We start from the raw sequence: 72,089 nt of genomic DNA on the forward strand, positions 1-72,089 counted from the left end.
TGAACTCTGATGAACCACGGACGCCTCTCAAAATCCACAAAAGTCCATTTCTGAATGCAGACAAAGCCCACCTCCCTCGCCACCCCACCCTCCCCCGTGGACCCTAGAAGCCATGTCGTTTGGCTCATGAGTCACGGTGGAGTCTTTGGCGTCTTTCAAGCCCTTGTCTGCTTCGTGGGGGTACTTGGGTGCTAATGGGTGCCAGAAAGCAGGTGCTGAGCATGTTCTGAAAGAAGGCCGAGTGGAACCCTCGTGCTGAGGTTTGTCAGGGGAGAGAGACACTTGAAGCTTTTGAAGCCCAGTCTGCGATCAGCACAGTCAGGCCTTGTCTCACAATTATTACATTCAAGTGTGCACAATGTCCCGGGCACTCAATCACCGTGTGTCCGAGGAAGAATGGGACACGGCTGAATGGTCTGCAGAGATAAGACGTTTGTCGTCGGCACCTCCAGCAGCTGCTTAATGGAGGAAGCTGTTATTCCTTTAAGTCAGCAGCAGCAGCGTGCACGGCCCATTTCATCTCTGCCCTTCTGCACAAACCCCACTCGAGGAGACACTGCTAACGAGCGCTAAAGGTACCGTGGGCGGGGGAGAGACCCCGGGACCGAGCCCTCCCACACCCCCATCACACCATCCGCGAGTCCAGGCTGCTCGGAGGCCGACGAGACCGGCCCCTGAAGGGTACTCGACTGACGGGAGCTGCGGAGACAGTTGCCATGGGGACCACCGCTGGCGTGGGAGATGCGCAGGGGTGAGGAGGAGCGGCGGGAGGCCGGGAGACTGGAATTTTCCAGTCCGTCACATCACGTGACGTGCGGATGCTGAGCCGAGTCTAGACAGAGGGCGGCCTGTCAATAAATATCTGTATTGATTATCTGCGAATGAGTCAATAAATATCTGTATCTATTATTTGAGGATTTATATGAGACACAGATAAATATCGGTGGCGCTAGTGGGAAAGAATCCGCCTGCCAACGCAGGAGCCACAGGAGACGGGGGTTCGATCCCTGGGTGGGAAAGACCCCCTGCAGGAGGAAATGGCACCCGACTCCAGTGTTCTTGCCTGAAAAATCCTATGGACAGAGGAGCGTGGAGGCTACAGTCCATGGGGCCGCAAAGAGTCGGACTCGACTGAGCCCCAAGGAGAAAAGACATGAGCTGCAGAAAGACCCTGGTGGCTGCTAACCGGGAAAGCCGGGGTCTTTAGTGCTTGGCTTGGCTCCTCTGTACCTCAGGTCACTTTGCTCAAAAGGGAATGATCATCACTCCAGGCTACTGGAGGATTCAATCAGTCTGCTTTCCCAGGCCTTACTAGTCAGGTGTATCTTGAGGATCACCTGTGCAGGTAAAAGGCAAACCCAGGGCTGCTCTCTAGACTTTCTGAAGCAGAACACCTTGTCCAAGCACTCACCCACCCTCCCGCCTGTCTTTCCTTTCCGCTCACCCTGACAATTTTCTTCCCAGCAGTTTTTACATCTGTGTTTTCCAACGTGGCAGCTGCAAGCCACTGTGGCTATTTCAGTGCCTGGAATGTGTCTAGTCCCCCCTGAGACAGGCTGTAATTGTGATCTACACATCAGATTTTTAAAAATCTAGAAATAGAAAAATTAAAACATTTCATTGATCTTTTTTATTTTTTACATCAGTGTTATTGGTTCAAATGGCAATATTTTGTATTGGGTTCAATAAAACCTACTGTTAAGATTACTTCTGCCTATGTCTCTTTATCTTTTTTAAAAATGTGACTATGGGAAAATTGGACACTTGTAGCTTCTATTGCGTTTCCACTGCCCAGTTTTATTGTCTGAAATAATGTGCTGATTTATTTCTTACTCATTTGCTTTCTGCATCCTCACCTGACGGTGACCATTCAGTGAAAGACCTTGTCTGTCTTGTTGATGCTGTGTTAAATACACACATCTGGCCCTGAGGAGATATATTTTTAATGACTTGAAATCTCAAGGAGATATTTCAGAAGAGGGAAGATCCTTGAATGTCAGAAAGCCACAGAGGAAAATTCTGTCATAAGTCTTTTCAGCTAAACCTGGACCTCATCCAATGTGTTAACTTTGGGTGCTGGAGAAACTAGGAATTTTTAATATTAGGAGGGCCGTGGGGGGTGGGTGTCCAAAATTGTCCCAGGAGAGTAGTCTGGACTTGGGGTTTAGAGGAAAATGCATGCAAAGTCTATCCACTCACCAACAGAGATAACTGGCCTACCCTCTCTTGTAAATTCCCTGATCACTACCCCCACCAAAGTCACTCCTGACCTGTCGCTCTGTGCCTTACCCCAATATTTTATTCTCCAGAGAACGTAATGCTATCATAGGTTTTAACATATTGTGAAATGAAAGTGCCTCCTGCCATATTAATAAACAAGAACTGTCACAGCCATCAGCGACTTCTGGCCTCCACATGTGAATAAGCGCTTCCCAAACTGTGACCCAGCGGATCCTGCCACCCCCATGGTGATCGCTGAGGAGCTGGGAAATGAAAGAAGCCAGGTGAACAGGGACACAGGACTGGCCCCAGACAGCTGAGGCGCATAAGAAAGGAACTAATGCAGTGAGCCCAGAGCCTTGCATCTTCCTGTCCATCGAATGCTGAATTCCTTAACTTGATTCCTGATCTTTGCTGTTCAGCTGCCCGCTCCCTTTGTTGCAGACTTGCTTATATCCTGACTTCCCTTCCTGCCTCCCTGGAGCAGTTTTCTCAGAGCTACTGAGAGTCTGTCTCCCGGGCTTGGAGTCCTAAACACTCCCACCCAATAAAATGACTCACTCCTTTCAGGTTGTGACTATACTTTTTTAGTTGCCATATATGTGTAGATACTTGCATATTATTTACATATGCATTTTACATATATTATACATATGTATTCTCATGCTCGGTCATTTCCAACTCTTTGAGACCGCATGGGCTGTAACCTGCCAGCCTCTTCTGTCCATGGAATTTTCCAGGCAATAATACTGGAGTGGGTTGCCATTTCCTATTCCAGGAGATTTCCCTACTCAGGGATTGAACCCACATCTCTAGTGTCTCTTGCAAAGGCAGGCGGATTCTTTACCACTGTGCCACGTGGGAATCCCTATATTGTTTATATGTGCATATATTATTTATATATAAATATTATGTATACCAAATAGACAAATATTATTTATGATAATATATGTAACAATCATATAACATACATATTACTGTTGTGTATTATTTGTATATTACATATATTATTTATATATAAATAAAAGTGTGCTTGCACTTACATATATAAATTTGTATTTACTGCATCTTCAAATAGGAAGCCAACTGGCCTGAAAACGAAAACTCTGTTTTAGGCGCCCACCACCTAGAACAGCGTCTGGGAAACAGCAGTGACTCTATAAACCTTTGTCGAACGAATGAATCAGTCAAATAACTGATTATTGGCAAGAACAAAGGCTGTTTACGTCATGGGTGCCACAGGCTGCAACAGACACCTGTGACTTCCACTCGGGTCTTCAGGTTCCCCCACCCCTCCTGCAAAGATGCCATTTAAGAGGTGCCCATTTAAAACTGTGGCCTTATCGAAAGACAGAATCCCCAATCCCAGGCAGGGATTCAGGAGCCCTTGTGTCCTTCCCCCAGACCTCGCCCTTCTGCTCGACAACTCTGGTATCCATTACTCTGCCCTGGTCCTTAAGAGCATTGGCGGGGTCTCAGGGAGGCAGGCAGGCTCTGTTGCCATGGAAACTGCAGCTGAGGGATGGGGACGAGGCTGAGAGCCACTTAGCGGGTGGAACTTTCCAGACTGCGTGGGGCTACAGTTCAAGCCTGCTATAATAAATAGTTGGCGGCGCGGGGAGTGGGGGAGAGTTTAAACAAAAATATGGGATCATGGGAAAGTGACGTCACCTTTCTGAGGCAGTTTTCTCATCTAAAAGTGGGGAGATATGTATATTTTTCTGGATCCTTGGAGTGTGGTGCAGATTACAATAGATGCTGTTTGTAAATCACTCGGCGCCGTGCCTGCCATAGTGTAGCCAGGATTTAAAAAAACCGAAAAGCTATGTTCTAGGGCTCACCTGCGTCAGAATGGGGGAGCGAGGGAGAGAGAAGCAGGCAGACACCCGGAGTCCTGGGCTGCCCTTAGGCCCCCAGCGAAAGGGGGCTCAGCCCCTGCTCCCTCCCCTCCCCTACTCAGAGTCCTGCTTTACTTTATGCACATCATCTGAGCTTACCGTCGCCTGAGATTACCCCCTTCGTTTCTCTTCTTCCCCCTAGTTTTATTGCGGTATAATTATGAGATCTTTTGATATATGTATATGTTGGGAAATGACCACAATCAAGTTCTGGACACACTCCTCACCCCACAGTTTCAACTTTGTATGTGTCTACGGTGAGTGCATTTAGGATCAACTCTCTTAGCACACGTCAGGTACACAATTTGTATACTTTTATAATGACTGAGAGGGTAAAGAATCTGCCTGTGATGTGGGAGACCTGGGTTCCATTCCTGGGTTGGGAAGATCACAGATGGAGAAGGGACTGTCTGTAGACGGGAACGGTTATCCATGCCAGTATTCTTGCTGGGAGAACCCCATGGACAGAGGAGCCTGGCAGGCCACAGTCCATGGGGTCACAAAGAGTTGGACATGGCTGAGTGACTACCACATGCACAGTCGTATTAACCACAGTCACCAGGTTGTACATTAAATCTGCAGAACTTATTCTCCTGCATAACTGAAACTTCCGACCCTTTGACCCCCAGCTCCGTATTTCCCCTAGTCAGTTCAGTCACTCAGTTGTGTCCGACTCTTTGCGACCCCACGGACTGCAGCACGCCAGGCCTCCCTGCCCATCACCAACTCCCGGAGCTTGCTCAAACTCATGTCCATTGAGTCGGTGATGCCATCCAACCATCTCATCCTCCGTAACCCCTTCTCCTCCCACCTTCAATCTTTCCCAGCATCAGGGCCTTTTTTTTTCACTTCAGTATTCTTGCCTGGAGAATCCCATGGACGGAGAAGCCTGGTAGGCTACAGTCCACGGGGTCGCAAAGAGTCGGACACGACTGAGTGACGGAACGGAATCCTTTTAAAAATTTGCCCTAATTAACCCTTTTCCTGGTGTGTTGCAGTCCATGAGATCGCAAAGAGTCAGACATGAGTGAGTGACTGAACTGAACTGAACCCTTGTCCTATTTTAGTATCTCCCCCCACCCCCTCAATCTTTCCCAGTGTCAGGGTCTTTTTTTATTTTGCCCTAACCCTTTTCCTGTCTTATTAGCTCCTCCCACTCCCCACTACAGAGTGAGTTCCCTTCCGTGGGGTGGAGACTGTCTGTCTCGGTCTCCTCCTGCACCCTTGGCCTGCCCCAGTGCCTGCACACAGCAGGGGCCTCACCCATCATGCGTGCAGATGCGTGGGGGCATCAGTGCATTGTTTGGTGGGGGGAGAGGCGTCTGAAAGGCAGAACGACTTAGGAAATGGAGAGCGAGACAGAGGACATGTTTGTGGGGGGATAAACTGTTAAGGGTCGGAGAAGGCAATGGCAAGCCACTCCAGTACTATTGCCTAGAAAATCCCATGGATGGAGGAGCCTGGTAGGCTGCAGTCCGTGGGGTCGCTAAGGGTCGGACACGACTGAGCGACTTCACTTTCACTTTTCACTTTCACACATTGAAGAAGGAAATGGCAACCCACTCCAGTGTTCTTGCCTGGAGATTCCCAGGGAAGGGGGAGCCTGGTGGGCTTCCGTCTATGGGGTCACACAGAGTCGGACACGACTGAATTGACTTAGCGGCAGCAGCAGCAAACCGTTAAGGGAGGTGGGCTGGGGGTCCTTGGTATTCAGACGGGAGGAGACCTCGCTGTCTGACCCTGGGACTGACAGCAAGAGAGGTGAAGGGGGAGAGAAGCCTCGGGGGCATCTCTTCCCTGGGAGAGGAGCCCACTCCCAAGGTCCCAGACACCCCTGAAATCCAAAGGTTCCAGCTCAGAGTCTCATGAAGGTGAGACAGGAAGGGAAGAAGGTGGGCTGGGGTTTATGCCCAATGTACAGTTCAGAGTACTTTTCATTTCCATAAAGATACTAATATATCCTCTCCCTCTCCTTTATTTTAAAATAAGTATCTGAAATGATGCCATTTGCATCAACTGGACGACCCTGGAGATGATCGTACTAAGTGAAGTACAGACAGACAGAGAAAAGCACATATCCTGCGATATTACTCATATGTGGACTCTAAGCAAATGACACACGTGAGCTGATTTACAGAACAGAAGCGCCCACAGACCTGGAGCACGAACTCACGGTTGGTTGGGGGGCAGTGAGGGTGGGAGGGAAGGTCTGGTCAGGGAGTTTGGGGTGGACAAGCACACACTGCTGTGTATTTAACATGGAGAACCGACAGGGACCGCCTCCTGTGCAGCACAGGGAACTCTGCTCCGTGTGAGGTAATGGTCGACGTGGGAAAAGCATTTGAAAAAGGATAGAAGCACGTATTAGTACATGTATAACTGAATCGCTCTGCTGTACACCGGAAACTCACGCCGCACTGTAAATCAATTATACTCCAGTATAAAATAAAAAAATAAAATAAGTGGTCATCATTACATACGTGCTAGAAGGGTGAAAAATAAAGAGACCGATAACACTGAATGTTGGGGAGATGTGTGGAGCCCCAGAAATATGTTGCCGATGGGACTGGAAAATGGCACCGCCATTTTGGACACAGCTCTAGCATTTTCTTAAAGTGAGTGCCCCCAAGGGTGCAGAGTGACACCTCCTCTGAAAGGCGCCCAGCGCCTCAGGCTCAGGAGGCAGGTGCTGACAAGCGTCTGAACGTACCGGGGGCGGTGGGCAGTGCGGCCAAGCGGAGAAGGTGGGACTCGTTCACTTGGGCAGCTGCTTCCGGACACCAGCCAATGGCTTGTATGCATGACATCGAACCAGTGCTACTAGACGCTCTGAATTTTCAAGAAAAATCGGAAAACCATATCTTTATGATGAAATGAGCTCTTCCGTGATTTCACTGCTGCTTCAAGACATATCCATCGGTGGCCAGCTTGTAAAGGGGCTCCGTCTTTTTTTGTTTTTCTCCCTTCTCTTTGAAGAACTTCTTATATATATATATTTTATTATTTTTTTTGCAAGGCAGGTCTGGGAATGAATTCCTTCCATTTTTACTTGTCTGAGAAAGATTTTTTGTTTTTTCTTCATTTTAAAAACTGACTTTTTCATTTATTTGACTGCATCAGGGTTTTGCTGTGGCTCAAGTGTTCTCCAGCTGTGGCGGGCGAGCTTAGTTGCTCCGCAGCATGGGGGATTTTAGTTCCCTGACCAGGGATCGAACCTGTGTCCTCTGCATCGCAAGGTGAATTCTTAACCACTGGGACACCAAGGAAATCCCTCTCTTTCATTTTTGAAGGATAGTTTTTCTGGAGATATAGTTATGCTCTTGTGGGCTTTTTCTTTGAACACTTAAATAGTTAACAATTTTTTAAAAATTGTTTTTCTTTGGCTGCACTGAACGGCATCTGGGATCCTGACTTCCTGACTAGGGTTTGAACCTGTGCCCCTTGCATTGGAAGCACTGGAAGTGAAGAGTCTTAACCACTGGGCCACCAGGGAATCCCCCAGGCATGATTTTTATGGTGGGCGATTTGCATTAAAGATGCAAAATTAGAAGGCTTTTTTCCTTTGACCCAACAGTTTTACTTCCCAGAATAAATTGCACAGATGCACTTGTATTGATACACATGTAACAGCAGGGGCGTACCGGAGTTGGCTGCAGCCTTGTTAGTTACCAGAGGAGCGGCACAGCCTCAATCGCAAGGTGAGATATCACGTGACAATCGTATGGTGGGGTGTTCTGAATCTGTCTGAGGAATGGGTCACCCACCGAAGTCCCAGTATAGACTGAGCCAAGATTTATTCATTTCACTTAACGTGTATACAGACCCCACAGGCACCCGCCTCCCGGTTGCTCTTCTTTCAACTCTCACCACTTCAGTTGCTCAGTCGTGTCCGCTCTTTGCCATCTCATGGACTGCAGCACGCCAGGCTCCCCCGTCCTTCACTATCTCCCGGAGTTTGCTCAGACTCATGTCCACTAAATCGGTGATATTTTAAAGCTGGGGGAAAGGAAGCACCAAGAGAGGAAGTCCAGAGTCCCAGGGTAACAAGTGGACAAGCTGGGAGTCAAATTTAGACAGTGGGTTTAATCCAGGTTTTTAACCACCAAACTGTGCTGTCTTCACATTAATTAGGAAATAGCAAGCTGCAGAAAAATGGGTGCAAAAATTACTATTCTGTTTTTAAAAGGAGGGAGCTGCCAATGTGATGTGCTTATAATGGACTCATCAAGGATGGTGTTCCACATTCCTCAGAGGGTACAGGGTGACTTGGGACTGGCAAGAAAGCTGAATTTTCACTAGACAATATTTCCCATAAGATTATTATGTCCACAGAGTTGAGATGTAACCACCATTTACAATGTACTATCACTGAAGCAACCTAAGTTTCCATCGACAGGTGAATGGATAAAGATGTCTCCTCTGTCCATCAGATTTTCCAGGCAAGAATCCTGGAGTGAGTTGCCATTCCTTTCACCGGGGGATATGCCCGACCTACGGATCAAACCTGTGTCTCCTACATCTCTTGCATTGGTAGGAGGATTCTTTACCACTGAGCCACGAGGAAAGCTCATGATATTGCTTTATATGTGGAATCTAAAAACATGATAAAACAAACTTATAAAACAGAAACAGATTCACAGACATAGAAAATAAATTTATGGTGACGAAGGGGGTAAGTGGGGATGGGGTGAGGAGGGATAAATCAGGAGTTTGGAATTATCAGATATGCATTTTTATATATAAAATAATAACCAACACAGATCTAGTGTATAGCACAGGGAACTATATTCAATATCTTGTAATAACCCGGAATGTAAAAGAGTCTGAAAAAGAATATACATATATATATATATGTATCTTTATATCTGTGTCTGAATCCCTGTGCTGGACCCCAGAAACTAACACAACATCGTGAACCAGCCATGCTTCAATGAAGATTTTTTAAATTAATTTTTTTGTTGAAGGATAATTGGTTTACAGAATTTTGGTTTTTTTCTGCCAAACCTCAACGTGAATCAGCCATAGGTATACAAAAAAATAATAAAATGTACTACTGTTAAAAAAGAAAAACACGAAATTGAAAATGACACCGCTTGGTCTGTCTTTCCAGAACTGCGCGCCTGCCACCATAACAATGCACAGTCTCCACGTCCGCGCCCCGGCTGCTGAGCCGCAGTCCCAGAGCATCCTCGAAGGAGGCTCTGCGGCTTTTTCTTCGTCCTCCTGGGTCTCTCCAGACAGAAGCCTGGAGCTTAAAATAGGCACAGAATTAATGTAGCAATTGAATTATCTGTGTTCATCATCTATTTAATCCAGCCAATATGTTTGGAATAAATAAGTGGTTTAAGGAATGAAGGAACACGCTGGCGAATAGGTGGGGTAGATGGCATCTGCGGCTCTCTTGGGCGACTTGGGATGTCTGCAGAAAACCCGCCTGGATTCCTCCCCGCCCGCCCCCGCACAGACCCCAGTTTAAAGATGCACTTTAATTGGATCAAAGTCGTGAGTGGCCTGCTAATGGGGAGCCCTTGCTCCGGCCTACCCCCCACCACCCGCCTCCCCAATCAGGCCGCTCGGTCGTTTATCAGCCTGGAGAGCTGTCGGCGGGCGACATCCGTTGCTATGGAAACCGCAGCCGGCGGCGAGGGGCGGGGGGACCCCGGAGCCTGGAATTTTCCAGGCGCAGGACTTAGACTGTGTGTGCGTTCGTGTTCGAGCCCTTGCCTGGACTCTGGGGAGGGGGAGGGTCCTTGGGGGGCGATGCTGAGAAGGGGGCTCTGGCCTCCCACCCACCCTCATTCTGAACCTCCCTTCCACAATGCAGAAAAGAGACTTCATGGGGCTCTCTGCCCTGGAGAAAGGTAGAGATTTTTAGATATCTATAATCTTCCAGAATCCCACCCCCATCATTTTCCTGTAGTGCATGCTGAGTCGTGTCCGACTCTTTGGTACCCCATGGATTGTATGTGGCCCGCCAGGCTCCTCTGTCCATGGGATTCTCCAGGCCAGAATACTGGAGTGGGTGGCCATGCCCTCCTCCAGGGGTTCTTCCCCATCCAGGGGAACTCGGGTCTCCTGCATCGCAGGTGGATTCTTTACCATCTGCGCCACCAGGCAAGTTCCCGCCCCTGTTTTGCTTCCTCCAAAACGAGCTGCGTGTGTCTGCAGCGGTGTCCTGTCTCCTGCTGGGGTTGGGGGTCTCTGAGAGTTGTGCTGCCCTAGTGACCTGGGGGCCCTGAGAGCATTGGGCGGTGCCCAGCACATAGTAGGTCTTCAGGACAGGCAGCCTGACTCGGGTGAATGAACAGGTGAGCAAATCAGTGTTTTCTGTTCTACCACAGTCTCACAGGAGCAGACTGGAAGAGACAGAGTATCTGGATTTTTCCGGCCTCCACGGGAGGTAGAAGTTGTGACCCTGACCTCCCTCCCCTACACCCCCTCCCCCTGTTCCAGGAAAGGCAGCGGCACACAGACCCCCCCAGGATGGAGGGCCTGGGCTTTATTGTTTCAGCTTTATTGACGTATAACCGACACGTTAAAATCGTATACATTTAAGTTGGACAGAATGGCGATTTGATGCAAGTATACACTGTAAAATAACCATCACGATCAGGTTACTATATCCATCGTCTCCAAATCACCTGTTTTTCCTTCTTTCCTGTCTTTCCCCTTCCTTCCTCCCTTGCCTCCACCTCCTCTCCTTCCTCTCCAGGTATGTGCTGAATACTCAACAATTTACCCTCTTAGCAAACGCCGTGTTTAAACTACACTGCCGTAACTATAGTCCCATTGCTCCAGGACTCACGGAGATCCGGGCGCTTACAGGCCCGCCCTTGGCTGTGGGGCAGGCGCTCCTCAGTGGTGTGTCTGCATTTGAATCCAGGTCAGTGAGCTGTGCACCCCGGGGCCGGTGGCTTAGCCTTTCTGGGCCTCGCTTTGTCCCTCCGCATGAAAGGACGGTAATGATAAGGCCCATCCCAGGAGTTGTGTGCGCACTGGGAGGAAAAATCCCCTAAGCGTTGAACACAGAGCTTGCACATGACAGGGGCTCAGGAAGGGTAATGTGTAGTTGTCTTTTGTATATGTTTTTTCACTTCATAAATATATGTATACCTTGCAGTACATATAGTCAGTACAAAGTACATAATAATCAGTACACAGTCGGCCCCTAAACAGCGTGGGGGTGTTAGAGGTGCTGACTCCGTGCAGTCAAAAACCTGCACGTAACTTCTTGTCAGTCCCCGTGTGCTTGGTTTCTTGGTATCCGTAGGTCTAATCGTGTAGCGCTGCGGGAAGTACTATTGAGAAAAATCTGCAGATAAATGGATCTGTGATGTTCAAACCTGTATTGTTTAAGGGCCAGCTGTATTTTCTCCATTGTGTATTCAGTCCTTAAGTCATGTCCAACTCTGCAACCCCATGGACTGCAGCACGCCAGGCCTCCCTGTCCATCATCAACTCCCGGAGTCCACCAAAACCCATGTCCATCACGTCGGTGATGCCCTCCAGCCATCTCATCCTCTGTTGTCCCCTTCTCCTCCTGCCCTCAATCTTTCCCAGCATCAGGGTCTTTTCCAATGAGTCAGTTCTTCACATCAGGTGGCCAAAGTATTGGAGTTTCAGCTTCAGCATCAGTCCTTCCAATGAACACCCAGGACTGATCTCCTTTAGGATGGACTGCTTGGATCTCCTTGCAGCCCAAGGGACTCTCAAGAGTCTTCTCCAACACCACAGTTCAAAAGCATCAATTCTTCCGCGCTCAGCTTTCTTTATGGTCCAACTCTCACATCTGTATATATGTACATAAGATCAATAAATAAAATAGATTTATATATAAAATACAGAATATATGTTATAAATTAAAAATATGAAGACTGAGCACACACACATATAAATCAGTGGTTCTTAACTGAGGGTGATTTTGCCCCTCAGGGGATAATTTGTCAATGTCTGGAGACATTTTTGTTGTCACCACTGAGGGCTGATGCTGCTAATATCCAAAGACACCCACCAGTATCCCACAGCGCACTGGACAGCCCCCACAGGAAAGAGGGACCTGGCCCCCAAGCCTGGTCCACACACATACATTTATAATAATCCAGACCAAAGGCATATAAGGAAATATAACTCAAGCCACATAAGTAACATTTCCTAGTATCCTCATTAAAAAAATAGAAAAAGAACCGCTGAAATCGATTTTAAGACCAGCTTTTATTTAACCCAATGAAGCCAACTTGTACGCCGATTATTCATGAAGAAACGGGAGAGTAGACATGTCCTGAGTACATGGAGCCCCGGACAGAGAGGAACCCTGGGCTCAAGGGCTGACTGTAAGTTACACTCGAATCTTCAGCTGCTCGGAGGCTCAGCGCCCCAGCTCGTGCTGCTCAAGGGTCAACTTCATGTTCAAGATCTCGTCGCATGTCCTCAGTATCACGGCTGGGGACTCCCTGGGCCCCGGTGGTGAGGGTCCTGCCCTCTCATGCCAAGGGCCCCGGCTTCCATCTCTGGTTGGGAAGTAAGATCCCCAAAGTCAGGCGAGGTGCTTAAGAACCAACGAAACAAAACCAACACTGCCAACGAGCTGCCTCATCCCCCTTTTCTCCTACAGCCTCTGAAACCCGCTGTGTGTCACACTTGACAGCACACGTCAGTCCACACCAGCCGCATTTCAAGGGCTCGGGACCGGCGGGCCTGGGGCCTTTCTGGTGGGGCGCATGGCTCGGGAGAAACGCTGGTCACCATGAGCAGAACCGCCAGCAGAGGGCGACAGAGAATAGCATGGATTTACTGAAATAAGAAGGACAAGTACTGCATGATATCACTCATATGTGGGATCTGAAATACAAAACAAACGCATGAACATAAAGGAAAAAAGAGAAACAGGCTCACAGATGTGGAGAACAAACCCGTGCTTACCAATGGGGAGAGGGAAGTGGGGAGAGGCAGTGCAGGGGGGATGTTGAGTTGCTCAGTCGTGTCCGACTCTTTGAGACCTGTAGCCTGCCAGGCTCCTCTGTCCATCGGATTCTCCAGGCAAGAATCCTGGAGTGAGTTGCCATTTCCTTCTCCAGGGGGTCTTCCTGACACAGGGATTGAACCCAAGTCTCCTGCATTGGCAGGTGGGTTCTTTACCACTGAGGATTAAAAGATGCAAACTTCTATGTATAAAATGGATAAGTTATGTGTGTAGACTCTTAACTGTACAGCATGGGGAATGTAGTCAATATTTTACAGTGACTACAAATGGTGTATCAGTTCAGTTCAGTCGCTCAGTCGTGTCCGACTCTTTGCGACCACATGAATCACAGCACATCAGGCCTCCCTGTCCATCACCAACTCCCGGAGTTCACTCAAACTCATGTCCATCGAGTCAGTGATGCCATCTAGCCATCTCATTCTCTGTCGTCCCCTTCTCCTCCCACTCCCAATCCTTCCCAGCATCAGCGTCTTTTCCAGTGAGTCAACTCGTCGCATGAATATAGCCTTTAAAAATTGTGATTCAGTAGGCTGTACACCTGAAACTCTTATAATGTTGTAAATCCACGATCTCTGAATTCAGAGAAGAGGTGGTGGTGACAGGGAGGGCATGTTCTTTACCGTCCTACCCACCCTGGGAGCCCGAAAGTGTTAGTCACGTCCAACTCTGTGACCCCACGGACGGTAGTCCACTAGGCTCCTCTGTCCGTGGAGTTCTCCAGGCAGGAATACTGGAGTGGGTTGCTATTCCCTTCTCCTGGGAGTCTTCCTGACTTAGGGATTGAACCCAGGTCTCCTGTTCTGGCAGAAAGGTTTTTTTTTTTAATACCACTGAGCCACCTAGGAAGCCAAAACCAGACAAAAACAAAGAGAAAAAAATTTTTTAAAAAAGGACTGAAAACAGATTTGGTGTTCGGCGGGAACCGTAACCAGTTTCTCTTTATTTTAATCTGTATTTTCTCAAGTTTCTACAGCAAAGATGATTTTTTTCTTAGGTTAAAAAAAAAAAGGAAAAACATCACAGACTTACTCTAAAACCTGTCCAGCTGGAAAGAAATGCGTCCAGCAGGCAGAATCTGCGAGAGGAACAGCCTTGTGGCCACAGTGGGCCCCTTCTCTGTGGAGGAGACAGCAGGGCTAGGGGCTGACAGGCTGGGTTTCATCTCGTTCCGTGCTGTGTCCTCCCCAGACAACACGTCAGAGTGTCCGTCTTCCCAGTGGGGCCAGGACCCCCTCCGCCCCGCGGGGGGCGACCACAGGTCCTCCCCTAGAAGGGTGCGTGACCACCCCGTGGCCTACCAGGTAGGACCCAGCAAGATCCCCGCCACCCTCAACCCAGCTCGTGTTAGTCGCTCCCTCGTGTCCAACTCATAGCCCGCCAGGCTCCTCTGTCCACGGGATTTTCCAGGCAAGGATACTGGAGTGGGTGGCCATTTCCTTCTCCAGGGGATCTTCCCTACCCAGGGATGGAACCTGGGTCTCCGGCATTGCAGGCGGATTCTTTACCAACGAGCCATCCCAGCCATCCTCAGGGCCCAGCTGGCAGCACCAATATCCTGACCAGACCGATACTGAGAAAAGCAGTGGTGATGATCACGACCACGTGTTGAACACCCTCTCTTCGGACAGGCCCTGTCCACAGGCCCTTTCCAAATGAACCACGATCCCCAGCTACCGTGTGAGGGGGTACTTTGATGATCCCCGATTTCAAGACGACTGGGGCTCAGAGAGGTTAAGTAACCGGCCTGAGGGCACACAGCTGGTTGGTGGGGCCGGGATGAGCTGAGATCCACACATGCTTGCCAGGGCATGTGTATACGGGCAGTGTCGTTGCACACCCACGGAGGCACACGTGCGCCTGCACGGGCCTCAGACGAAGGGAAAGCAGGGGGAACCTGGGGCAGGGGAGGGCCATGACGCGCGGAGCACAGCCCCGCAGCGCGGCGCTCCGCCGTGCGCTGTCTCTGGTCTTCGCCCGCTGGCCCCAGCATCCACGCCGCCGGCCCCCTCGGCCAGCCCGCAGTGTCTCAGGCAAGGCCCAGCGCTTCCTGGGGGCGCAGGGCTGCGGCGGGGCTTCCTGGGACCGCTCTATTCCGAGGCTTCGGTTCACACCTGCCCCTTCCTCCCGGACCGCGGGTGTCGAGCGCGGGAAGAATGCGGGCGGCGCAGGAGGGCTCCTGTGTAGACACGGATCAGACCCCAGCTCCTGCGGAGACCCGCTGGCGCTTAGCGCACACAGGCCGCTGTCGCCCGCACCACGCAGTCAATCGGCGGCTTTCCTGCTGCTCCCAGAACCGGCCGCAGGCGGCCCTACCCCAGGGCCTTTCCTCAATCTAGTGCGTGCGTGCCAAGTCAGTCAGTCATGTCCGACTCTGTGCGACCCCTTGGACTGCAGCCCGCCAGGTTCCTCTGGTCCATGAGATTCTCCAGGCAAGGACACTGGAGTGGGTTGCCAGTGCCCTCCTCCAGGGGGTCTTCCCAACCCAGGGATCGAACCTGCATCTCTTATGTCTCCTGCATTGGCAGGTGAGCTCTTTACCATTAGCACCACCTGGGACGCCCTCAGAATCTAGAGGGCACAGCGGATCCGGTTAGAACAGTCTCTCTCCGGTCATTTCCAAGGTTGAAGGGAAAATTACCTTTGTTTGTAAGACCTTATTTTATTGGAGTGTGGGTGATTTACTGTTGTGTTAGTTTCAGGTGTAAGCAGTGATTCAGTTACACACACACACATTCTTTTTCAGATTCTTTTCCATGATGCTTTATCACAGGATATCGAACCGAGTTTCCTGTGCTCCACAGAAGGACCTTGTTGTTTATCCATCCTATATATAATAGCTGACATCTGCTGACCCCAAAACTCCCAATCCTTCCCGCCCCCACCCCTTGGCTATCACGAGTCTGTTCTCTACGTCTGAGTCTGTTTATGTTCCATAGATAAGTTCATTTCTGTCATATTTTAGATTCCACATATCACTGATATCCCAGGGTATTTGCTTTTCTCTTTCCGACTTACTTCACTTAGTATGATCATCTCTCGGTCAGTCCATGTTGGTGCAAATAGCATTATTTCATTTCTTAAATGGCTGAATAGTAAACCTATCTTTATTTTTTATTACTGTTTTAAATTATTTTTCCAGGTGTCCTGAGAAATAATGGTCATTTGTCATTGTATAAAAATTATGGGGGGAGAGATAAATTAGGAGTTTGGGATTAATATATACAAGCACCGTGTGTATAAAATAAACAACAAAGATTTACTGTACAGCACAGGGAACTACATTCAATATCTTGCAATAAACCATAATGGAAAAAGTAAAAAAAGAATACAGATATATACAAATATATGTATAACTGAATCACTTTGCTATATACCAGAAGCTAACACAATATTGTAAATCAACTAAAGTTCAATTTAAAAGTTACCGTGCTCACTTCAGCTGCACATATACTAAAACTGGAACGATCCAGATAAGATTAACATGGCCCAGGCTCAAGGAAATTCATGAAGCATTCCATATTTTTAGAGTCTTTCAAAGGGCAGAAATTCTTGGGACTTCCCTGGTGGTCCGGTGGTTAGCACTCAGCACTTTCACTGCAGGGGGCCCAGGTTCAATCCCTCACTGGGGAACCAAGCTTTGAGGTGTGGCCCAGAAGAAAAATTAAAAAAAGAAAAAGGAAAAGCAGAAATTCTTAATTTTTATGAAGTCCAAATTATCATTCTTTATTAACTTTTGAATTGTGGCTTTGGCGTAATTTCAAAGAGATATTTGTATTAACTCACAGTCAGAAGTACTTTCTGCTAAGTTTCCTTCTAGTAATTTTATATTTTACATTCCTGGGACGGCGAGTTAAAATTTTGAGCTAATGTTGGTTTACTCTGTAAGTTATGAATTAAAGTTTTAACATATCAATAAAAAATAAATTTAAAATTACCTTTCAGTTCAGTCGCTCAGTCGTGTCCGACTCTTTGTGACCCCATGAATCACAGCACTCCAGGCCTCCCTGTCCATCACCACTTCCCAGAATTCACTCAAACTCATGTCCATCGAGTCGGTGATGCCATCCAGCCATCTCATTCTCTGTCCCTTCTCCTCCCACCCCCAATCCTTCCCAGCATCAGAGTCTTTTCCAGTGAGTCAACTCGTCATATGAGGTGGCCAGAGTATTGAGTTTCAGCTTTAGCATCAGTCCTTCCAATGAACACCCAGGATTGATCTCCTTTAGAATGGACTGGTTGGATCTCCTTGCAGTCCAAGGGACTCTCAAGAGTCTTCAACACCACAGTTCAAAAGCATCGATTCTTCGGCGATCAGCTTTCTTCACAGTCCAACTCTCACATCCATACATGACCACTGGAGAAACCATAGCCTTGACTAGACGGACCTTTGTTGGCAAAGTAATGTCTCTGCTTTTTAATATACTATCTAGGTTGGTCATAACTTTCCTTCCAAGAAGTAAGCGTCTTTTAATTTCATGGCTGCAATCAGCATCCGCAGTGATTTTGCTTCATTGACTATGCCAAAGCCTTTGACTGTGTGGATCACAATAAACTGAAAATTCTGAAAGAGATGGGAATACCAGACCACCTGACCTGCCTTTTGAGAAACCTGTATACAGGTCAGGAAGCAACAGTCAGAACTGTACATGGAACAACAGACTGGTTCCAAATAGGAAAAGGAGTACGTCAAGGTTGTATGTTGTCACCCTGCTTCTTTAACTTATATGCAGAGTACATCATGAGGAACGCTGGGCTGGAAGAAGCACAAGCTGGAATCAAGATTGCTGGGAGAAATATCAATAACCTCAGATATGCAGATGACATCACCCTTATGGCAGAAAGTGAAGAGGAACTCAAAAGCCTCTTGATGAAAGTGACAGAGGACAGTGAAAAAGTTGGCTTGAAGCTCAACATTCAGAAAACACAGATCATGGCATCTGGTCCCATCACTTCATGGGAAATAGATGGGGTAACAGTGGAAAGAGTGTCAGACTTTATTTTTTTGGGCTCCAAAATCACTGCGGATGTTGATTGCAGCCATGAAATTTTAAAAATTACCTTTTGAGACTATTTCAATTAAGCAGGGAGTCCAATGACACTTTTAAAAAAACTGTTATGGAGGGAATCATATCGACAATAATATTTATGGGGGGGGGATATAGAAGCAGTTTTGAGAGGACTGGAATTTGGTGACTGTCATCCTAGCAACACAGATAATCTTCCTAAAAGGCAGATTTGAGAAGGAGCAGCTCCTGTTTAGAATCCTGCCCTCTGGGGAGGAGGAATAGGTTGTGCACAGTGCTGACATTTGATGCAAGTCTGACCCCAGGTCCCCTCTGGAAACTTCTTCTTTTCAAATATTTATTTATATGTATTTACTTGGCTGCATCGGGTCTTAGTTGCGCCATGTGGGATCTAGCTCCCTGTCCAGGGATCGAACCTGGGTCCCCTGCTTTGGAAGCACAGAGTCTTAGCCACTGAACCACCAGGGAAGCCCGGCCCCAAGCCTTCTTGCCAGTTCCCAACCCGCTGTCACTCTGTGGCTGCACCAGAGGCGGGTGCCCACCCCTCACTGGTCCCCAGGGGCTTCCCCACAACCAGCAGGGCCTGGGAGGACTGGGAGGTGGTGCATGTGACGGTTCTTTCGCGCTTACCTTCGCTCCTGTCCTGGGGAACTCGCCCCCGGACCCTCTTGGTCTCAGGCTGACGGTCTCTTTCTTGGGGCTGACGACACACCTGGGAGGGGAAGACGGAACAGTCCTTAAGGGAGGGCGATTCTGGCTCCGCGGCCGGGGTCAGAGTGGGGCTAAGCGGAAGCTCTGCTAAGCGGAAGCTCGGTAAGTGCCACTGGGCTCCTATGGTGAGCCCCATCAACACGATGGAGAAGGTAGGGGCTGCTGGGGGAACAGGGCTGGGGTCTCCTGTTTTAGTTAATCTTCAAGGTTATTTATTTTCACTTAAAATCTAATTTTATTCATTTTTTGGAACAGGAAACACATTCAAAGGTTCAAATAGACAAGCAGTGGAAAGACTCCCCTCTGGAAATTGTGGAGAAAAAAGAACCCTCCTGCACTGTGGGTGGGGATGTAAATGGGTTGGGGTAATCACTGTGGAAACAGGCTGGAGGTTCCCTGAAACACTAAGTATAGAGTTACTACATGATCCAGCAACCCCACTTCTTTGCAACCATGTGGAAAAGACAAAAACCATAATTCGAAAAGATCCATGCACCCCTATGTTCATAGCAGCACTATTCGCAATAGCCAAGATGTGGAAACAACGTGAATGTCCATTGACAGATGAATGGGTGAAGGAAATGTGGGGCATATATACAATGGAATATTACTCAGCCGTAAAAAAGAATGAAGTAATGCCATCTGCAGCAACAGGGATGGACCCGAAGATTGTCATACTAAATGAAGTCACACAGAGACAAATATCATATGACATTGCTTATATGTGGTCTAAAAAATATGCAAATGAATTTATTTGCAAACAAAAACAGACCCACAGACATAGAAAACAAACTTATGGTTACCAAAAGGGATGGTGGGGAGTGGGGGATAGATTGTGAGTTTGGGATTAATAGCTAGACACTACTATATATATTAATAAAATAGATAAACAACAAGGTCCTACTGAATAGCACAGGAAAGACATCTTGTAATGACTTATAATGGAAAAGAACCTGGAAAATAATATATATGTGTGGATAACTGAATCACTTTGCTGTACATTTAAAACTAACACAACATTGTAAATTAACCTATACTTCAACTTAAAAATTCATACAGATTTTAAAAATGTGAAACAAAAAGGATCTCTCCCCATCCTGTGGTACCCAGTTTCCTTCTTTTGAAGCAACCAGTGATACAGGCAACACTTTCTGTTTATTCACAGAGTTATGGACACACAACTAGATACATGTGTAATTTTCCCATTTTTCCTGCAAAATGCAGTGTACTAAATGCACTGTTCTGTATCTTCTTTTTTCCCACCAAAATATATTTTAGAGGTCATGCCATGTTGGAATTTAAAACACTTCTGTGTTCCTTTTTTCCCCCATGTCCTTCAATTATTATTCTTCATTTTTTGTCTTTAGTTTGATTAAAGCTATTTTTTTGGTAGATATTCATTTACAAGAACCTTAGAATGATAGTTATCCTCACATATGAATGTAGCCCTTTCACATAAATTACACAAGATTTCGCTTGTGCTCCTTCTTGACAGCTGTGTAGTATTCCATTTTATGAATTAAACCAAAAAGAATAAAAAATAATGCTATTATGAATTATAATTATTCATGTGGGTGCATGCCTGTGTTGTATCTAGTATTTTACAAGCAAAAATCTTTTTGTTTGTTTTTTTGGGTTTTTTTTTTTTTGGTCTTGCTGTAAGGCTTGCAGAATCTTAGTTCCCTGACCAGGGATTGAGCCTGGGCTGCAGCAGTGAACATGCCAAGTCCTAACCACTAGACCACCAGGGAATTCCCAACAAGTAAAAAAAAAAAATCTTTCTTTAAAAAAAAAAAGAAAGAAAAGGAATAATTTTATTTTATTTATTTTAACATTAATTTTTATTGGCATATATTTGCTTTACAACATTGTGTTAGTTTCTACTGTAGAGAAAAGTATTGAAATGATGAGTGCAATGGAATAAATGTTGCTATTTTGTCTACTTTTGTCTATTTTTAAACTTTCCAAGGACACTATCCTCCACCCATCACTTCATGCACTGAAGACCAAAGCCATCTTTCTACACTGTGCATTTGACCACATCCTTCTTTCTCTCTTTTTAAAATTTTATTTTTATTTTCGGCTATGCTGGATGCAGACTTTCCCTAGTTGTGGGGAGCCAGTGGCTTCTCTTGTTTGGACCGTGGGCTTTAGAGCAAGGGCTCAGCAGTGGTGGCGCAGGGGCTTAACTGCCCGCACCACACAGGCGGGATCTTTCCAGATCAGGGATGGGACCCATGTCCCTTACACTGGCATGTGGATTCTTATCCACTGTACCGCCAGGGAAGTCCCCTCCTTTTATTTCAAAGTCCACTGCCCCCTGAGGGGGGGAAGACTCAGAAAGAGGTGATCTTTAATTTTAAATAATAATCTCTCATCTTAATCTCGTTCAATTCCGACCACATCCAGGGTGGCAGAAGAAAACCAAACAATGACAGACCCGTGGTTATGTCTCTGGTCACTCTGGGTACAGGCTTCCTTTCGGGGGAAGCACAGTTCACAGACAATCGTTTTACTGCAAAGCAGCCCTCCTTGGGATCATGAGTAAGAAACATAACATCTCAGAAAGCACGGGCGACACACCCCAAGCGAAGTCCCACAGCCCGTGGCAGCCTGCGCAGAGGCCACACTGTGTGTCCTGCTTCTCCTGCTGCTGTTATTTGCTCAGTCGAGTCCGACTCTGTCACCCTGTGGACTGTAGCCCGTGAGCCCCTCTGTCCATGGAATTCTCCAGGCCAGGATACTGGAGTGGGTAGCCTTTCCCTCCTCCAGCGTATCGCCCTGACTCAGGGATCAAACCCACATCTCCTGCATTGCAGGCGGGTTCTTTACCATCCGGGCCTCCCCCCGACGCCCGTTCTGCTTCTCCGGCCGCATTCGAGGCGGTCCACAGCACGACTCCCCCGACGAGGACGTGGTTGCGAGCCGACCGGTTTCCTATCAGGCAGATCTTGGAGCTTCGGCTTCCCAGGGGCGGACATACCTGACCCATTCGTCACGGGATCGCCTTTCCTTATAGCTAATCCCCCGACAGCTGCACGGCCCCGGTGCTCGCAGGCTGATTCTGAGCCGCACGTGAAGGCCGCAGAGGCCCGCGTCCCCGCCTTGATCGCCCGGCAGCTGCCGCCAGACTGTCGGTAAGGGGGCTGCTGTTCATCAGCGCGAGTTCCGAGGAACCCGTCAGAGCGGCGGGCGGGAGCCAGCCTCCCCAGCCTGACGGTTCCCAAAGGCTCTCCAGAGGAAAGGTGGGAGCGTCTGCGACACCCCGGCTTGCCCTGCAGCCTGCGCTGCTTGTAGAAGCAAACCCTTCCACCCACCACGATGCTTTTACAACACACACTCCGGTTTTTCGGAAATCCCGTCCGCATTTGGCTGGCTTTTTGGAAATGGAGAAACCTAGGCCTCCGCAAGAGGCGTCTAGTAGTAGCAGTGTTAGTCACGCAGTCCTGACTCTTTGAGACCCCATGGACTGTAGCCCACCAGGCTCCTCTGTCCATGGGATTCTCCATGCAAGAACTCTGGAGTGGGTTGCCATGCCCTTCGGCATTCTTGCCTGGAGAATTCTATGGACGGGGAGCCTGGCAGGCTACGGTCCACAGGTGTTCTTTTCTGTGGGACAGACAGGGCACAGCACAAGGAGAGAGTGAGTTTTAACAAAACACAACAACAAAAAAACCCCAAAATTGAAAGTCCACAAGACTCTGGTATTAAAGCGTCTACCTACAATGCAGGAGACCCAGGTTCGATCCCTGGGTTGGGAAGATCCCCTGGAAAAAGAAATAGCCACCCACTCCAGTGTTGTTGCCTGGAGAATCCCATGGACAGAGGAGCCTGGCGGGCTACAGTCCATGGGGTCGCAAAGAGTCAGATATGACTGAAGTGACTTAACATGCACAACAACAACAAATATACATATATAACTGAATCACTGTGCTGTATATGAGAAATTAACTGTAAATTAACTCTACTTCAATAAAAAATTAGAAAAAAAAAAAAACCCAGACTTCTACCTCTTGCTTGTTTTTCCGGACCCTCCCCGATCCTTCTCCACAGTCACGGTTTACCTCCACACCTGGCTCACGTCCAGACTGCTCTGTGCCACCTCGGAGACACGTGTAAGGAATTCACGTGCACAGACGCACACTCGCTGGCCCTCGGGATCCGCGTGTCCTCACCCCAGACGGGATGAGATGGTCCCCAGCTCCCAGGGGTCAAGGGGGAACTCGGGATATGGTGGTTAGCATAGGGCTGGGTGCATTCTATTGTGTGGGGGAGAGAGAGAGGGTGTGTGTGTGTGTGTGTTTAAGGTTGCCAAGGGCTGGGAGGAGGGATGGACAGGCGGACCGTAGAAGACATGTAGGGCACTGAGATGCTCTGTCTGAGGCTATCACGGCGGGTCCACGTCATTACACGTCTGTGCAAACCCATACGATGTGGAATGATACGGTGATTGGTGGCACAAACTAGACTCTGGTGATGACACGGCGTCAGTGCAGGTTTGTCTGTTGCAACCAGCGTTCTGTTTTGGTGGGGGTGTTGACAACAGGGGGACTGGGCGTGTATGGGACAGCAGGTGTAGGGAACCCTGTGTTCAGTTCAGTTCAGTTCAGTCGCTCAGTCGTGTCCGACTCTCTGCGACCCCATGAATCGCAGCACGCCAGGCCTCCCTGTCCATCACCAACTCCCGGAGTTCACTCAAACTCATGTCCATCGAGTCGGCGATGCCATCCAGCCATCTCATTCTCTGTCGTCCCCGTCTCCTCCTACCCCCAATCCCTCCCAGCATCAGACTCTTTTCCAGTGAGTCAACTCGTCGCATGAGGTGGCCAAAGTATTGGAGTTTCAGCTTCAGCATCAGTCCTTCCAATGAACACCCAGGATTGATCTCTGTACCTTTGCTCAATTTTTTTTTTAATCCATCAGATTTCCTCAGTTTCCCCCTCATGTCCTTTATCTTTGTCAGGATCCCAGCCAGGATACAATGTTACATTTAGTTGTCATGACTCCTTAGGTACTTCTTGACCCTGCCAGTTTCTCAGACTTTCCTTGTTTTTTGGGTTTTTTTTGTTTTTAATCTTTTGGTCTCAGCGTGCTGGGATCTTAGTTCCCTGACCAAGGATCAGACTCATGCCCTCTGTACTGGAAGCGCCAGGTCTTAAACACTGGACCTCCAGGGAAGTCTCCCTTTGCTCAGTTTTACTGTGAACCTGATTCCTCTAAAAAATTTATTTTTCACTTAAAATTTGAAAAAGTTTTATTGCACTTGAAAATACGTGGCTTATTTTCAAATATTTTTTGATATTGATTTTTAACATAATTCCACCATGGTAAGAGAACAGACTCTGTACGATTTCAATACTTTTAGACCATGGAATTTTTGCACCTTGTTTTATGTCCCTGGTTATGTTCCAGTGTCTCCTAATTTACAGTCTATGTGAACTTGGATAGCACTTGTCCCCTGCTGTTGTGTGACAACTGTGTAAGTCTTAATTATGTTGGATCGGCTCGCAGATCTCTTCAGGTCTACCACATCCTTCTACTTCTCTGTCTATTCATGCCATTAACTTTTGAGTTTGACACTGAAACTCCACATAAAATCTTACCTTATCTCCTTAAAAGTAATTGCAATATATGTGAAATTATATGTAGCTTTGGGGCTTCCCTGGTAGTCCAGTTAGTAAAGAGACCGCCTGCCACGTGGGAGACCCCAGTTCGATTCCTGGGTCAGAAGGATCCCCTGGAGAAGGGACAGGCCACCCACTGAAGTACTCTCCGGCTTCTCTCGTGGCTGAGATGGCAAAGAATCTGCCTGCAGTGCTGGAGACCTGCGTTCAAACCCTGGGTCAGGAAGATCCTCTGGAGAAGGGAATGGCAGCCCACTCCAGTGTTCTTGCCTGGAGAATCCCCATGGACAGAGGAGCCTGGCGGGCTACAGTCCATGGGGTCCCGAAGAGTTGGCCATGGCTAAGCACAGCACATATGACATATGTAACTTTGTTCTGTATTTTCCAAGTTTCCTGTAAATGTGTTATCATATTTTCATAGTTTAAAAATAAAAAATAAATAAAGTTTATTATTTTTTTTAAAAAGGAAATATACTGAAAACAAAACAATGTGAAAAGTATGGCCGAACCAACGATTCTCAATCGGGGTGCCAGTGCCCACGGAACACCTGGAGATGCTGGAGATGCCTGTGGCTGTCACAGTGCGAGGGAGACACAGGACTGGCATCTGGTGGGTGGAGACCCGGGCTACTGTGCATCCTACGGTGCATGGAGGCAGCCCTGCAACAGACCACCAGCCGACCCCAGAGGCCTGCAGTGACAGGTGCGAGTCCTGGCCAACCGCTGCTTGCCAAGGACCTCAGCGAAGCTGCCCTTTACTTTCATATTTTTAAAAATTTGTTTTCTCCAGTTAATCTGTTTTGTTTTCTTTTTTACATTTTATTTATTTATTTGGCTGCACCGTGTCCTAGTTGTGGCACGTGGGATCTAGGCTCCTGACTGGAGATTGAACCCTGGGCTCCTGCATTGGGAGCACAGAGTCTGAGCCACTGGACCACCAGGGAAGTCCTTCAGTTTTATTTTTTAAAATTTTATTGATGGACAGTTGATTTACAGTGCTGCGCTAACTTCTGCTGCACAGCAAACTGACTCGATTATACAGCATGTATAGGTTATGTTTCACCTTCTTTTCCATTAAGCTTTATCCTAGGGTATTGAATACAGTGCCCTCTGCTCCATACGGTAGGATCGAGGTAGCATTTTTCTTCGAGGTAAAATTTATATTTTAAAAACTTTTATATATTTTTAAAACCCTTTATTGAACGTGTTACACTGCCGCTTCTGTTTTATGTTCTGGTTTTCCGACCCTGAGGCACTTGGGATTGTAGCTCCTCAACCAGGGATTGAACCCTCACCCCCTGCATTGGAGGGCGAAGTCTTAACCGCCGGACCGCCAGGGATGTCCCTGACACAATATTTGGAAAAATAAAAAATAATGCCAGAAATCCAGGATGCAGGCAACACCAACATTTATACTCCAGACAGGATCGGACTCTGAACGCTACAGGATTTATCCATTCATTATCCAGCCCAAGACACAATCGACTCTGTGAGATGCTGTCTCTAGTTAAAAGGCAGATATTTTCTTCACCATGGATTTTTTTCCCCATGAATTTGGAAATGTTAAGGAAACGTTGCATTCAAGTATCTCCCTTGATGTCTGCAGCCCCATCACCCCCTCCACTTAAATTTTACACCCAAGCAGAGGTCCTCTCTTGCTTCACCCTGGAACGGCCCGGGGGCCGCGGACGCATGGGGAGGGGCGGTTAGAATCCCCGCACATGGCCACGTGGCCGGGACGGACCCTTGGCTCTCTGGAATCCCACGGAGTCTGCACTGAGCTCAAGGCCAGGCAGGATGTACCCCCGCGGAACTGAGGATGGGAACTGCTCTCTGGGACCCAGCCCGGTGCAGCCGGCGCGCTGGAGACAGTCCTTTCCAAAACGCTGAGGGAAACTTTAACACTAACCATCTGTTTGGCAAGTCGTTATCACCACATTCTGTTCCGAAGCAGTTTTCCCCCTGCAGTTGGAGAATTGGTCATTTCGCAACCCTGTTTTGCAAAGGAAGCCGCTTTCTGCCCCACAGACCCTTCCCGACAGTGTCTTGGAGCCAGTGGTTCTCTATTAAGTGCTTACTGGACGAATTCCATGGGGACGTGAATTAACGTGAGGGGCGCTTCCCTTTGTCTGCGAGTCTTGTGCGTGTGTGTGTCTGTAACACTTAACAACACGTTGTGTGTGCCCTTGTATACACCTTTAGCCTTCGAAGACTCCTGAGAGTCCCTTGGACCGCAAGGAGATCAAACCAGCCCATCATGAAGGGAATCAACCCTGACTACTCATTGGAAGGACTGATGCTGAAGCTCCAATACTTTGGCCACCTGATGCCAAGTGTGGACTCACTGGAAAAGACCCTGATGCTGGGAAAGACCGAAGACAAGAGGAGAAGGGGGCAGCAGAGGATGAGATGGTTGGACGGCATCACCGACTCGATGTTCAGGAGTTGGAGCAAGCTCTGCAAGATGGTGCAGGAGAGGGAAGCCTGGCGTGCTGCAGTCCATGGGGTCACAAAGAGCCAGTGCCTGAGCGACTGAACAGCAGCACCGAAAGAAAGCTGAAACAGTCTGGATGCTGCGCTGTCAGGTGGCCTGTGGAAATGGAGCAAGTCATTTAATTCCAAGAGCTCACCCCTCGCTTTACGAAGGGACAGCTTGAGGTCAGAGAGTCCTGGAGCTGGCTGACGGGGCAGAGCTAGGCCGTGGACCAGGTCTGTGTGGCCCCAGGCAGGTCCCTGCGACTAACTACTCTACTCAGTGGCCCCCAAATGCTCATTCTAACACAAGAGCCACGGCCTCTGTCCTGGGGTCTGGGCGTGGGGCACTGTGGTCTCCCTCCCGGCGTGTGGTCCTCGGGAGCGCTCGAGGGATGCCCTGCGGAGCGTGCGATGGTCTCCTGTGCCGCATCACCGTCCAACGCGAGCATGGCCTCTGGTCAGGGATCCAGGTGAGGGTCACGGGGTCTTCTCAGAGGGCCTCGCCAGGGTGAAAACAAGGTGTCACTCGGGCTGTGGTCTTCTCTGGGGTTCAGGGCCCTCTTCCAAGCACGCACATACAGACAAGTACACACAGACACACACAGGCACACAGAGACACACACAGACACATACAGAGACACACACACTGACACATAGAGACACACACAGACACATACAGAGACACACACACTGACACATAGAGACACACACAGACACACACAGAGATACACAGACACACACAGAGATACACACAGACACACACAGGGACATACAGGCACATACAGAGACATACAAACACAGACATACACAGACACACAGAGACACACAGCACACACATAGAGACACACACAGACACAGAGACACACAGCACACACATAGAGACACACAAACAGAGACACGGATGCACAAAGACACATACAGAGACCCACAAACACGCAGAGACACACAGGCACACACACTGACACACACAGACACACAGAGACATACAGACACAGACACATAGACACCTACACACACAAACACACACAGACACAAAGAGACACACGCAGAAACACACAGAGACACACAGACACAGACACGTGTAGACGCCCGGACAGACTCCCACACACGACCACACACACACAGGCACGCAGACACAGTGAGACGGGCTGTAGGCAGAACCACTTCTGCAGTCCTGCAGCCGGGACCCCTGCCTCTCCTCTGCTGTCGGCGGAGGTGGGTTCAGCTTCCCGTCTGGGGCCTCCTATAGGGAATCCCACCACGGCAGGCACTTCCTCCTCTTCCCAGCAGGAGCGTGTCTCTCTGGCTCTGTGACAAGCTTGGAAAGGGCTCATCTTGTTAGGCCAGGCCCACCCAGGGTCCTCTTCCTTCTGCCACAGGACAGAACCCCATCAGGATACAGGAGTCCATGTACCCATGGGTCCCACCTCCACTCAGTGGACCCCACGGGAAGACGGGAGCAGCTGCAGCACCATCAGTTTCACTTCATGAGGGACTTCCCTGCTGGCCCAGCGGTTAGGACTCCGTGCTTCCACTGCAGGGGGCACAGGTTTGATCCTTGGTTCAGGGAACTAAGACCCCGCTTGCAGTGAGGCCAAAAAAACAAGTCGTTTCACAACACTGTGAACAGCAGCCGGCCAGGGACATGGGACCGGCCTGGGGGCTGGCTCCTGCCCCTTGTCTGGTTGCGGGGGTCTGCAGGGACCCTCCTCACTAACCTAACGGTGCACAAGGAATTTCTCCTGGAACTAGAGACGCATCAGAACTCGAGCAAAAACAGCATGTGTTTTCTCGGGAGAAGACAATTTCCATGATTCTAATCTGGTGGTTGCCAATTTGTTAAAAACAGTTCATTCCCAGATTTCACATTTGCTATTTTTGTTACTTCATTCAACAAGTATGTGTCATTCAACAAGTATATTTTTGTTGTTTTTAAAAAGTTTTGGCCACACTGCGCGGCATGTGGTATCTAAGTTCCCTGAGCAGGGATTGAGCCCGTGCCCCCTGCAGTGGTAGTTCGGAGTCCTAACGGCTGGACCGCTAGGGAAGTCTCAAGAATGTGGGACGTTTGAAGAAGTAAATATGTTTGGGGGCATAGAAAGCACTGGTGAGAGATGGGGTGGAAACATGACCCAGCGCAGACAAGCCCTTCCGCCTCGTGGGACTCAAACTCTCCTGGAAGGAGGAGACAGAAAATTAACAAACCAACGCCACAGTTTCAGAGTAACTCTGGAAATGGCCCTCCAAGGTGACGATGTGGCAGTTGAGACCCGAAGGATGAGACGTAGGATGTCTGGGTAAGGACTTCCCCCGCCAAGAGCAGGGAAGCAGGGGTAAAGGCCCTCAGGTGGGTACGAGTCAGTCCCTCAGAGGTCCTCGGACAATCCCATTCCGGGACACCCTCTGGAGCTGCTTCTCGGAACACAGAATGACTGCATGTTTGTAGAGGTCAGTCCGGAGGGCTGAGGGCTTTCTGCTTCCTTTCCGCCAGTGAGAAGGCCTGGCTTCCTGCTTTCTGGGTCTTGCAGTGGTCAGCTGTGCATTCTCGGGCCAGTCATTCAATGTCCCTGTGCTTTCATTTCCTCCCTCATAAAATCATTTAGGGGATAGCAACTGAAACATCTCCAGGTAAGGACAGATGACCCCATCGGAAAACAGGCAAAAGACCTGAAATTGAGGGATAGAGATGTGATATGACTCAGCCTTGAAAAAGGAAAGAGATCCTTCCATCTGAAACAGCACGGGTGAACCCGGAGGACGATATGCTAGGGGACACAAGTCAGGCAGACAAAGGAAAAAAAAAAGCACACTCTCACGTGTGTGGAATCTGAAAATGCCAAATCGCAGAAGCTGAGAGTGGAACGATGGTTACCAGAGGGGATACGGGGAAATGGGTGATGGGCGAAGGGGACAACGTTGCAGCTGTGAGCGATGAGGAAGTCTGGAGGCCTCGTGTGCAGCCACAAAGTGTCCATCGACAGAGGGACGGGCAAAGGAGATATGGTAAATACAGACAAGGGGATATTGCCTGGCTGTCCAGAGGCTGAAATCATGCCACTGACAGCAACATGGGCGGGCCTAGAGACGACCATGGAAACGAAGCAAGTCAGACAGAGTCAATGGCATGTGGAGTCAAGAAAGGCACGCACGTGAACTTACGGATAAAACAGACCCACAGACAGAGACAAACTGTGACCACCAGAGAGGAAGCATGGCGGTGGGGGAGGGGTAAATCAGAAGTCTAGGACTAGCAGGTATAAACTGCTGCTGCTGCTGCTAAGTCGCTTCAGTCGTGTCTGACTCCGTGCGACCCCATAGACGGCAGCCCACCAGGCTCCCCTGTCCCTGGGATTCTCCAGGCAAGAGCACTGGAGTGGGTTGCCATTGCCTTCTCTGAGGTATAAACTACTACATACAAAATAGACAACAAAGATCTATTGTATAGTACAGGGAACTGTGCTCAGCATTTTGCGATAAACTATATGGAGAAAGAATCTGGAAAAAAAAAATATGGCTTCCCGGTGGTTCAGTGATAAGGAATCTGCCTACCAGTGCAGGAGACCCGGGTTCGATCCCTGGTTGGGGAAGATCCCTGGAGGAGGATGCGGCAACCCATCCAGTATTCTTACCTGGAGAAACCCGTGAACAGAGGAGCCTGGTGGGCTACAGTCCATGGGGTCGCAGAAGAGTTGGACACGACTTAGTGAGTAAACAACGACATATATATATATATAATAGTATGTATATATAATTATATATACTCGCTTATATATGTAGCTTATATATGTAGCATATATATATATATGTTTCAGGTATATATATGTTTCAGGTATATATATATACATATATATATACCTGAAACAAACACGACATTGTAAATCAACTATACATCAGTAAAAATAAATGAAGCAAACAAAAAATCAAAACATATTATGCTGAATACTGGACATTTGCTGAGAGTAGATTTTAGGGGCTCTCATCATGCAAATAATGGCAACTATGTGAGAAGCTATGTTATTTAGTTTGACTGCAGCGATCATTTCACTGTGTATGTGTGTAGCAAATCACATTGTTTGCCTTAAATATATATAATTTTTATTTTAAAAAATAGAATTTTACAAAGGAGATTTGTCAGACCCCAGACAGCCTGTTCCTTTTTGTAGAAAAAGGAATCTTTACAAGGCTTTCTAGACCACTTTTCATGAGCCAGTGAATATTCAAAGGAGACCTAAATTTGAAGCCTGTCCCGGAGCCTGCCTCTGTAACATCCGCCACACAACACAGACCTCCACTGCTGTCAGTCCTTAACCCTACCTCTGAATTTTCGTGAAAGTCTGCTTCACAAGGGTAATTATTTTATATTCATGGGCAGAGGCATACAATAAAGTTCTTAGTATTTTAAAAAAAACGAGAGCGAGAAAGAGAGACTTGAACAGAGAGTTCACCAAGGAGATGTAGGCACTTGAATGGGTTCAAATCACAACCACCATGGAAGACTGAAATTAAATGCGCCGAGACACCCCATAGCCACCGGAAGCCACAGGAACATCAATTGCTGACCACACCAAGGCCTCTGCGACTCCCACCACCCGGGGGGTGGACACACCACCGCTGGGGTGGGGCACAGAATGGCACATCCACTAGGAAAACGATTGGTCCCTCTCTTTTATAGTTAAACACACGCTCACCCTCCATCCAGCTTTCTCAGTCTGAGTTATCTGACCTACACAAAATGGACTTACATTGAGAAAAACGTGAATGCAAAGGTTTAGAGCAGCCCTACACTCTTGTTCGCCAAAAGCTGGGTGGGACTCCAGGGTCTTTCATGTACAACAGGTGACCCATCCCACTGGGACATGGCTTATCCACACCACGAGATGCAGCTCAGTAACCAACAGGATTGGAATTTTGCATTCCGTTCATTTTAACGAGTGTAACTTCAATTCTGAAAAGCAACGCTCGGTTCCGTTATGGGAACGTTTGAGGGTGTGTTTGGACAACACAGCTGCTAGAAACCTCTCCTGTGACCACAGATCATGTGAAATCTTGATACACATCAAGTTTATCTGATCAGATTTATCTTTCAAACTGAGAAGGGCCGTAACCATGAAATACGCGTGAGATAAATGCAGAACAGATCATAGAACATATTCTTTATCATTGTGATGTGGGTTACGTTTTGAAGGGGTCATGTTTGGATGCCTTGGGTTAAATGTAAAGGTTGGAAGACTTTTTAGAAGAGAGAAAATAGTTTGGGGTTGTCGTGGAGGCAGTGATGAAGCTATGCTCATCAGATGGAGAGGTGGTGGCCCCACCACCGAGAAAGATGGATTTGAGGCGCATGTAGTCCCGGGGGCCTCTCTATAACTCTGGGATGGTGCTGAAGGGCTGGTGTCCAGCCCCCCTGGTGGAAGGACTGAGGAGAGGATGGTTAGGGACGCTCAGAGATCAGGAGGCACTCGGGCACCTGAGACTATCAGTAGAGCTTGTCCGTCAACAGAAGCAGGTTTCAAGAGACCTGAGTGTGGGTCCTGATGGGCTGTGTGCCCAGCAGAAGCCTACTCAACCTCTCTGAGCTTCGGTTCCCTCTTGCGTCAAAGATGCAAGAAACACAGTTCCTCTGTCAAGGCAATGGTGCGGGTGTGCTCTTTCGTGTCAGACTCTGCGACCCCAGGGACTGCGGCCCGCCAGGCTCCTCTGTCCATGGGACTCTCCAGGCGAGAATACTACAGTGGGCTGCCATTTCCTCCTCAAGGGGACCTTCCCAACCCAGGGTCTGAACATGCGTCTCCTACGTTGCAGATGGATTCTTTACCACTGTGTCACCTGGGAAGCCAAGGTAAGGGGGCAGGACCTTAAAACACTGACTAGCTCCGGCTGCTTTCGCTTCCTTAAAACATGCTGTCGATTGGGACTTCCCTGGTGGTCCAGATGATAAAGAATCTGCCTGCAATGCAGGACACCCGGGTTCGATCCCTGGGTCGGGAAGCTCTCCTGGAGAAGGGAATGGCTCCCCACTCCAGTGTTCTTGCCTGGAGAATCCCATGGACGGAGCAGCCAGGTGGGCTACAGTCCATGGGGTTGTAAAGGGTCGGACACAACTGAGCAACTAACACTTTCACTCTGGTGGCGCAGTGGCTGAGACCCTGCACTTCCAGTGTAGGGGGCCCAGGTTTGATCCCTGGTCAGGGGACTAGATCTTACTATATGTCTTAAGATAGTAAGATACGTAAGAACTATGGCTTAGCTGCAACTAAGAGTTTGCATACCCCAACTAAAAAACACCCGACCCTCATGCCTCAGCAAAGACCGGAGATCCCAGTGCCACAGCTGAGACCCGGGGCAGCCAAACGAAAGCAAAACAAAGCAAAAAACCAACAAACAAAAATAAAAAACAGGCAGTGATTGATCAAATCGGGAGTGAATTTACAAACAGCCCAGGAACCCGTGTCCTCAGGAGGACCGAAAATCTGCGATCTAGGGAACTTGGAATGCTGCCATCAGAGCCTTTTGTGGAGCGAGAAGTCCCTCAGTGAGGAAAACCTGACTTCCAGCAACTTGAGCAGCTTATACGGACTGATTTGAGACCAAACCCAAGTTAAAAATGCCCCAGACCCCTTACATTTCGGCCCTGAAACTTGGATCGGGGAGACAGATGGGAGCCCTGCCTCCCCTCTCCTTGCCAGCCAGTCTTTTCTCTCCTCCCGGGCTGGAGCCAGAGGACTGGCTCCTCGCGGGGGAGCGCTGGGGTAGTGACACGTGGCCACCATCAGACTGTGGAGTAACGCGGCGTGGGTGTGTGTGTTGGCTCCTCCACTTCCCAGCTGCGTTCTTGTGCAATTTTCTAAATAGAGGTTTCCAACCCTGTGTGTTGAGGATAAAAACAGTTCCTCTCCCGTAGGCGTCGTTGGAGGATTCGAAGAACTGTGTGGAAGGGAACCAGGAGGGTGTGTTTCTCTTTCTGGCCCGACGCTCCTGCCCTAGTTTTCACGCTCCAGCCCAGGGATCAGAAAAGCCAGCCCCCAGAACCATCCTGTAAATGTACATTGGTGCAGCCACCATGGAGAACAGTGCCTTGAAAACTAAAAATAGAGTTACCATATGATCCAGCAATCCCACTCCTGGGCATATGTCCAGACAAAACTCTAATTCGATAAGACAGATGCCCCTCAGGTGTTCACTGCAGCGCTGTTCACAATAGCCAAGACAAGGAAGGAACTATGCATCCACTGGCAGATGAACGGGTCAGGAAGGTGTGGTACACAGACAATGGGATGTTAGTCAACTGTGAAATGGAATGCCGTAATGGCATTTGCGGCAACACGGATGGACCTAGACATTACCATCCTCGGGGGAGTCAGTCAGAAAAAGAAAGTCACCACATGATACCCACTTCTACATGGAGTCTAAGATATGATTCAATCAAACTTATTTACAGAACACAGAGGGACTCACAGACAGAGAACACACTCGTGGTCTCCAGGGGAAGGAGGGCCGGGAGTTTGGGATTAGCTAGCCAGAGCAAACTATTATTTATGTGTATAGCTGAGTCACTGCTGGACACCAGAAACTGACACCACATTGTACCTCAACTAAAGTTCAATAACAGAAACAAGACGGGGAACTCACCCTCCCTCTGCTCACACCTGGCTCCACCTACGTTTGTAAAGAAAGCTTTATTGGGACACAGTCATTTCCATTCATGTCCATTCCTTACAATCATCTGTGGCTGCTTTTGCCATCCCGGTGGAAGGGTTGAGTACTTGCCCTTCAGAGAAAAAGCTTACCAGCACTTGCTCTTGAGACGAACCCCGTTGCCGTTCCTAGGCCGCCCTGCAGAGTGTTCCATACATAAATCGGCGGCAACATATACCTTGATGTTCACGCCCTTCTGTCTCTTTTCACAGACACAGAGCGTGGCTGGCATTGCGCTGTTTGACACTTTGCCCTTATCACTTCACACCACGTCTTGATCTCGCATTAAGGCACAAAGCTGTTGCTATTCAGTCGCTCAGTCGTGTCCAACTCTAGCGACCCCATGGACTGCAGCACGCCAGGCCTCCCTGTCCATCACCAACTCCTGGAGTTTACTCAAACCCATGTCCATTGAGTCGGTGATGCCATCCAGCCATCTCATCCTCTGTCGTCCCCTTCTCCCACCTTCAATCCTTCTCAGGGTCTTTTCCAATGAGTTGGCTCTTCCCATCAGGTGATCAAAGTATTGGAGCCTCAGCTTCAGCATCAGTACTGCCAATGACTCTTCAGGGTAGATTCTCTTTAGGATTGACGGGTTTGATCTCCTTGCAGGCACAAAGACGTTCTGCATTCTTAACGGCTATGGAACGTTCCATGCGTGGATTTGCTGTAATTTCACAGGCTGACTTCCTGACACATTTCTGTTGTGTTTCTGCTACAAAAATAATGACGATAATGCCCCGGTGCCGTGAACGATCTATGACTGCACAGATGTTATTTCACCCGAATTCTGCTCTGACTCTTGGATGAACTCAGGGAGCCGTTGCAGATTCAAGGTTGCGTGCGCTTGTGGTTTAGATTAAGTATTGATCAATGGCCTGCGGGCCAGAGGGAAAATGTGCCTGTGAATTTTGTAGATGCTTGCAAATTCCTCCTCCAGGATGTTGTCCGGGTGAGGACGTGGGATTTCATTCTATACCCCCTGGAAAGTCCACTGCAAAGATGCATGTTCGGGTGGCAGAGGGGAAGGCACCTGGTCTGTGTGAGGGCTTCAGACTCTCACTCTGGCTCCTTTGAGGAGTGTGGAATGCCCACGGGCTGCGAGGTGGGGTGCAGGGCAGGCAGTGAAGAGGGAATGATGCTGCCATTTCCCACCACTCACCCCAAGGCCACGTGTTTCCTCCTGACCACTGCCTACACTCGTAGGGGACAGCCGGATGGGATTCCCACTAAATAGTAGGAACCACAGACCCAGTCTGTGGATCGGCATTTCTGCCGGAATTCACATATGGGTCTCCAAAGTCCAGATTGTTTGAGTCCTGCAGGGTTTTGTTTAAAGAGTTTCTAAGTTTTTTCATCTTTTATTTATTTTTATTGAAGTTATTGTTGGTTTACGATGTTTTCAGTTCAGTTCAGTTCAGTCGCTCGGTTGTGTCCGATTCTTTGTTTTAGGTGATGGCAAATTAATTCAGTTATAATCTACGTTGTTTAGTCACTAAGTCGAGTCTGACTCTGCAACTACATGGACTGTAGCCCGCCAGGCTCCTCTGTCCATGGGATTTTACAGGTAAGAATATTGGAGTGGGTTGCTCTTTCCTTCTCCAGGGGATCTTCCCAGTCCAGGAAGGGAACCCTCATCTCCTACATTGCTGGTGGATTCCACTGTGCCACCCGGGAAGCATTTTTTATATATCCCATATATTTTATAATTTCCTATGATATATAATTTTTTCTATTATAGATTATTATAAGATATTGAGTAGAGTTTCCTGTGCTCTACAGTGGGGCCTTGTTGATCATCTATTTATATATAATAGGGTGTACCTGTTAATCTCACTCTTCTAACTTATCCCTCCCCTCTGTACGCTTTGGTGACCGGAAGTTTGTTTTCTGTGCCTGTGAGTCATAGTCCTGTTTTGTAAGTTCGTTCGTATCTTTCATGATTCCACATATAAATGGTCTCATATGACATCTGTCTTCCTCTGACTGGCCTCACTTGTGATAGTGTGATAATCTATAGGTCCTTCCAAGTTGCGGCGAATGGCGGTACCCCATTCTTTTTCACGGCTGAGTAATATTCCAGTGGGCACATGCACCACATCTTCTTTATCCATCCCTTCGTGGATGGACATTTGGCTGGCTACTGTAAGCAGCGTTGCAGACAACTTTGGGGTGCATGGATCCTTTCAAACCATGTTTTTCTCCAGACTTACGCCCAGGTGTGGGATTGCAGGATCACATGTTAACTCTGTTTTCAGGTTTTTAAGGAACGTCTGTACTGTTCTCCATAGTGGCTGGACCAATTTACATTCCCACCAAAAGTGTAGGAGGGTTCCCTTCTCCCCACACGCTCTCTAGCATTTATTATTAATATTTGTAGACTTTATGGTGGGTTCTAAGATGTTAAGTAATTGTTTTCTAATCATTTATATGTACATGTTTTCAGACTGTTTCTTGCTTTTTAAACACAACCTTAAAAAAAAAAAAGGGTGATTGTGTTAGGTTGCTAGGGCTGTTATAACAAAGTACCACAGACTGGGGGCAGGAGGTGGGCCTTCCAACAGAAATTGATTTTCTCCTCATTCTGGCAGCTCATGATCGAGGTGTCAGTAGCCTTGGTTTCTCCTGAAGACTCTACTTGTAAATGGCCATGGTCTTCTCTCTGTGTGTCTATGTTCTAATCTCCTCTTTAAAAAATTTATTTTTAATTGAAGGATAATTACAATATTGTGTTGACTTCTGCCATACATCAACAGGGATCAACCATAGATATACATATGTCCCCTCCCTCTTGAGAATCTCCTCTTTTTATGGGAACACCAGAGAATGCCGAAGAATTGATGCTTTCAAACTTTTGGTGTTGGAGAAGATTCTTGAGAGTCCCTTTGACAGCAAGGAGATCTAAGCAGTCCATCCTAAAGGAAATCAGTCCTGAATATTCATTGGCAGGACTGAGGCTGAAGCTGAAACTCCAATCCTTTGGCCACCTGATGAGAAGAACTAACTCCTTGGAAAAGACCCTGATGCTGGGAAAGATTGTAGGAGGGAGGAGAAGGGGACAACAGAGGATGAAATGGTTGGATGGCATCACTGACTCTATGGACATGGGTTTGAGCAAACTCCGGGAGTTGATGATGGACAGGGAGGCCTGGCGTGCTGCAGTCCATGGGGTCGCAGAGAGTTGGACACGACTGAGCGACTAAACAACCATAGATGGGATTCACAGTCATCCTAATGACCCTGTTCTAACTTAATCACCTCTTTAAAAACCCTGTCTCCAGATAGAGTCACATTCTGAGGGACCAGGGGCTAGGACTTCAAAATCTGAGTCTTGGGAGACCCCATTCAAGCCAGAACTGTGGTTTTCCACGAATTGAAGGAAGCAGATGGAAAGACCTCTACTTTCATGGGACACACTGGAGTGGGTGGGAGATGACAGTCAACGGAGAATAATTTTAATTCAGCCAGTATTGAACAGCAAACAAATCACATATATTCATATGGATAGATGGATAGAGAGACAGACAGACAGCAGGCTAAGAGAGATTCCAGCTACACCTCGAGAAGAAGTACAGTTCTCTAACCAAGAGAGTTACTTCCTTGGTCTGAGGTGAGCCTCAAGAGTTTGCGTTTTTATCAAGTCCATCCCCCCATCAGAACAGGTGATTCTCTTGCAGTGTGTCTGCCTGTCACCATGGAAACCCCAGAAAGGCACCAGTGCTTTATAAACATCATCTGATATTTGCAAGGACACAGTGAGCTAGAAAAGATTATTCCCTTGAGCTGAGCTGCTCACCGCGGGCCCTGCATTTCACACTTCACTCAGTAAACACCCCTGGGGCCACCCAGTTCCAGCTGCCACCCCTCCCCTCCCCCACTTCCCAGTCTCACCTGGAGGCTGGAGTCCATGGGGCTCTCTTTGCTCGGTTCCCAGCCCCTCCTTCCCCCTCGAGCTGCGGTTCCCATGGCAACTGCTGAGCCTTCCCGGTCCAGCCCACCCCTACCAGTTAATGAGGCTTAAAACTAATAGTTACTTAATCTGCATATATATCACCTACTTATCTCATTAGCAGTTCTCTTAATTATACTGCCGGTATTGGCCTGTTACCTACAGGTTGCCATATTAGTAAACACACTCCTAAAACACAGAAAACTAAATTAAAAGTTGAATTTCTTAATTTTATATACAGTAGTGTGGCTCTGTTAATCCCAAATGGCTAATTCATCCCTCACCCTTCCTCACTTTTACGCTACGGTCACCGTAAATTTGTTTTCTATATCTGTGGGTATATTTCCTTTTTGTTTTTTGTATTTTTTTTTTTTATATTTGTTTTGTAAACAAGTTCATTTATATAATATTTTAGGTTCCACATATAAATGATACCATATAATACTTGTCTTTCTCTGTCTGACTTATTTAACTTAGTATGATCATCTCTAGGTCCATCTATGGTGAGGCAAATGGCATTATTTCTTTTTTTATGGCTGAGTAATATTCCTTTCTTCTTTTTGCATTTCCCTTTATAATTCACTTGTTAATCATTGCAGTTTATTATTCGCTTGAGATTTTTACTTTCCTCTTTATTGACAATTTAATTCTTTTTGCTTATTTGTTTTTTAATCGGAGGAAAATTGCTTTACAACACTGGGTTGGTTTCTTCCGTACAACAGCGGGAGCGGACATAATGATATGTACATCACCTCCCTCGGGGGCCTCCCACCCTTCCCGCAGTTCTTTATATACTAAGACAGTTCATCGTTTGTTGCAACACGGCTTATAGGAATACGGATGTTTCTATGAGGGTTATTAAAGTTGCTCCTGGGTTTATTTTTCCCAAGGAGAAGCACTTTGCTGCTGTTTTTGCTGTTGTTTGTTACTTTATTTTAGTAATCACATCATCTACCTTTCATTGAAGCAATTTTGGTGCAAGCTGAAAGACTGGACTCAGTACTTTCTGTCAGTGGCTATGATTTTCTAGATGTGCTTGCTTATTTTCAATTTTAGGAAAGGTGATCGTTTGCATGAGAACAGGAGACAAACGATAAAGCAGAAACAAATATGCCTCCCACACCTCTCACTTTTTCCTTTCTCTCTCTTCCACCCTTTCCAGTGAACAATTTTCTTGTGTGTCCTTCTATATTCTCTGAGAATGTGCATTTATTTCTAACCTCAATTTTTTTTTTTTTAAACAACAAATAATAGCACTTTCACTCGGAGTCATTCAGACCTGGCTTTTACACTTAATTTCAGAAATCATTCTGGCAACTGCCTGAGCCTGCTTCCATCACCAGGGGCTTGATGAGGGAATGTGGACACTGGAATAGGGGACCCTGAAACTGGCCCGACTGGGGGGTCCAGAGAGGAAGCATGGGCTTGAGACTTCAGCCAGTGGGACTGAGGACTGTGTATCATGCGTGTTAAGTAAATTGTGTCTTTGGGGACTTCCCTGGCCTTGATGCTGGGAAAGAATGAAAGCAGGAAGAGAAGGGGACGACAGAGGATGAGATGGTTGGATGGCATCACCAACTCAATGAACATGAAAGTGAAAAAGTGAAAGTGAAATTTGCTCAGTTGTGTCTGATTCTTTGCAACCCAGGCCAGAACACTGGAATGGGTAGCCTTTCCCTCCTCCAGGGGATCTTCCCCACCCAGGGATCAAACCTGGGTCTCCCACACTGCAGGCGGATTCTTTACCAGCTGAGCCACAAGGGAAGCCCAAGAAGACTGGAGTGGGTAGCCTCTCCCTTCTCTAGCTGATCTTCCTGACCCAGGACATGAGTTTGGACTGCAGGAGACAGTGGAGGACAGGTAAGCCTGGCGTGCTGCAGTCCAAGGAGTCGCAAAGAGTCAGACACGACTGAGCAACTGAACAAGTGGCAGTCCAGTGGTTAGGACTCTGGACTTCCAGCGCAGGGGGTGAGGGTTCAATTCCTGGTTGGGGAACTAAGATCTCATATACTATGCACTGTAGCCAAAAAAAAAAAAGGAAGAAATTTTAAAAATTGTATCTTTGAAGAACAGCTTTATAGAAGGAGAAAACTGAGGCAAGAGATGGACGAGCCCCAGGCTGAGCAGCTGGAGTCTGTCGCCTGTGGACAGACTGCAAGACTGCAGGATGAAGAGGAGGCCGAGAGGAGCCTGCCCAGAAAGAGACCACACACTTCTCCTTCTCCAGGTCAAGGAGAGCTTCCTGACTACGGAGCTCCTTGGAGGTCAGAAAAGGAATGTTAACCCACCCATAGGCCTCATCACTGGACTCCATCTTGGCTGAGAGATGACCACACACACGGGGAGGGAACGTGCGATTAAACCAAAGACAGACTCAGAATCAGGCAAAGCGAGATGACTGGCCAGAGGAAACCCAGAAGAAATGCCCCATAAAAGTGATTCTGTTGCAGGGAAAAGGGAAAAAGAGGAATGAGGTTCTCTTTCCTGAGAACAAAGAAGGCTGAGCACCGAGCAATTGATGCTTTTGAACTGTGGTGCTGGAGAAGAGTCTTGAGAGTCCCTTGGACTGCAAGGAGATCCAACCAGTCCATCCTAAAGGACATCAGCCCTGAATATACATTGGAAGGACTGATGCTGAAGCTGAAGCTTCAATACTTTGGCCACCTGATGCAAAGAGCTGACTCATTTGAAAAGATCCTGATGCTGGGAAAGATTGAGGGCAGGAGGAGGAAGGGACAACAGAGGATGAGATGGTTGGATGCCGTCACCGGCTCGATGGACATGAATTTGTGCAAACTCTGGGAGATAGCAAAGGACAGGGAAGCCTGGCGTGCTGCAGTCGATGGGGTCCCAAAGAGTCCGACATGACTGAGCGGCTGAATAACAACAGTGAGCAGGCCTGATTACTCCTGGCTTTCACTTGAACTGTTCCTAGTCTGTCGTCTGTAACTGACTTTGCCTTTCTGCCTCCTAATCCTGCGGGAGCCCCGTTTTGCACCTACAATCCTCTGACTCTATGCTCATGACCTCCTGCATCTGGTGCTCACCTTCACAGTTTCGTCTTTGCAGGCCACCTCTTGGAGTTTTTCTCTTTCTGCTTTACAGAAGGAAGGGCTACGGATAACCAGACTCAATTACAGGGTTACCAATGCCAGCGTACGACTGGTTTTGAAATAATGCAGAGAGGAAGAAGCCAAGACCCTGATGCCTTTGTTCTCATCCCTGACTCCTGCCTGTGAGCCCTGGTCTTACATGAGCCCCTAGAGTCTTCGCGGAATCGGGGCCACAGTTCTTGAAGCATGAGCCGACTGTGTTCCCCACCTCCCTGGCCGAGAATTAAAGTCACCTTTGTTTCCTCCAAACTCTGTCTCTGTTTTTTGCTTTTCTAATTTGGCTTCGGTGGCAGAGAAGACCAAGATTTTGGCCACAAGGATTCTAACCACCAGGAGGGTGCGAGTCCTCCTCTGAGTCCACCCGTGATTCTATCCATGCGTACGGAGGTCTTTTTCCTCCTAGTAAACACCTGAGTTGCTTCACTACTTTCCGTTTCTCTGTGGGAACTTCCATTTTCTGCAAAGCCGCAGGGGCCGGGGCCTTGTCACTGACCATCGGTCTACTGGTTAGGGTCCAGCTCTCACTGCCCGGGCCTCACTTCAGTTCCTGGCTGGGAATCAAAACGCTGCTTCAGCCGCTGCAGTCCGAGGCAGGCTCCAAACCAACGTTTTTGGCCTCTGCGGGGCAGAAAGCACAGCTTTCTAACAGCTAGACAAGTGCCTGGGGTGTGACAATTGGCTCTTCTCACTGTTCACAAATTTACTCCTTTCTTCTCTCACTCGTTATACAAATATCGATCAGTATCTTTAAAGAGGAGGAGAAAAAGCTGGCTTAAAACTCCACATTATAAAAACTAAGATTATGGCATCTGGTCTCATCACTTCATAGCAAATAGAAGGCGAAAAAGTGGAAGCAGTGATAGGTTTTCTTTTCTTAGGCTCCAAAATCACTGCAGATGGTGACTGTAGCCATAAAATTAAGACACTTGCTCCTTGGAAGGAAAGTTATGTCCAACCTAGACATCAAATTAAAAAGCAGAGACATCACTTTGCTGACAAAGGTCCATCTAGTCAAACCTATGGTTTTCCCAGTAGTCATGTACAGTTGGGAGAGCTGGACCATAAAGAAGGCTGAACACTGAAGAACTGATGCTTTTAAATCATGGTGCTAGAGAAGACTCTTGAGAGTCCCTTGGATTGCAAGGAGATCCAACCAGTTACTCCTAAAGGAAATCAGTCCTGAATGTTCATTGGAAGGACTGATGTTGAAGCTGAAGCTTCAATACTTTGGCCACCTGATTCAAACAACTATTTCATTTGAAAAGACCCTGATGCTGGGAAAGATTGAAGGCGGGAGGAGAAGGGGACGACAGAGGATGAGATGGTTGGATGGCATCACTGGCTCAATGGACATGGGTTTGAACAAACTCAGGAGATAGTGGAAGACAGGGAGGCCTGGCACGCAGCAGTCCACGAGGTTGCAAGGAGTTGGACGCGACTTAGAGACTGAACAACAGAAGAGTCAAATCCATAAAAACAGAAATGGGACGATGACTCCCAGGGGCTGGCAGAGGGGAGATGGGGACAGAGCTTCAGTTGGGAGGAGGAGGAGCTATGGATGCTGCCGCGCAACGTGGGCGCACTGAAAGCACGCTGCAAATAGTGGGGGCAAACTTCACGCCCCGTGTGTATTGGACCACAATGAAGGTTTTCAGAAAGAGGGAGCAACGCGAACCCCAGCAACGACAGAGAAAGAACACGACAGCTTCATTTGCCTTAAATGGGAGAGAAGAGGGAGGTGTGGAGGAGCTGCGGAGAAAAGAAAGAAACAGAACAAAACAAGGATTACCAACATTTTAACAAATGAAAAGGTTGTTGTTTTACAAACAAAAGTCAACAGTGGTTTACCCGGGCGGGTGAAACTAAGAGGAACAGCCAGGGAATTATTATCCTAAAAGCTGGCATGGTGTTTATCTCTGGAGGAGGGGTGGCGGTGGTGGTTTTTTCCTGGGGAGCCCTGGTTCCTTTATTACCTGGGAACTGGTGTGTTAAGCTGCACAAAGGAGCTCAAGGCACTTTCTGCTCCCCTTGTATTTTATATCTCCCAGTGAGAAGCATTATGGAAACTTTTAAAAATGTGTGAGCAATCCTTTGCTGGAAGAAAATATAATCCCATGACACTCGAGGGGGGGAGGGAAAGGTGAATATTTGTCTTGTTTAAAAGCTGGAAAGAGCTGCTTCGTGGCACCTTTCAAGGCTTGTGCCCTGCAGACAATCACGACTCAGGAACGGTGACTCATTTTCCAAATTATATGAATAATGCAAGCCCGCGGAGATGGGTTCAGGTTGGAAATTTGCAAGTGAAAAGGGCTCTTAACAGTTCTGTAGAAATGTCTTTTTGTGCTGGGTTTTGAGACGTGACATTTATCGCTTAAATGTCAGCCTCTTAGCCCGGAATGGAGCAGTTAAAACAGCCATTAGCGGGGTGGAAAATTCATACCTCCTCTGCCGCCCAGGAAAGAGGCTGATGGAAGAGTGCACAGGGTTTTCAACGTCTGCTTTGTCAAATATTACATTTTTCTTCTCAGTATACCGAATAAGCTCTCATTTATTTTCAATTTGATTTTTATCTTATATTGGATTGTAGTTAATTCACAAAGTCACCTTAGCGTTAGGTGTACAGCAAAGTGATCCAGTTATATATGCCGCTCTGTGCTAAGGCCCTCCAGTCGTGTCCAGCTCTTTGCGACCCCATGGACTGTAGCCCACCGGGCTCCTCTGTCCACGGAGATTCTCCAGGCGAGAATACTGGAGTGGGTTGCCATTCCCTTCTCCAGGGAACCTTCCCGATCCAAGGATTGAGCCCTCATCTCTTAAGTCTCCTTCATTGGCAGGTGGTTCTTTACCACTAGCACCACCTGGGAAGCCTAGATGAATGTTCTTTTTCAGATTCTTTTCCCATGCAGGTCATTACAGAGTATTGAATATAGTTCCCTGTTCTACACAGCAGGTCCTTGTTGGTTATCTATTTTATATATAATAGTGTGCGTATGTTAATTGGAAACTCCTAATTTATCCCTCCTCAGTCTTCCGCCTCTGGTAACCATAAGTTTGTTTTCAAAGTCTGTGAGTCTGTTTCTCTTTTGTAAATGAATTCATTTGTATCGTTTTTTTTAGATTCCACATATAAGTGATGCCATATGGTATTTGTCTTTGTCTGACTTCACTTAGTATGACCATCTCCAAGTCCATCCATGTTGTTGCAAATGGCATTATTTGGTTCCTTTGCACAGCTGAGTAATATTCCACTATATATATATATATATATATATATATATGCACCATATCTTCTTTATCCATTCATCTGCTGATGGACATTTAGGTTGCTTCTATCTCATTTTTAAATTTTTTTAAAAATTCATTTTTGAAAACAGTTCAGAATCAAGGTGATATGGGTCATATTATTGTTATTATTAAGTGTATGGAGATGAGTTCTAAGCAGGAAGCAATGATCCAGATACACTCAGGAATTTCTGAGACGACCCAGGCGGAGGCTGTCAATGCACAGAGAGTGGGGTGGCCTGCACTGTCCAGGTACATGGAGACCTGGATGCCTCATGCTAGTATCTCTCTTCACAGCCCTAGACCGTCCCCAACAAGTTATTCATGTTAGCAGAGTTTGTAATAAGAGAATGGACACACTCTAAATGTCCACTCACACTTAAGCATATTAGCTGCGGAATACTATACAGCCATGAAAAGGACCAAGTGCCTCGCTGTGCAACTGTTATGGACCAATCACCAAGATACATAACTGTGCAAAAAAAAAATGTAAAACACAAAATTTGACACAGCATCATGCCTTGTGTTAATGTGGGAAAAATAGAAAACATACTTGTTCTGCATACACAGTATCTTTGTGCAAGTGAAAGTATTAGTTGCTCAGTCATACCCGACTCTTTGTGACCCCATGGACTGTAGCCTGCCAGGCTCCTCTGTCCATGGGATTCTCCAGGCCAGAATACTGGAGTGGGTTGCCATTTCCTTCTCCAGGGTATCTTCCTGACCCAGGGATCGAACCCAAGTCTCCTGCATTGCAGGCGGATTCTTTACCAGCTGAGCCACTACAGGGAAGCCCAGAATCTGTGAGCATACAGCAAAGATCTGATAACCTTGGTTGCCTCACAAGAGGAGAATTCAGTAGTTGGAGGATGTAGGATGGGAGGGAATTTTGCAATAACTGGGAAATCCCAAGGACAGAGGAGCCTGGTGAGCTGCAGTCCATGGAGTCCAAAGAGTCAGACATAGTGACTAAGCAACAACAACAAATAGTTGATTTACAATGTTGTGTTAGTTTCAGGTGTATAGCAAAATGATTCAGATTTACATATAAATGCATATGTGTGTGCATATATATATATATATATATATATGTATATATATTTTCACATCCTTTTCCATTATAGCTATTGCAATATATAGAGTATGTCAATAGTTCCCTGTGCTATATGGCAGGTACATGTTTTTTTTTAATCTGTTTTCTATATGGTAGTATATACCTATTAATCTTAAGCTCTTAATTTATTCTTCCCTCCCATAATTCCAGATAAACCTTAGAATCAATGTGCTGATTCTAAAAAAAAAAAAAATAGGCACTGGGATTGTTAGACCAACCTTGGGGAAACAGGTAACATTACCAAGAGTTCTAGCTCATTTTACTTTTTCTAGTGCATGTTCAGTGCTCCCATTTAATTTAGTTTATGTTTTCCAATTTCTTCATCTTTCTTTTTGATGTTCTTTCTCAAGCCTTTCTCAAGCATAGTAGAAAAGCTTTTGTATACATATTACATAAATAGCATGTGTAATATATATATCTTAGAAAACTTATAAATTTTTGCCTAATTAAAAAAATTTATGACATTTTAACCCCACTCGTTTGACTGAGTATGAATAGAATAATAGATTTCAAATTTAAAACAACAGATATGCAACAAGCAACAAAGCTTTACTGTAGAGCACAGGGAACTATAGTCAATATCTTGTAATAACCTGTAATGGAGAATAATCTGAAAAACGATATATGTGTATATGTATAACTGGATCACCTTGCTGTGCACCCAAAATGTTGTTAGTCAACTATGCTTCAATAAAATACACATATTCTTAAATTTTAAAAAAGAGTTCTAATATCTGAGCCTCATGTATCTCTTCATTTATTTGGGTCTTATTTAACCTCTCAGCAATGTTTTGTGATCTCTTAGACCATCTTCTGTATCTTCTGTGAGATTTACACTAGCCATTGCAATTTTTGGATCTTAACATGCTCCATATTTTAAAATTTTCATCTTCCAACTGTTCCTTGATTGCCTTCTAAATCCCATTTACCTTTTCCTCATGACTTAAAACTTTTAATTTTTATCCTGTGCATTCATCTTTTTCTTTCTCTCTGGCCTCTGTGACAACAGTTTGGAAAGTCTCAGCACACACATCACAGAAACCTTAGCCTCTCGCCCACCTCGCAAGATGGAGCTTTGAGCTAACATCATGCAAATCGCTGTCTCCCGTTAGGCTCGCTCCTGGAATGACTCATTCTGAAGAGAGCACAAAAGCACTTATCAGACAGAACAAAAAGAAATCTGTCTCCCGCCCTCACTGCTTCTTCTTCCCTGTCCCCCTTCCCCAGGTGGTGGCCGCTTCCAGAACACCAGCTTCTCCTTGTTGCCCAGCGCTGAGCTTCACAGCCGCATTTCTTAGGGCATTACTATGCATAGGTAACTGTGCACAATTACACCCGCACGTGTGGTTACAAATATGTTTATCTGCACATCTTACAACACGACAGTGTAGACTCTCTCTGACACCTGTCCTCCATGTGTCAGCGCGTGGTGGGCACAGTTCCCTGTCAGGACTAAGCGCTTCTCTGCTTGCTTTGGAGTGCAGCAGAATCCTTCATGGTGTGCAGACACTGGGATTGATTTCAGCGTTTCTCCACCCACAGGCCAGCGGGCTGTTTCAGTTCTTTCCCCCAGCTCCCGAAAAGCCACAGAAAAGCAACGTGTCTGTATTGTATTTGGCGGAGGTTCAGGTTTGCCTGCAGGATATAGTCTACAAGTCAGTTTGTTGGGCCAAAGGACACGTGCATATTTGAGATAACCTTTGACACATCCTATATTCACTCAAAACATGTATGCCGAGCACAGCAAAATTCTGGCGTCTTTCGGGTCCTGGGAACGCAGAGGTGAATCAGATAGGCAAGCATTTCAGAACTCGGGGGGGGGTGGGGGGGCCTGATTCTGTCACCAGGTCACTGACAATAAACCAGCGAGCAAAGGAACAAACCAGATGAGTTCAGTCACTGATGACTACGACAAAAAACAACAGAATAGGGCGAAAGGAACCGGAGCGGGGAGGCGCGGAAAGCTGCTTGAGATGGAGACCTTGCTTCCCAGGGTGTCCTACATTTTTGAACCAGCCCTGGATGCGGGTGGTCTCCAGGAAAATGATGGAAAATAATCTTTTTCTTTTCCCCCTTCAAATTTTTATGGGACTATAGTTGATTTACAATGCTGTGTTCGTGTCTTCTGTACAGCAAAATGAATCAATTATACATAAACATAAATCCACTCTTTTTAAGATTCTTTTCCCATAAAGGTCATTACAGAGGAGCGTTTCCTGTGCTATACAGTAGCTCCTTATTAGTTATCTATTCTATTTATAGTAGTGTGTATATGTCAATGCCAAACTCCTAATTTATTCTGCCCCCCATCCCCAACAACCACAAATTTCCCCTTTGGTAATCAGAAGTTTGTTTTCTACCTCTGTGACTCTGTTTATGTTCTGTAAGTAGATTGGTTTGTACCATTAAAAAATTTCACATATAAGCAATATCACGTATTTGTCTTTCTCTGTTTGACTAACTTCACTCGGCGTGACAATCTCTAGGTCCATCTGTGTTTGAGAACAGTCTTTCAAATATTTGGTTGCTCCTCTGCCATGATGAAAGATTTTTCCGTTTCCCCTTGTTTGTTTCACAGACACACAGATCAATGTTATTTGATTCAAAAAACAAACAGCGTGTGTTGAGTTCATTTTCCGATGAAAATTAAGGGGAAGAATTAAAAGGGGATGAGACAGACGGCTATCTGCAGGTATGGATCATTAGGGTAAAGAGGGAAGGAAAGCCCCAATTTCAGGACAGGGGCGGACTCGAGAGACAAGATATGCCGTAGAACAACCAAGAAGTAAGATCAATTCGGCAAACCATGGAAGAAGATCAATAGCTTTCTGAGCCCAGAAGCAGCAGGAACCTGACAGGTGGTACACTGATTGATTTAAATCTCAAACTTGCGCAAATACTGTGGAAAGTTCGGGGCAGGGGGTCAGGGTGGAGGGAAGTTATTTTTAACAGAAAAACATCACGCTGAGGTTACGACACAGCTGAAGCAAGATTCCCACTGTCCCTCAGAGGTGTTTATCTCCTAAGGGGATCGATTCCATCAGAGGCAAACAGTGGGTAGAGAAAACCGTGGGTTTCTGAGTCATCCAGTGACGCCGCTGTCCTTAGCTGAACACGCCAGGCGAGGGCAGAGTTTCCAGGAGGGCGAGCAGGTCGGACGGCGTAAAGGCTGCCCGGTTCGCGGGAGAGGGCGGGCCGCGCCAGGGGTCCGTGGAGGGAGATGCTGCGGGCACCTGGAAGCCCAGGCCAGACGGGCACCGGAGGCTAATGGGGGTTGCCATGGAGACAGAGCGCCTCCGCTGCTGACATGCTGTCAACAAGTTAGGGATGCTCTGAGCTGATAAAACGCCCCAAATAAGATCCGGCTTTCCGGGGGAGTGGGGTTGAAATTCCTCCCCTGAGTAGGGGGCCACACCAGGTGTGTATACAAGGGACCTGGGCCCAAGCTGTGACATTAAAAACTCCCCAAATTCATGATGAAGGCCCGGCGGGCCCCCAGTCCGTGTGTATGTATGCAACTTGCCATTTAATGAATAGCAAAAGGAGATGGGTCTCTCAGAAACAACACAATATGCTCATTATTCAAGAGATGCCCTTTTCAAAATGGTGCCGAAAAAAAAAAGGTGTTCGAGTCCATTAAGATTGTTTTGCTGATTGTTTCCATGGAGACCACTGGCTGTAATTATTCCCGGATTTTTCAAAGGTTGAGAATCTGTTCTTTCATTTTCTAATGTAATGGCTTTGAGTCCCCGATGGAGATGGCACTGCCTGGCACATAATTAGTGATCCATAAATGCCCTCCACTCTGATTTCCGGAAAAATATCCCCGAGTTAAATGAAAAGTATAAAACAATAGAGGGGGGGAGTCTAATCTTTCTTACATTGAAACTTCATGTAGAAATATATATACACACAGTAATAATATTAGGTTTTCTTTCCTTTTTCTTTTTTGGCCACGCAGCAGGGCTTCTGGGACCTTTGTTCCCTGACCAGGGATTGAACCTGGGCCTCAGCAGTAAAAGTGCTGAGTCTTAACTACTGGGCCACCAGGGATGTCCTTCTGTTTTCACTTCCTTTTTAAATATTTTATTTCAAGTATCTTTAAATATTCAAATAAAATATCTTTATTTTATTTAAAATGTTTATTAAAAATTTTTTTTCTTCTTGATGTGGACCATTCTTAAAGTCTTTATTGAATTTGTTACAACATTGCTTCTGTTTTATGTTTTGCTTTTTTTGGCCATGAGGTGTGTGGGATCTTAGGTCCCCAACCAGGGATCCAACCCCCTGCATCGGAAGGTGAAGCCTTAGCTATCGGGCCACCAGGGAAGTCTCCGTTTCCTTCTCTTGCAAGAATTAGGCATGAGAACCAAGAAGGTAAAGCAAGTGAAGTTTCAAGATTTACTCCTAGCCCCCTACCTCTCACAAAACGTTGCCTCCTCCAAGCTCCTCTGAAGAGGACATTCTGTGGCCCTCACTGCCCACAAGACAGCACGCTCCCCTTTGCCCCGTGAACTTCAGATCACCTAGGGCTGTGGGCTGGATCCTGTCACCATTGGGTGGCCCTTGAGGGACTCATCACCCACCTTGTTTATAGCGGGTTCCTCTCTGCCCTGGCCCCACCAGGTACTCACATCTTCAAGCTGTCTGTGGCATATTCATGAATCTACATCTTTATGCTGATGGTTTGGGGTCATGTTTAACAAGGTCTCTTGCACTCTGCTTATAAAGTTCCTGTGTTCCTGGGGGGGAAACATGGGAGGGAATCTCATTTTTCTTACTTTGCAGCTTCATGTAGAAATACACATGCATACGTATGGCAGTCCATGGGGTCTCAAAGAGTTGGACACAACTTGGTGACTGAACAATAACAACATATAGTAATAATACTAATTGTCTTCTTTTTTTGGGGGGTGGTGGTGGTGAGTACATTAGTTTTCAATTGTTGTGTTGCAATAACCACAAGCTTGGTGGCTGATAAATGACCATTTCTTGGGTCAGGAATGCGGGCGTGGCTGAGCTGGGTCTTCTGCTCAGTCTCAACTGATACAGGTGGCAGCAGGGAACTGGAGGCTCCGACAGGGGAGGACGTGATTCCAAGCTCACACAGATGGTCGGCAGAACCGTCTCCTTGGGACTACAGGACTGAGGAGGGTTTCCCTGGTGGCTCAGACAGCAAAGCGTCTGCCCACAATGTGGGAGACCTGGGTTTGGTCCCTGGGTGGGGAAGATCCCCTGGAGAAGGGAATGGCAACCCACTCCAGTACCCTTGCCTGGAGACTCCCATGGACAGAGGAGCCTGGCGGGCTACAGTTCATGGGGTCGCAGAGAGTCGGACATGACTGAGCGACTAACACTTTCACTGCCATAGGACGGAGGGCCAGCTTCTCGCTGGCTGTCGACTGGGGGCCACCCATGGCTCCTTGGCCATTTGAGTTCCACCGACACGGCCAGTTTATGAGAAGTGGAGAGAAACCAGAGTTAGTCTGCTGGCAGGACAGAAGCTTAGGGGATGAGACACAATCATGGAAGTGGCATCGCAGGGTCTTGGCCGTGTTCCACGGGCCAGAGCCAAGTCCTGAGTCTCAGTGACACTCACTGGGGAGGGTGTGCAGCCGGGAGGTGGGGACCTTGAGGGTCCCCAGAACCAATTTAGGAAAGGAAGCCGGGGCCCTCTCTCCAACTAAACACTGTCATCCACACACACAGCACCTAGGTCTGGGGACCAGGGGCTTTATCCAGTGCCGAACTGGAAAGAAGACTCAGAGGGAAGAAACATTCTGACCCCAGCCCTCAGGGCCTGAGGGGATGAAGCTCAAATGTCATGTCGCCCAACAGTCCATGCCGCTGAATACTGAAGCAGACAACTGAAAAATAAGCCCTAAACAGACATCTCCCCAAAGAAGACATGCAGATGACCAACAGGCAAGTGAAAAATGCTCAGTGCCAGTAACTGCTCTGTGTGCAAAGTCGCTTCAGTCGTGTCCGACTCTCTGTGACCCCATGGACCGTAGCCCACCAGGCTCTCCTGTCCATGGGATTCTCTAGGCCAGAACACTGCAGTGGGTTGCCATGCCCTCTTCTTCCAGGGGATCTTCCTGACCCAGGGATTGAACCTTCATCTCTTATGTCTCCTGCATTGGCAGGTGGGTTCTTCAACACTATTGCCACCTGGGAAGTCCTGCTAGTTACTGCTGCTGCTGCTGCTGCGTCGCTTCAGTCGAGTCCGACTCTGTGCGACCCCATAGACGGCAGCCCACCAGGCTCCCCCGTCCCTGGGATTCTCCAGGCAAGAACACTGGAGTGGGTTGCCATTTCCTTCTCCAATGCGTGAAAGTGAAAAGTGAAAGTGAGGTCGCTCAGTCGTGTCCGACTGAGTGACCCCATGGACTGCAGCCGACCAGGCTCCTCCATCCATGGGATTTTCTAGGCAAGAGTACTGGAGTGGCTTGCCATTGCCTTCTCTGCTGCTAGTTACTAGAGAAATGCAAATCAAAACTACAATGAGGTATCACTTCACACCAGTCAGAATGTCCATCATCAAAAAGTCTACAAATAAAAAATGCTGGGGAGGTTGTAGAGAAAAGGGAACCCTCTTACACTCTTGGTGGGAATGGAAATTGGTGCAGTCAGTATGGAGAACAGTGTGGATGCTCCTTAAAAAACTAAAACTGGAGCTACTGTATGATCCTGCAATCCCACTCCTGGATATATATCTGGACAAAACTATAGGTTGAAAGTATACATGCACCCCTACGTTCACAGCAGCACTATTCACAGTAGTCAAGACAAGGCAGCAACCTAAATGTCTACCGGCAGATGAATGGATAAAAAAGATGCAGGGCATATATACAATGGAATATTACTCAGCCATGAAAAAGAATAAAATAATGCCATGTGCAGCAACATGGATGGACCCGGAGATGATCACACTAAGTGAAGTTAAGTCAGACAGAGAAAGACAAACACCATACGATACCACTTAATGTGGAACCTAAACACTGACACGAATAAACTTATCCACAAAACAGAAACAGACTCACAGACATAGAGAACAAGCCTATGGTTACCAAAGGGGAAAGGGACTGGGGGAGAGAGGAATAAACTAGGAGTTTGGGATTAATATATACACACTACTAGACTGGGGGCAGGAGGAGAAGGGGGCATCAGAGGGTGAGGTGGTTGGATGGCATCACTGACTCCATGGACATGAGTTTGAGCAAACTCTGGGAGATAGGGAAGAACAGGGAAGCCTGGCATTCCACAGTCCATGGGGTCGAAAAGAGTTGGACACAACAACAATACATAAAATAGGTAACCAACAAGGACCTACTGTCTAGAACAGGAAACTGTATTCAACATATTGTCATAACCTATAATGGAAAAAAAAGTAAAAAAACTATGTATATATGTGTGTGTGTGTGTCTCTAACTGAATCACTTTGCTATTCACCTGAAACTAACGCAACACTGAGAACCAACTATACTTCAATTGGAAAGGAAAAAATAAAAGTCCCATCATCAGGCAAAAGCTGAACCTGACCACTCAGCATGGAATTTCCCCCAGCCTGAGGGGCAAGGCCCTGGGAAAAAGAGGCTTCTTGGGACCCACCCGACGTGGCCAGGTCTGTCTGTCTTCAGGCCATGCAGACACTGAGGCCGCAGCTGTCTGCAGAGTGTGTCCCTAGATGCGGGAGGAAACGGGGTGACAGGGGACAAGGTGGTTGGACAGCATCAACGATTCAATGGACATGAGTTTGAGTAAGCGCCACCAGTTGGTGATGGACAGGAAGGCCTGGCATGCTGCGGTCCATAGGGTCGCAAAGAGTCGGACACGACTGAGCGACTGAACTGAACTGGACTGTCCCTAGATACTCTCAATGGCTGGCATGTCCTGACTTCCTGGGGCGGGCCGTCTCTCCCCTCACGGTGGACACAGCAGATGCAGGCTCGCAGGTGGGTCTCCAAGGGCTGCCTCCCCCCGCCGCTCCCCGTATCCCCAGGCACAGCCAGCTCTCCTGCGATCACATCTCATGTTTCGAGGCCGGGATGCAAAGCTGTGTTCAGTCATGCCTGTGGAAGGACAGTCCACACCAGCACGCGGGTATGCTCAAGCAGGGCACACGGACACCTGGAAGTGTCCAGGGCGCTCAGGATGTGGTCCAGTCTCTCTCAGTGCTTCGGACACCTGGAGGTGACAGCAGGCCCTCCTCCTGCTGCGACAAGTGAAACCATTTCTAGACTCTGCCCGGTGTCCCCGGAGGAAAAACATCCCCCCGCCCCACCCCGGGGATGGGGCCCGGGTGACTGTACATGAAACGAGCGGTGACGCACATTTCACTTTTACTGGCTTCTAATCTCATCCCGATAAGCAAGGAGGGTCCCTGCCCCCAGGGGGTCGGGAGCCGCGGGCTGAGCTCCGCGGGGCGGCGGGGAGACAGTTGGCAAGGACACCGGGTGGGGAGGGCTGGTCCAGGAGGAAACACTCTGAAAAGAACGCTCAGAAGAATGTACGGGAACGCACAACTGAATCACTGCGCCGTCCACCCGAAACTAACGCGGCACCGTAAACCCGCTCTGCTCCAGCCAAAAACGAGCCGACGGACTTGTTTCGTGGTTCGGTTCTCTGAGTTTTAGCCCAGCCGCGGGCTCGTGTGATGCCCAGCAGAGACGGGACACAGAACTGGCCTTTCTCCTCCCTGAAGCCCCTTGCGTGCTGAGCTGCTTCAGTCGTGTCCGACTCTCTGTGACCCCACGCACTGGAGCCCGCCAGGCTCCTCTGTCCATGGGCTTCTCCAGGCAAGAATACTGGAGTGGGTTGCTGTGCCCTCCTCCAGGGCCTCTTCCCGCCCAGGGATGGAAGCTGCGTCTCTTCTGTCTCCTGCGTTGGCAGGCCGGCTCTTGACCACTAGCGCCACCTGGGAAGCCCATCTGAACCCCCTTGGGGCTCCTTTACAAGTTTCAGGTCTCCCACACCCCTCCGGTCTGTTCCCCAGCCCTGTGGTTTTGCTTTTTCAAGAATGTTGTGTCAATGGAATCAGGTAGCCCGCTGGGTCTCGCTCCTTCCACTCACCGAACACCCCGGAAATGATGCCAGTTGTTGAATTATCCCAACAGTCTGCTCCCTTCTACCGCCAAGTAGCATTCCCCTGTGTGGATGCCCTGGAGTTTACTGACTCATCAGACTGTTGAAAGGGCATTTGTATCATTTCCAGTTTGGGGCTATTATATAAATAGGGCTGCTGTGAATATTCATGTAGAGGTTTAAACATTTTTATAAAATCGATAACTGATGAGAACCTGCTGTACAGCACAGGGAGCTCTACTCAGTCCTCTGTGGTGACCCAGGTGGGAAGGAAACTAAAAGACAGGAGATATATGTATATGTAGAGCTAATCCGTGGGCTTCCTTGGTGGTTCAAATGGTAAAGAATCTGCCTGCAATGCAGAAGACCAGGGTTCAGTCCCTGGGTTGGGAAGATTTCCTGGAGAAGGGCCTGGCAACCCACTCCAGTATCCTTGCCTGGAGAATCCCATGGACAGAGGAGCCTGGCGGGCTACAGTCCATGGGGTCGCAGAGAGTCGGACACGACTGAGCGACTAAGTACACACACTCATAGCTGACTCACTTCGCGGTACAGAGAAACTAACGCAACACTGTAAATCAGCTCTACTCCAATAAAAATTAATTAAAAGTTTTGTTAAAAGTACATATTTATCTTAAATAACTATTATTCTTTAATAATATAAATACTAAAACGCCGCGTTTCAATATCTGTTCAATGTCTAAGACTACGAATGGCAAGGTCTCTGCTGTTTTCTAACGTTGCACATTTTCCTATTGTGGTAAAACGCGCACAGCAGACAATCTGCACACTTCGGAGCACACAGGCAGCAGCGTCAGCACACTCAGCGTGCTGAGCGGCCTGCACTGTGACCCAGTTTCCAATTCTCCTTTGTCCCACCCAGAAGCAGAGACTCCCGTTCCCCGACCCCTCCTCCTGGCAGCCACCACTCCACATTTCGTCCCTGCAAGTCTGCCAGTTCCGGAGACCCCATGAGAGCAGAGTCCTGTGTGTCCGGCTCCAGCCCGTCAGCCAGTGTTGGCTGCTCAGATGTGTCTGACCCTCTGTGACCCCGTGCACTGCAGCCCGCCAGGCTCCTCCGTCCGTGGGATTCTCCAGGCAGGAACACTGGGGTGGGCTGCCGGGCCCTCCTCCAGGGGGTCTTCCCCACCCGGGGGTGGCGCCGCCTCTGCAGCCCTCTGCATGGATGAGCCCTGTTTTGTTTATCCCTGCACGTGCCGGTGGACTCTTGGTTTTCCCACCTTCAGCTACTGTGGAAAATGCTGCTCGAACGTGAATGAACACACACGCGGGAGCGGCTGCTGGGTACGCACGGTGGATCTGTGTGTAACATTCTGAGGAATCACCGAAGAACGTTCCACAGAGCCCACACCATGGCACGTTCTTTCCAGCGGTAAGTGAGGGTTCCAGTTCCTCGTCATTCTTAACAACACTTGACATTTCTCTTTCAAAAATGAAAAAACAAAACATGCCCTTCTTAGTGGGCACGAACTGGTATCTCACAGTAGTTTTGACTTTCATGCCCTGTTTTTCAGGTTAACGCCTATTTCCAATTTTTCGTTAGGGTCAACACCTAGTCACATACGAACGTGCGTTGGACTCTAAAGAAGGCTGAGCACGGAAGAATTGATGCTTTTGAACTGTGGTGTTGGAGAAGACTCTTGAGAGTCCCTTGGACTGCAAGGAGATCCAACCAGCCCATCCTAAAGGACATCAGTCCTGAGTGTTCATTGGAAGGACTGATGTTGAAACTGAAACTCCAATACTTTGGCCACCTGATATGAAGAGCTGACTCATTTGAAAAAACCCTGATGCTGGGAAAGATTGAGGGCAGGAGGAGAAGGGGACGACAGAGGATGAGATGGCTTGATGGCATCACCGACTCAACGGATGTGAGTTTGTGCAAACTCGGGGAGATGGTGAAGGACAGAGGAGCCTGGCGTGCTGCAGTCCAGAGTCGTAAGGAGTCGGACACGACTTATCGACTGAACAACAACAACCCAAACATGAGAAATAACAGCGGTTGAGGGAGGAAAGGAGATAAGGGGGCAGCAAGATGGGCATTTCCAACAGGGATCGCCGGGCTCCTGACGAGAAGCCACTGAGGAGTTAACACAAGGCTTGGGGTCCAGAGGAAAGCAGGTCAGCAACCCAGCTTGGAATGTCCCCGGGAGTCATGCACTAAATGCCAGACTTGATGCAAAGCTCTCTGTTGTGTACATTTCCATCTAATTAAAGAAGCAGACATTTTTCTCAGAATCCACATGAAACATCCAGAGGTCAGGAGATTCCCACCACTAAGTCACACACGTGTCTGAAGTGCACATCAACGTCTTGGAAGTTCATATCTTGTTCTGGATCTTGTTTTCCCCTACTTTTTCTTATTCTCTAGGCTGAAAGTAACTCATGTATATTTTCTCATGTATGGGGGTCTTGACTGGGGTAACTGCCAAGGGCATGGCACAGAGTCAGTGTTGAAAAGCTGTATGTTCCGCTTGTGTTGGTTGAGGGGAAGGATGGGGAGAAGGGATGGTTAGGGAGTGTGGGAAGGTCATGTACACATGGCTGTATTTAAAATGCAGAACCAGCAAGGACCCACTGTGAGCACAGGGAACTCTGCTCAGTGTTCTGTGGCAGCCTGGATGGGAGGGGATTTGGGGGAGAACAGATCCATGTGTATGTATGCCTGAGTCCCTTTGCTGTTTACCTGAAACTATCACAACGTTATTCATCGGCTAAATCCCCATGCAAAATGAAAAACTGAAAAAAAGCTTTACATTCAATTTATCAGCAGCTCCTCATGAGAGGTGACACCTGGGAGGTTACATTGTCTTCAATGGTTTTCTAACTCCTTACATTAAAATCAGAGCAGCAAGAGTAGATAAAGGGGTTATGTGTTCATACATATTTAAGATGCCACAATATGTAATCATCTAAAAACAGCTTATAGATGTTTTACTCTTGATTCTTATTTGCTGAAAGAAAGTATTATTAAAACAAAAAACGGAAAAACATCCTCCTGAACATGATATCGGAGAAGGCAATGGCAAGCCACTCCAGTACTGTTGCCTGGAAAATCCCACGGACGGAGGAGCCTGGTGGGCTGCAGTCCATGGGGTCGCTAAGAGTCGGATGACTGAGTGACTTCACTTTCACTTTTTGCTCTCGTGCATTGGAGAAGGAAATGGCAACCCACTCCAGTGTTCTTGCTTGGAGAATCTCAGGGACGGGGGAGCCTGGTGGGCTGCCGTCTCTGGGGTCACACAGAGTCAGACACGACTGAAGTGACTTAGCAGCAGCAGAACATGATATTACCCTCATGGTTCTTGCTCTTGTGCAAATACTTTACTTGGTCATCATATCTTTATACAACTTTTTTTTTTAACTAAAAAGATTTTTAAAATAAACATTTTGGATTGGGGTATAGCTGATTAACAATGGTGTTAATAGTTTCAGGTGGACAATGAAGGGAGTCAGTCATACATATGCGTGCAAACTCCCCTCCATCCAGGCTGCCACACAACCCTGAGCAGAGTTCCCTGCCCCTACAGTAGGTCCTTGTTGGTTGCTATTTTAAATACAGCCGTGTCTGCACGTCCATCCCAGACTCCCTAACTATCCCTTCCCCCCTGGCAACCATCAGTTCGTTCTCTTAGTTCTGTGAGTCTCTTTCTGTTTTGTGAGTTCCTTTGTGTCATTTCTTTTTAGATTTTACATATGAGGGATGTCATAAGTATTCCTCCTTCTCTTTCTGACTTGACTTCTCTCAGTATTGACAATCTCTAGGTCCAACCATGTTGCTGCAAATAGCAGTATTTCATTCTTCTTAATGCTTAATATTCCATTGCACTGTGTACAACTTTATTGTCTGTGATATTTCACACTTTATGTAATTTACTATGTTGCCTCCTTAAAATTAGTATCCCTAAGATCTAACAAATACCCAAATCCATAGAAGAGCTGAATGTTCAAGTGAATTTTATAACACATCCCACTCAGCCTAGTTCAGGGCTCCTTAATCTCAGAGCTTTGCTCACTGGGGCCTGGATGACTGGGGGGGCCGTTCTGTGCATCGCAGGCCGTTGGAATCAGCATCTTCCGCCTCCACCCACTGATCCCCTGTCCTCAAACTGTGATAAAATGCTTCCAGGCACCCTCTGTGACAGACAACCACTCCCAGCTGAGAAACAGAGGCCAGAGCGATGTGAAGAATGTGTTTTTGTACAGTGTGATCTATCTCCTGCATATCTTTGAACATTTATGAGCCCGAGCACAGACGCAAACACACACCACATCTGAAGGGCCGTGAGCCTAGTGATGGAGAATGTTGAGGGTCCGATAAACATCACCCTGACCTCCGGGGAGGAGAAGGAGGCACAGGAGATGGAATTCAATCATGTGGCAAATGATGAAATCAACCCAGCCTGCATGATGGAACACTGACAAAGACCCGGGACCCTCAATGCTAGAATGAGCCTCCCTGGGGATGCTCCTGGATGTGCAAGAAGGGGAGGCGCCCTGAGGACCCCAAAGCCCGGTGCCTCTCTGCATTTGAGCATGGCAGCGACTTCCCTGGTGGTCCCAGGGCTGGGCCTCCCCACTCCCAGTGCAGGGGCCCCGGGTTCCATCCCTGGTCAGGGAACTAGATCCCACATGCTGCCACTTAGACTGGCACAGCCAAATGAAGGAAAATAGCTATTAATGTGTATGTCCATATATAGAAATCACACTGTGAGCACGGCGCTTTCCTGAATTCTGCGAGCCCCTCTAGTGAACTCGAGGGGTTGATGACAGGAATTGAGGAATCCCGAATTTGCAGCCACTTTCAGCCTGGGGTTCCCCGTTGGTCAGCCTGGGAACCCCCAGAATACTTGGCCAGTGTGTACAGAGAGGGCAGCCATGCCCTCCACCTCTGCAATGTGGAGCTCAGCACAGCCCTGCACGGCCGCCCCTGGCTCCCCAGCCCGCAGGGGAACTGAGGCGCCCCGGCCACCCTACCCCTCCCTGGTCTCCCAGAGGCCGAGACCCGCAAGGCCGGGCTCAGCCACAACCAAGACGAAACCCGTCCTCTCAGAAACACTGCCTCCCCGTCTAACGCGGGCCCAGACCCCCGTCTCTCCGCCTCCGAGTTCATCCCTCAGTCTGCGGCTCACCCATGCCCACACCACTCCGGGGACTCTAGCCCGGGGTGGGGGGGCACGTCCCACTGCAGGTGGGCCGGGGGCGCTGGATAAACACATTTTCCTTCTTGAAACGGACGCTCGTGTGAGCTCCTGAGGAACTCCCCCCTGTCTGTCCAGGGCCCCCAGAGGCAGAGACCCTGTTCCTGGAGAAACTCAGCGCCCAGCACTGGGCCCAGCGCACGGAAGGTACTCAGTCACGTGCTTGTTGATGAGGGCCAGGAAATGCCTCCGCAAAGACGGCACTTTGGCATGTGAATTGTCCCGAGCTGAGGGCATCTGAGTTCTCAGAATCCCTTATCTGCCCCAAAGCAGAGCCTCCAGTGTCATTAATCCCCTCCCAGGAGCAACTCCCTGTCCTGGGAGACATGGAGTTGAAACCACTCCAGAGAGACGCCCAGACACTTCGCCCACACCCTGCCTCCCACCCATTCCCCAAAGCGGGGGCCCATGTATCTTCCCAGAGTCATCAGCTTTCCTACCAGAAAGCTAATGCCGCGTCTCTCACACCCTCCCGCACTAAGTTAGGTACACGCATGGATGCTCCCTTGCTTCAGTCGTGTCCGACTTTGCAGCCCCATGGACTGTAGCCCGCCAGGCTCCTCTGCCCCTGGGATTCTCCAGGCAAGAATACTGGAGTGGGATGCCATTTCCTTCTCCAGGAGATCTCCCCACCCAGGGATCGAGCCCAGGTCTCCTGCATCTCTTGCATTGGCAGGCGAGTGCTTTACCCCCGAGCTGTCTGGGAAGTCCGTATATTCATATGCATTATCTATTCTTTTTCAAATTCTTTTCCCCTTTGGGTTGCTACACACTACTGATCAGGAACTCTGCTCATTTCTTTTTGGTGGCAAGAACATTTACAATCCAGTCTCTTCCGGTCTCAGAAATGCCTCAGTCTCTTCTGGCAAAAAGGTGGCAAACATGAGTTCATTTTTCCCTCACGGGGACACAGCAAACACAGGTTCCCAGGAGGCTGGTGAAAGGAGTCACTTCCTGGCCTACCAGGGGAGAGGAGACGGGCAGGTCCGGCAGGATGGAGACCTTCGAGCACGTGAACCTCAGGCGTTCATCTCCCCCTCACGCCTCATTACTCCCAAAAGCAGAGCAACATCATTTCCAAACGCCCTCGAGGATTTCCTCAGTCGTGACTTTACATTCATCTCAGGAGGCTGTGCCTCTAGGTGACTTTAAACCCTGAACTGAGTACCACTGTGAACCGGATGGCATTTCTGAAACCAGAAATCCATGTTTATTATTTTAAAAATACACACTTGGCAGCTGACGCCTGATGTAGGTTTTGCACCCACTCCCCCCCACCCTTCTTTGCCTCTCAGGGGGTTCAGCTGAAGGATTCAGGGTCTTGCTTTGGGTGATGGCAACTGGAAAACCTCCAGTAGGATTTAGAAACCAGCCTCAGTTGCTTCACCTTCAATCCCTTTCCTGCCTCCTCCCGGCTTAGGAACAGAAACAGTGGGGTGCTGCACCCCACCACCATCCTGGGAGGTGTCAGCCGCTCGTTCTTTGATAAATGTTTTCAAAAATGAAAAATTCTTACTGACTACTTGTAACTTGGTTATAATATTAAATATTTTATATTAAGAGCCTTTAATAAAGCATTTAAAATTTTTTTGGAAAAAAAGATGTAATATTTTCCAAGGTCAGAGGAGGAGATGGTTGGATGGCATCGTGGACTCAATGGAGATGAGTTTGAGCAAACTCCGGGAGAGTGGAGGACACGGAGGCCTGGCGTGCTGCAGCCTGTGGGGTTGCAGAGAGTCAGACACGATGGAGCGACTGGATGACAACAACTACAATCTCTTTCAAGTATACAAGACGATATTGTTACCTCCAGCCACCATGCTGTACCTTAGACCCCAGAACTTGCTCATCTTCTAGCTGGAGGCTTGCATGCTCTGACGGGAGTCTCCCAGCTCCCGCTAAAGCCGGGAGAAACTGGGCACCACCAGGGATGAGCCTGGGGAGGAGGGCCAGGAACCTGAGCAGAAATCAGAGGTGGCCACACACGCAGGGTGGACCTTCTGACTGTGTGCTAAGTCACTCAGGCGCGTCCGACTCTTTGCGACCCCATGGACTATACCCACCAGGCTCCTCTGTCCATGGGATTCTCCAGGCAAGAACCCTAGAGGGGGTTACCATCCCCTCCTTCAGTGAATTTTTCAGACCCAGGGATTGAACCCAAGTCTCCTGCATTGCAGGCGGATTCTTTACCAACTGAGTCACCTGGGAAACCCATAGGGTGGACACATGTCATTGTATTAATCCATTTGCCCAAACCCACAGAGCCCACAGCCGCACACACTGTGCATGGTTCAAACATAACCGCAGTTAGGAGGTGGGCCTCTCCAGTTCTCTGACCACAGCGGTGGTTGCAGCAAGACCTACCCACTTCACTGGTCAGAGGGGTTCACCCCGGAGGGGGTGTTGCTTGCTGCCTGGGGGTGGGGGTCTCAGGAGGTCACAGGGTCAAGGTCAGGCTCCACATCTGCTTTCCTTCAGGCAGCGGGAGGTGCGGCCAGGCCAGCCACCCTCTGTCCCTGACGGACCGTTTCCTCCCTGACTTGGCTCGGAGTCCATGGTTTGCCCTCCTCTCCACCCCCTCCCCCTCCCCCAGCCTCCACCTCCTCCTATCCGTCCATTCCTCCCCCACCCATGCCTCCTGTCCCCTTGACAGCAAATAGATATTCTAAACAGCAGCAGCCCCCTGTGACCATGAGGATTCCCGCAACTGAACACGCTCCCCGCGCATGGCCCCCACGGGTCCCGGCCATCTGGCCTTGGGGCTGACCCATCCGGCCAGGACTGGCTGCACAGTTTGCAGGGTGAAGTACAAAAGGAAAATGCAGGCCTCTGGTTCAAAAAGGCTGGAAGAGGCTCTCTGCTTTCTTCCGCAGTCTCACCCTCAACCACTCACAGGTCGAGCCTAACTATTCAGTGTTAGACTCCCTCGGGCTTGTGGCAGGGAGGTCACTGGTGGGTGAGTGTGGACCCTCAGAGGTGCCGGGGCCCCATCGGGCCTTAATCTTCCCCAGGCCTGTGCCCATCGCCCCCTCTCTTGGGGGCAGAGGGCAGCACAACTCCTGGGGGGGAGGGAGGTTCTGAACTGCCCCAAATCTGCCCCAAGGCTTCTGCAGAGTCTGCCTGCAGATGTGGAGGTCTGGGGTCGATCCCTGGGTCGGGAAGTTTCCCTGGAGAAGGAACTGGCACCCCACTCCAGTATGCTTGCCTGAGAAATCCCATGCACAGAGGAACCTGGCGGGCTGCAGTCCACGGGGTCACGGAGAGTCAGACACGACTTGATGACTGCACCACCCCAGGGGGGCAGGACTAAGGGGGGTGCACAGCTCCCCGCCCTGTTGGATCTCACTTCCAAAACACTTCAGCGCTAATATTAAGGCCTGCACGGCGGTTGAAATGCTTGCCCCTTGTGTAACGCCCCTGGATATGTTCCAGTGTCTCCTGGTTTACAATCTATGGGAACTTGAACAAAATTCGGACCCTGCTGTTGTGTGGACTGTGCAAATCTTAATTACGTTGAATTGGTTCGTAGTGCTTTCCAGGTCTCTGTATCCGTCTACTTCAGTGTATATTCATTCTACTAATTTTTGAGAAATTGATACTGAAACTCCAACTAAAAATCTTCATCTATTTACGTAAAAAGATAATTGTAATATATAGTGGCACTCTATGTAACTTTGTGCTGTATTTTTCCAAGTCTCTTCTAAATGTGTTATCATACTTTCAGAATTAAAAAAGAAAAAGAGTTTCAGAATGGTGTCCTCAGAGCATTAACCCTCCAGCACAGGGACTTCTAAGGCGGGCCCCGTTGCGGTGTCTTCAGCCCCCTGCCCTCCAGTCCCCCGACACCCTGGCCTCTCTCTGATCTTACAGAGGCGGGGTGGGGAGGCAGGGTTGCTCCGCTCCACACTGGCTGTTCCCTCTGCCTGGAACAGCGTCACCCGGGGGTCCTCGCTGACTGGGTCCCCCACTGTCGCGGAGCCCAGCAGCCTAGGCCTGACTCCCTGGGCAGGGGTCCGTCCCCAGCCACCCCGAACGGTGGGTAAGAGCCCTTTGTCCCTGCCGTGCGGCGGAGGGCCTGCGGGGAGGTGATGCGCCCACAGCGCGGGGCGGCCGGGCGCGGTCAGTGCTCTTGCCTGGGCTGGACCCTATCTCAATTCCTGGAGAAGAATTCATGACGGAAAGGACCGGACGATTCCCGCCACCCTCACGTCCACACACGTGAGACAGAAACTTGTCAGAAACCAAGGCAGGGCGGCGACTGGAATCCCCGGGTTTCTGGGGGCTCCACCGGCGGCCTTCGAGACCTGCCTTGAGGGCCTACTGTGTGCCCGGCGGGGATCTGGATCCCACACACACAGACTGCCTGCAGAGGCTGAGGCATCCGGGGTCCCTGCGCCCTCCTCCCCCGGCTCACTGCAGCTCCATGGCAACAGCCTGAGCCCACCTGCGTCACTGCCGACGTGGGGCTCCCAGCGCTGCGAGTGGAGGGAGGGGCGCGCGTCAGCCTCGCCCCACTGTGGGCCGGGGGCGCGGCCTCCCGTGCGCGCCTATGCACACTTTGCACCCGTTGGAATGCGTCAGTGGTACCATCTTTGCAGAGAGGGAAAAAAAAAAAAAAAAAGCGGCTGCCGGAGCCTGCACTAGCTCTGAGAGAAAGTGAGACTCTTGAAGAAATTACACAGCAGTTGATGAGTTCATGCTTTCACCCTGCATTTATTTAGTACATAGTCATACTGCACGTGAACCGAGATAATGAGATACACGCGCCATGCACACAGGAGCCTGGTACGTGTGTATTCATGGAACTGCTGCCTGTTTTCTACGCTTTATTCTAGATCTAGGAAATGAAAGGGCGAGACAGAAGGCCCAGTGTGTGACCACCGGACGGCCATTCTTTCCTTTCTTCACCTCCCCCAAACTGTGTGTTTACTCTGAAAATACTTCCTGAGATGGGTCAGCACCGAGTTAAATGTAGTGTATAAAGTAGAAATGTAGACAGATTCCCCTCTCCTGAATCTTTCATTTTATGGGAGAGCATCAGTCCATAAACGTAACCTAAATACCAGACGGTGGTAAGTTCTGTAAAATGCAAGGCTGAGGAGATGGAGAGTGAAGGAGGGAGATCTTTGAGCTGATCAAGGAGGTCTTCCTGGAGGTGGAGGTATTTGAGCAGACGTGAATGAAGGGAGGGCACAAGCCTTCAAGTTGTTAGGGAAACAACCACTCTGTGCATAGAGAAGGGCACCTGGAAACATCTGTGGCTGGGGTAAGTTTGTCATGCTTGAAGAAGAGCAGGGAGGCCAAGGTGTGTGATGGAGTGAGTGAGAAAGAAAGTGGGAGGAGGTGGATTCAGATGGGGAGCTGTGAAGAATCACACAATGCATTTTGGCTCACATTTAATGAATAAATACATAGGCAAATATATCATTAAGGTGTTCACATTTTTGTTTCTTTGAGATATATTTCCATTGTTGGAGATGGATGATGGTTAGATGGATGGGTGGATGATTGGATAATGGATGGATGGATGGATGGATGATGGTTAGGTAGATGGATGGATGGACAGGTGGTTGATATGATGGTTGTATGGATGGATGGATGGATGATGGTTAGGTGGATGGATGGCTGGCTGGATGATGGTTAGGTGGATGGCTGGCTGGCTGGATGATGGTTAGATGGCTGGCTGGATGATGGTTAGATGGATGGCTGGCTGGATGATGGTTAGGTGGATGGGTGGATGGTTGGATAATGGATGGATGGATGGATGATGGTTAGGTGGATGGATGGATGGATGGATGATGGTTAGATGGATGGATGGATGGTTGGTATGATGGTTGGATGGATGGATGAATGGTTGGATGGATGGTATGATGGTCAGGTGGATGGATGGTGATTAGGTGGATGGATGATGGTTAGGTGGATGGATGGATGATGGTTAGATGGCTGGCTGGCTGGATGATGGTTAGGTGGATGGCTGGCTGGCTGGATAATGGTTAGATGGCTGGCTGGCTGGATGATGGTTAGGTGGATGGCTGGCTGGCTGGATGATGGTTAGGTGGATGGATGGATGGATGGATGATGGTTAGGTGGATGGATGGATGATGGTTAGGTGGATGGATGGATGATGGTTAGATGGATGGATGGATGGTTGGTATGATGGTTGGATGGATGGATGAATGGATGGTATGATGGTCAGGTGGATGGATGGTGATTAGGTGGATGGATGATGGTTAGGTGGATGGATGGATGGATGGATGATGGTTAGGTGGATGGATGGATGACGGTTAGATGGATGGATGGATGGTTGGATAATGGATGGATGGATGGATGGATGATGGTTAGGTAGATGGATGGATGGACAGGTGGTTGATATGATGGTTGTATGGATGGATGGATGGATGATGGTTAGGTGGATGGCTGGCTGGTTGGATGATGGTTAGGTGGATGGCTGGCTGGCTGGCTGGATGATGGTTAGATGGCTGGCTGGATGATGGTTAGATGGATGGATGGCTGGATGATGGTTAGGTGGATGGGTGGATGGTTGGATAATGGATGGATGGATGGATGATGGTTAGGTAGATGGATGGATGGACAGGTGGTTGATATGATGGTTGTATGGATGGATGGATGGATGATGGTTAGGTGGATGGCTGGATGATGGTTAGATGGATGGCTGGCTGGATGATGGTTAGGTGGATGGATGGTATGATGGTTGGATGGATGGATGAATGGATGGTATGATGGTCAGGTGGATGGATGGTGATTAGGTGGATGGATGTTGGTTAGGTGGATGGATGGATGGATGGATGATGGTTAGGTGGATGGATGGATGATGGTTAGGTGGATGGATGGATGATGGTTAGGTGGATGGATGGATGATGGTTAGGTGGATGGATGGATGGATGGATGATGGTTAGGTGGATGGATGGATGATGGTTAGGTGGATGGATGGTGATTAAGTGGATGGATGATGGTTAGGTGGATGGATGGATGATGGTTAGATGGATGGATGGATGGTTGGTATGATGGTTGGATGGATGGATGGATGGATGTTTGGATGATGGTTAGATAGATGGATGACTGTGTGTATATTTAAATGAATGAACTGTTGAAGAGATGGATGGCTAGACTAATGGATGGATGGATGATCGCTAGAATAATGCATAAATGAATGACTGTATAGAATGATGGATGGATTAATGGGTGGGTACTGTAGGGACTGTTTAGTGTTGGATGGATGGATGGATGGGTAGACAGATGGATGGATATTTAGATAAATGGGTGGTTGATATGATGGTTGTATGGATGGATGGATGGATGATGGTTAGGTGGGTGGTTGGCTGGCTGGATGATGGTTAGATGGATGGCTGGCTGGATGATGGTTAGGTGGATGGATGATGGTTAGATGGATGGATGGATGATGGTTAGGTGGATGGATGGATGATGGTTAGATGAATGGATGGATAGTTGGTATGATGGTTGGATGGATGTATGTTTGGATGATGGTTAGATAGATGGATGACTGTGTGTATATTTAAATGAATGAACTGTTGAAGAGATGGATGGTTAGACTAATGGATGGATGGATGATCGCTAGAATAATGCATAAATGAATGACTGTATAGAATGATGGATGGATTAATGGGTGGGTACTGTAGGGACTGTTTAGTGTTGGATGGATGGATGGATGGGTAGACGGATGGATATTTAGATAAATGGGTGGTTGATTGGGTGGATGCCACAAGTAAAACAGACAGCTTTTCCCTTCTCCAAGGGTCAATTCTGAATTCTAGAAGTCTCCCTTACTCTCGGTCTACACCACTCACCTGTGAAGACCATGGGCTTCCGCAGTGGCTCAGACAGTAAAGAATCTGCCTGCAGTGCAAGAGATCTGGGTTCAATCCCATTCAGAGAACTAAGGTCCCACATGCCAGGCGGTGTGGCCAAAACATTAATTAAAAAAAAGACCCAGAAGGAATTCAGAGAGGACTTCCCTGATGGCTCAGTGGTTAAGAATCTGCCTTCCAATGCAGGGGACATGGTTTCGATCCCTGGTCCATGAAGACTCCACATGCCACAGGCCAACTAAGCTCGTGTGCCACTACTGACCACACCCAGAGCCTGTGCTCCACAACGAGAAGCCACCACAGTGAGAAGGCCAGACCCCAACCGGAGAGGAGCCCCTGCTCCCCACAGCTAGAGAGAATCCACATGCAGCTCAAAGACCCAGAGCAGCCAAAAATAAATAAAAAATTTTAAAAAAGAATTCAGAGGACTGAATGGCATAGCCTGAGTGCTATTGTGTTGCTTATCAAACCAAACACAACACATAATGTCTATGCTTATTGAGTGGTTTCAACATTGGGAAATGTTGGGAACAGTGCCAGGCTGGCAGGAAAGTTTCCCTCAAGAGTCACCAAAAGCATTAATACTCCTACAATAAATGGCCAAGCTAGAAACTCATCTTAGTCAAGTTGGTTATTGTGGTTAAAACTGAGGGGCTGGGGAGGACAGCCACCAGGGAAAACAGTATGGTTGTGCCTCAAAAGATTAAAATCAGACTCACCATTTGATCCCGCAGTTCCACTTCTGGGTATATCTGTTGTTCAGTCACTCAGTCGTGACCAACTCTTTGCGACCACCCCATGGACTGCAGCATGTCAGGCATTCCTGTCCATCACTAACTCCTAGACCTTGCTCAAACTCACGTCCATTGACTCGGTGATGCCATCCAACTATCTCATCCTCTGTCATCCCCTTTTCCTCCTGCCCTCAGTCTTTCCTAGCATCAGGGTCTTTCCCAATGAGTCGGCTCTTCGCAGCAGGTGGCCAAAGTATTGAAGCTTCAAAATATATACCCAGAGGAATTAAAAGGAGGGTCTCCAAACAATACTTGTACACCCATGTTCACAGTAGCTCTAATCACAACAGCTGAAAGGCAGAAGCAACTTTAGTGTCTGCTGATGAATGAGTGCATAAACACAGCATGGTGCGTCCATACGATGGAATATTACTCAATCTTAGAAACAAGGAAATTCTGACACCTGCAGCCACATGGCTGAACCTCAAGGGCATTAGGGTAAGTGAGATGACTTCGTTGAGAGACTGATGACTACCATCTGATGCTACTTCCATGAGGTCCTTAAGATGTCAAACTCAGAGAGGTAGAAAGCAGACTGGTGCTCCTGGTGCAGAGTGAGTGTTTAAGTGGCAGAGTTTCAGGTTTACGAGATAAAGAGCTCTGAACATGGACAGCACGCTCACACAGCAGTATGAATGTATTCACCACAACTCGACTGGACCCTTAAAAATGTCCTCAGTTTAATCAGGTCTCATTTATTTTTGTTTTTATTTTCATTAGTCTAGGAGGCGAGTCCAAAAAGATACTGCTGTGATTTATGTCAAAGAGCAAAAGGAACGAAGCTGGGACATTTGCAGAGACATGGATGGACCTAGTGTCTGTCATACAGAGTGAAGGAAGTCAGAAAGGGGAAAATAAACATAGTACATTAACGCGTGTACGTGAGATCTAGAAAAGTGGTGCAGATGAAACTATTTGCAGGGCAGGAACAGAGATCAGACGTAAAGAACGGACGAGTGAATCACGCAGCTAAGGTGCAAATAGCAGAATTAAATAAGAATAAGATTTGTCTCACAGGTATATGACAATCACGATTTAAACTAGCTAAGGGGACTTTCTTGAGTCGGTAATTCTAATGCTATGGGTTCAGTTTTATAACATTTATCTTCAAAAATATATTTAAGGGATTGTCCATAAGTATAGGGGGCTTCCATTGGCGCTGCTGGTAAAGAACCCACCTGCCAATGCAGAGATGTAAGAGACGCGGGTTCAATCCCTGGGTCGGGAAGATCCCCTGGAGAAGGGCATGGCAACCCACTCCAGTGTTCTTGCCTGAAGAATCCCATGGACAGAGGAGCCTGGTGGGCTACAGTCCAGGGGGTGGCAGAGTCGGACACGACTGAGCGACTAAGCACACACACATTAAATCCATAAAACATTAAAAAATAAAGAACAGACGTGTGGACACGGGAGTGAGGGAAGAGGGAGACTTGAGAGAGTGCTGCTGAGAATATTCCCCAGCGTGCGTAAAACAGGTAGGGGGCGGGAAGCCGCAGTGCAGCCCAGGGAGCTCGCTCCTCTCTGTGATGACCGAGAGGGTGGGATGCGAGGGGAGGGCAGAAATCAGGGAGCCTGTACAGCAATTACACCCCAATCAAAGACGTGTCCTCAGGGGGCGAGTGTACTCTGCAGACAGGGGGAAGACCAGAGGGGCTGGGGGGCTTGGAGGCGGAGTGGTCCAGGCTTGGTGCTTTGCCCACGCAGATACGAAAGAGGTGTGACAGAAGCGGGTAGGGGGACGAGCAGAGATGGACCCAGCACGCCAGACTGCCGAAGGAAAGGGAAGGCTGTGATGGGCCCAGGGCGAGGCTTCGGGTCGGACGAGGCCCGAGGACTGAAGCCACACTCGCCGCAGAGCCTGGAAAATTCCGGTCTGGGGCTCCCGGGGCGCCGTCCCCAGGCCCCCGCCTCCCTGACGCCCAGCTGCGGTTTCCATAGCAACAGCCCGACCTGCGCATCCTTCAGGTGCAGGTGGGCGCCCCAGCGAGGAGGGGGCCGACGCCAGATGAGCCCCTCCCCCTGCCCGGGCCGTCCGATGACGGGGCCTTCGCCTGCGGGTGTCAATGCTCATTTTGCGGGCGCAGCTGTGAGTCACCCTCTGCAGTGCGTCTGCCGAGGGGAGGACCAACGTCAGGAGCCTCTGCGGACGTGGCTGGAAACCCTGAATGTCTTCTCCGCAGTGCGCCAGCAGTTCACGCTTTCCCAATATCGATCGGTCAGAAACACCGACCGAGCCCCCACCCCCACCCCCCAGGACTGGCCTGTGCTTGGGCGTGGGGAATAAAATCGTGACCCACAGAAAAGATAAAAGAGCCCCGCCTTTGCCCCCAGGGGCTGGGAGACTGCGTAGAGTCAGCTTTCCCCATGTCTTCCTCACCCATCCTCTCCTTCAGACACTGTTCAGTGACACTGACTTCGTGGCAGAGCTTGAACCAAGGCTGCTGAGGACATCAAAGAGCCGCGGACTGACCCCTGCACCCCTGATCCTCTGAGAGGGGGCCCAGCGTTCGGCTGACACTCCACAGAGCACCTCCCAGCCTAGTCCTGCCGATAAGCCCAGTGTGGGAAGCAGGCCGTCCAGACCCCATCCCGGGATCTCAGGTCTTAGAGAAAGCTGTTTGGTCACAAGCAGCTCAGTCTGCACAGGGTGGAATTCACCGCCCTTCTGCTCTGGGCCCCACGGAGGAGCCTTGGATCTGCCTCTCTGCTCTGGGCCAGGTGGCGGCAGCTGACGAGGCTGCCTTGGGAGGAAGCGGGGGTCTTTGTGCCTTGGAATGTCTGGCCTGAATCGCTCTCAGTGCTGGAGGGCTGGGCAGTTTGCAGGAAGGGCCATGAGGAACAGAGGGGAGGGGGGTGGTCTCCAGGTTTGGGCGGCTCTTCTGAAAAAGCACATGGGAATGTGGGTGAAAATGGGCCACAATAAGACGGAGCTGTCCACACAATCCTAAGTGTCTTCCCGAACGCGTGTGAATTCGTTGCCTCTTTGCCAAAACTGGGTGAGCCGGGCCGCTCGGCATTGTTGTCTGCATCCGAGTGGCAATGTGGCAATGCTTGGAG

The 72,089-nt window shown here is 48.5% G+C and overlaps 1 non-coding gene and 1 pseudogene across 1 annotated transcript; one reads left to right on the plus strand and one right to left on the minus strand.

The window, feature by feature from the left end:
* Positions 1-16,524: 16,524 nt before the first annotated feature.
* On the plus strand, positions 16,525-16,622 carry LOC129547416 (U6 spliceosomal RNA; annotated as a pseudogene).
* Positions 16,623-50,066: 33,444 nt separating this feature from the next.
* On the minus strand, positions 50,067-50,138 carry TRNAK-UUU (transfer RNA lysine (anticodon UUU)). Its single transcript has one exon. It is a non-coding gene; the product is annotated as a tRNA-Lys (tRNA).
* Positions 50,139-72,089: the final 21,951 nt, after the last annotated feature.

The sequence above is a fragment of the Moschus berezovskii genome, chromosome 22 (assembly GCF_049115385.1).
Source record: "Moschus berezovskii isolate FMDL1 chromosome 22, NW_MosBer_1.0, whole genome shotgun sequence".
Classification (NCBI taxonomy): domain Eukaryota; kingdom Metazoa; phylum Chordata; class Mammalia; order Artiodactyla; family Moschidae; genus Moschus; species Moschus berezovskii.